This window comes from Lathyrus oleraceus, chromosome 2 (genome assembly GCF_024323335.1).
Source record: "Lathyrus oleraceus cultivar Zhongwan6 chromosome 2, CAAS_Psat_ZW6_1.0, whole genome shotgun sequence".
In the NCBI taxonomy this organism is placed as follows: domain Eukaryota; kingdom Viridiplantae; phylum Streptophyta; class Magnoliopsida; order Fabales; family Fabaceae; genus Lathyrus; species Lathyrus oleraceus.
Genome location: NC_066580.1, coordinates 105,249,430 through 105,321,518, shown reverse-complemented (window position 1 = coordinate 105,321,518; position 72,089 = coordinate 105,249,430). Strand labels below are relative to the sequence as shown.

At 36.5% G+C, this 72,089-nt stretch overlaps 1 protein-coding gene across 1 annotated transcript; it reads left to right on the top strand.

Moving 5' to 3' along the window:
* Window positions 1-48,519: 48,519 nt before the first annotated feature.
* Window positions 48,520-55,646, top strand: LOC127118309 (protein NUCLEOLAR COMPLEX ASSOCIATED 4). Its single transcript, XM_051048487.1, has 14 exons — window positions 48,520-49,149; window positions 49,259-49,332; window positions 49,422-49,483; window positions 49,631-49,682; window positions 50,082-50,182; window positions 50,269-50,324; window positions 50,546-50,647; window positions 50,999-51,057; window positions 51,139-51,313; window positions 52,178-52,351; window positions 53,492-53,642; window positions 54,496-54,553; window positions 54,666-54,771; window positions 55,138-55,646. The coding sequence occupies exons 1-14, from the start codon at window positions 48,685-48,687 to the stop codon at window positions 55,339-55,341; spliced, it is 1,839 nt and encodes a 612-aa protein (XP_050904444.1). The 5' UTR covers window positions 48,520-48,684; the 3' UTR covers window positions 55,342-55,646.
* Window positions 55,647-72,089: the final 16,443 nt, after the last annotated feature.

Sequence of the window (72,089 nt, the reverse complement as noted above, 5' to 3'; positions counted from 1 at the left end):
AGTACCTGTAAGAACATCAAACAAGTCAATATTCACATTCAGACAAACCAAACAGACAGTCAATAGTGAAACAACCAATATACACAATGCAAGTCAACAACTCAAGTGAGTTCATCACCAAGGAACCTACAACACAAGAAAGGTTAGTGGACAAAGAATTTTGCATCTCAATTCATGAGATCAACATAAACCATTGGGACTAGGAGCTTGAACCTGAAATGTAAAACTCAAAAGATGAGTACAAACCACTAGCACCAAGGCTAGGGTCAAAGGCAAAGTAAAAAGTCAAAACAACAACCAATATTCAACATGAAGCATATTTATTCAATCAAGAACATGTCCTAAAAAGGACCAAGCTCAAATCACAAGGCAAATCCATCAACCAATCATGATAAGGCAAAGGCAATCACAATGCACATAATTGGACTTCAAGAATCAAAATTCCATATTAAAACAGAAATGAATCAAACAATCATGAAAATGTTTATGTGCATACAACATGTCAAACACAATCATCATGCCAAAGATTAGAATCAACAGAGCTAAATTGACCTAGAAATGAAAATGAACAAGTATGACATCAAATTGTGTGACACACATTGTCACACCTTAAGTTCATGTGCCTAAAACAGAGATGGAAAATGCTAAAAATACACAACCAAGTCTCAAAAATCATGCAACATGTTGGGAATCAGCATACCAAATTTCATGGCAATTGGAGAAAGTATGACCATTCCACAAAAGAATCGGTACAACATATCACATTTGCATACATGTTCAAATAACAATTCACCATCCAAAATCTAGAAATGATAAAATCAGGAAAATCACACCACAAAATAAAAGACATCAAAATGAACATGTGAAAAAAAGAATGGATTAAATTGGACTTGTTTTCAATTTGTTATGAATTTTCAAAGTTGGAGGAAAGTATTGTGAATAATGAACAAAGCATGGCAAAAATGTTAATTGAAAATGAAATGAGGAAAAAGCATCATGGAGGATCGAACCCAGAGCATATGAAAACGCTGTCGTTTAAGGCTAATGAAGGAAATCAAAAGGAAATTAAAAGAATGCCATCGCTGGGAATCGAATGGCGTAATGTTGGTCATCAAAACGCAGTGCTTCAGTAAAAATAACGTGGAATTAAAATGTGTTTTCGCCTGGAATCGAAGGGAGTGCCTGGTACGTTCATGAAGGCGCTACAGTAAGCCCTAACCAGACGACGGCGATACTATTTACCAGCGGCGGTTTCCACCATCTCCTTCGTTGAGACGGTGGCTGTACAGTGATGTTCTTCAAAAAAAAATCCAGAAATGCGCAATATATATATGGTTGAACTCGTCTTGAAACCAAGAACACAAATCTACCATTATTTTCAGCTAAAACGCCATGGATCAAGAGAATCGAACAAGAACATTTTCATGCATCAAACTTTAAACTAACATATCTCATGCAATTCTTGTCCGTTTTCAATGAATTTCATATTAGTGTAATCAGCAATCCAAGATCTACAACATTATGGTAATAAAATGAAGAATTAGGACGGTCGAATTTCTGACCTCTTGAAGAACAATCAATGGCAGCAGCGGATTCAAAGGCCTAGCAATGTCCAAATCTCCTCTATCAACCTGGATATGAAGCTTTGCACTCGAATTGAAGCTTGAATTGACTTGGATCTGGCTTAATCTTCAAGTTCCATGTTCATCTTCATGCATTCAACTTGCTTGATTCTTGATGAAATTCTTCAATCCAGCACTTGATTCATACTCAATGGAGCTTAATGATCATGATTATCCAATAAAATCAAGGTGTTATGTGAAGAATTTTTGAATTTGGATTGAGAGAAATTTTGGAGGGAAAAGTGTGATCTAGATCTAGAATGTGTTAGCCTGAAAATTCTGTTATGATTAAGGCTTTATACCACATGCTAATTACTTTGCTAATGATGCTTAGGCTTGGCTAATGAAATTTTAATGCAAAATGAGGTGTTATGCACAATTGGAAAATTCACCTTATGCATGGCAAATATGAACGTGAACAGTATCATGCATGGTGTATTTTCACTTAAGATGAGCTTATGAACATGATGGAATGGTAAAAAAACTCATGTGATGCACCAATTTTAAATTCTTCATTTTCCCTCCAAAAATCACATGTATGCACCAATGATCATATGAGATTTTTCCATGCAATGCAATGATAGATTTGGAAATTATGAGTCATAAGGAGCATAATGCAAAAAGAGGCATTCAATTTGGAGCTTTGAATCAAAAGTTATGGCTCTTGGAAGTTCCATGCACACTTGGTGATCATTTGACCATACTCCTCAACCATTCATCAAATGCTCATGATCTTGGACTTTTTGGAAATGGGAGAGAAAGATCTTCAACTTTCATGTTGAAAAAAATTTCATTTGAAGCTTCTTTGATGTTGGAAAGTCAAGTGGAAAATGGTCCAAAAACTTGCCATTTTTGGAAACTTGAAATTACAGGTCACTTTCCATCTTTGGAAACTTTTGATCTGGCATCAAAACCTTCAATGTAGATGTTTGACATGATGAATAAACTTCTTTTGGACATGAATGAAGTGCCTCAAACCATTTCTCCACCTCCTAGCCCTCAGTTGACTTTCAGTTGACTTTTATGGGCCTCAGATGACTTGGAAATGCACTGTGGACTTTGAGCCTCTAACACTTGGCAAAAGTTGCTTCAAAATGAGCCCTTGGTTCATATAAGCTCTTTAGAATACTCATGTGGCCTTCATCTCAAGGAAAACTTGCTCTCTTTGCACATATGAGTTCTCTTGATGCTAGTTCTTATTGATAAGGTGCAATGCAATATGCAATGTTAATGTAATGTTAATGACCTAAAAAATGAAATGAATGCATGAATGGGGGGTGCAAATTTGAGGTGCTACAATATGCAAAGCATATTATAGACAATCTTGAGGTTGTGGATGAAAATGAGTTAAGACATGGTGATGGAGGTCATAATGTTGATGGTGATAATGTTGTACAATGCACTGGTTTTAGGACTTGTAATTCTGATGCTAATGGTGTTCAAATAGGAAATAATGTTGATCAAGATCCTAATTTAAGTGGTAATAATGTTGATGTTGAAGAAAATGTATAAGAAATTGATGTAAGGGGTAACATAGGTGATAATGGTGATGATGCCCAAGTAGAAAAATATGTAAGATAAAGTTATTTTGGGCATGTTGATGATTAAGATGATAATTATGTTGCAAGTGATGGTGGAATGGATAGTTTTGAAGATAATGAGTTTAAATGTAGTAAAGATTCTGATGAGATGAATTAGGCTACAGTCCTACCCCGCGAGATTTTAGGTGAGGTTTCTAAAATCAATGGCAATGTTGATAAATAGCCTTCAAGTGATTTAAAGCATGTAGTATATGATGATTTAGACCATTTATATGGGAGTGTTAATGAAGAAGAATATGAGAAGTTTACAACATATAAGAGTTATGAAGGAGTGAAGTTTCAATTAGCTATGATGTTTATCAATAAGTAGGTGATAAGTGGTGTAATAAAGGATTATGCAATGGAAAGTCAGAAATATGTTTTCATAAAAAAAACAATACTAAAAAGATGGAAATTCATTGTATGGTTGGTTGTAAGTGTTATGAGAGATTTGGTAAAAGGGTTGAAAATCAATTTTTGCAAAATTGTGAGTTTTAATGTTGACTACACATGTCATAGGAATGAACATAATAGAGATGCAAAAATTATATGGCTTGCAAAAAAAATTGCACATATACTTAGACATAATCCATACATTAAACAAATGGGGATCATAGTTGAATATATTGATAGGTGGGAAGTGAATTTGTCACATGATTAAGCATATAGAGCCAACATAAAGGTAATGGAGGTAATGTGATTGAACAATTCACACATTTAAGAAGTTGCGCATAAGAGTTGATAAAATCAAACCTAATAGTAAGGGTGTGATACAATATGTTAAATCCAATGGGGTTCATATGTTTGAAAGGATCTATGTCTATTTTTAGAGGCTTGTATGGTTAAATTTACAAAGACATGTAGGCATCTCATATCTTTAGATTCATGTCTTTTAAAAAGGGGCTATGGTAGATATTTAATGGCAACAGTAAACATGGATGAAAATAATCACATATTTTCAATTGCATATGTTGTTGTATAAGCTGAGACTAAAGACTAATGAAAGTGGTTATTATGCCTTATTCTTGAAGACTTACAAGAATTAAACTATATATCATATGCCCTTATTTCAGACTAGTATAAGGTATTATTTCATCTGAGTTTTTTATGCTTATGAATTAATTTAAGCATTTCACTTTATTCTTGCTTCTATTTATACCTACTCATGTGACATGGATTGGTTCTTGCATTTCAAAAGATTAGTGCTTATTGTCACGACACAAAAAATACCTGAGCGAATGAATGCTCGAATGAAAATGAAGTCGCCGCCGAAGTTTATTTTTTAAAGGGAAACGTTAATAAAACCCTTGAAGGACCAAAATAAGGTTGATTATGCGCGGGGAAGGTATTAGCATCCCGCGACATTCGTTGTAACTAACGAGAATCGTTTAATTAGTTTTGAAAGAAATATTAGCTTAAAGTATTAAGTTTCTCCTAATTATTAAAAGTATCTACAAGATTTTTTTTTAAAATACAAACAAAGGTTTTTATTAGGGTATTTAATGAGACGTTGAATCCCGCTTCTACATATTCCTATGTATGATAGGGAACTCAAAGCTACCTAGTTCTTCAGTAACAAAAAATTGTTTATTGGTTGATTTTAAGGAACAATATTCTAATCACGCTCCAGCGAAAAAGTGTTGCTTATTGGTCGCATTAGAGTTGAATGAAGCGTTGTTTGTAAATCACGTTGGAGCGGATAAAACATTGTTCGTTGGTAAGAAAATTAAAAAAAAAGGATTTGATCATGTAAAGGAAGAAAAAAGTTGTTTGATTGGTTGACTCTTTTTTGGTGGAAGACGAATAATCAACCTTAAACAAATTGTACGCCCTACGTTCGGTTACTCGAGGATAAAGCGGATGTACATCCAATTACCCCTTTTTAATCCAAGTTTTATTTAATGTATTGTTAGAGGAAGACGAGTAATCTGTTGGTGTAAGCCCTAGAGGCCAATACTTTTGGTACTTGTATCGAATTATTTATTAATAATAAAAGACGTCTTAGTTATTATGTTTGTTTAATAAAGTCCCTAGAATAGTTAGTCCGTTTAATGTATCAAGTGTGACTTAATCATAAGATCCCATTAAACATAAGGACATTATTCTTAAAGTATCTGTAGTCGAGCTTTGATGTAAAGTGGGATAACATTAAAGCATTAAGACTATTATGTATATAGACTGATGATCACGTCTCATGGATCATGGATAAGGTGTTATCAAGTCTTAAACATAGGTATGAATATTAAGAGTAATATTTATATTGGATTGACCCGCTATGAGAATACTACATAGAATGTTATGCAAAGTGTCATAAGTTATTCTCATGGTTATAGTGGTGTATATCACCCTTCGACCTGAAACCACTATGGACCCTAGATGTAGAGTCAAATGCCTTATTGCTGATCAAACATTGTCCGTAACTAGATGACCATAAATATAGTTGATGGGTAATCCACGAAGCATGCTAAGGGACATGAGTGACCTAGATGGAATTTTCCCATCCTGCGTAACAGGATAAATTTCTACGGGCCCAATATTGAACTGGATAAGGATGACACGGTCTATGCCTTGTGTTCAATATAGACATAGGGGAAAAAGGGTAATTGTACACATAAGTATTATCACAAAAGGATTTGTCAGATCACATGACATTTTCGTGTCTTGGGTAGAAGTGATGTGTTGCTAGATACCACTCACTGTTTAGTATGTTAAATACGTGATTTAATGTAATTACCAATGTCGCGAAAACTTACAGGGTCACACAAAAAAGGACAGATTGATGAGAGATAGAGTAAATAAGGAACACTGTAAGGTACGGTGCACTTAAGTGAATTGTAGAACATCGTAAGGTACAATGCACTTAAGTAGAATACGAAATATGGTAAGGTACCACATGCTTAAGTGATTTTGGTATATCCTAAGATATGGGCCACATACACTTAAGTGAGCTTTTTTAGCTTACAACCCACACAAGTGGTTCTATAAATAGAACCCTTATGCAGAAGCATTTGTTCAGTTGAAATTTCGATTCTCTCTCTCTTTCTCACTCAAAGCCTTCATTCGTAGCAGCTAGCACTGAGATTGAAGAAATTCGTTCGTGTGGACTGAGTAGAGGCGTTGTCACCATTCAACGTCCGTGATCGCTTCTTAGATCTGCATCAAAGGTTTCAATCGCCATAGAGGTAATGATTCTATCACTAATCATGCCCATTAGTAAGGATCACAAAAGGAGAAAAATTTAAATTCCACTGCGTTTTTGGTCGCAATTCTCCTTCAGTGGTATCAGAGCCACTTATGAAAGACATAATGAATCAAAGAATAAACGAGTAATTAAATTTGGCATCATGTGTGTACGATTTGGATGATTGATGTTGACTATACTTCGGAATCCGACGGTAGTATGGTGAAGCAGCGATACATCGATCGTCCATAGGTTACGCAATTAAGATCGATCAACTTATATATACAATATAAATAATCTTGGTGCAAAATACGGTATATATGATATATTGTTTCTGTTTCTTTCATTCAAACACTTGATGGTTGTTTTCCTTTGATCGATCAATGGTCATTTGCTTCTTGATCCGACATTAGTATGGTGAAGCAATGACGTGTTGATCAATCATACTGAATTAATAATCGAGGTGTGTTTGACGGTCTGAAATTGGTGCATTAGGGTTCATAACAGTATAAGGGTTGTATTGTTAAAGAGTTATGTGATTAGGGTTATGACTGCGCAAGAGTTGTGCTTTAAAGTATCAGGTGTTGATGCGAAAACCGACGTCGGAACCCCCAACTAACTCTGCATAGTATGATCGGTCGCCTAAATTTATTTTGGTTTATTTAATTAACAGAATATAAATTAATAATAATAATGAGTTTATTATTATTGTCTTGTGGTGATCGGTTATGGCCTTAGTTTTCCTTTATTTTGTTTTGGGATTTTAAAATACGACTTGCGTGTCGTGCCTCTCTTTTAATCTCTCAATGTAACTTCTTTTCTTATCTCACTTCCTCATATGTAAAACTAGTTTCTTTTATGTAATGTAATGTTATGAATAAAGAGAAGAATACAATATCAAAGGAGGACAACCTTAAAGATCTTGCTTGGAGAAGCTTAGATCGTTATTAGGTTAGCTTAGGTTCTCTCATTGGCTTGGGAGAACAATTGCGCTAGGGGCCATAACTGTTTCATTGTGAATGTATGTTGATGTATGTAAGAGACGATTTATATGATAAATAAGCCGGTGAGATCAGAATTATTGTAAATTCCCTCAAATTAAAACTTACGTTTATGCTTTCCAAGTTTTAGCACTCATCGAGACTAGTATCGAAAAATATAGGTTTCGCCTACGTGAGGTGCGTGTTCTATATTAGTAAGGTGCGGTGGTATAATTGTAATATCCAATTGCTAAAACAATGGGTCAAACTTAACTAAACAAATTATAATAAGATTATATATGTTTAGAAGCAAGAGTTGGAAATGATCCATGTGATGGATTGGAATAAGGAGTTATTCACCCAACTAAAATATTCGAGAGTTGTATTAGATACAATTAGAAGGAGTTCCTACCTAAATAACCTAGTTTTATGTAATCCGCCTACGCGGACTTAAAACAAAGTGAAATGTGGATCTCGACCCACTAGAAAATCTTTCAACGGGATTTTCCAAATCAAATAATGAGGGTCATTTGTTTTGAGTAAAATAGTGGGAGCATATTTAATTAAAGACCTAATTAAATATGTTATTGATACTTATATTTTCATTATTTTCATGTAGATTACCATGACAACAAACACCTCTAACAACATTTTACGATCAATCCTTGATAAGGAAAAATTGTCTGGGATAAATTTTTTGGATTGACACTGAAATCTGAGGATTGTCCTCAAACATGATAGAAAGTTGTATGTCTTGGAGAAACCTATTCCTGAAGAGGAACCTCCTAGTTTTGTATGTAAGGCAGAAAAAGATGCTTATAAAAAGCATGTCGATGATGCCAATGAAACTGCTTGCCTCATGCTAGCTACTATGAACTTAGAGTTGCAAAAGCAACATGAGAACATGGCAGCGTTCGATATGATCGAACACTTGAAGATGCTCTATTAAGAGCAGGAAAGGCATGAAAGGTTTGAAGTTTCAAAAGTCCTTTTTCAAGGCAAGTTAGCTGAGGGAGCCCTTGTAGGTCCCAATGTGCTCAAGATGATTAGGTATGTGGAGAACCTTGAGAGGTTGGGTTTTCCCCTCGGAAAGGAACTTGCGACTAATTTGATCTTGCAATCGTTTCCAGATAGATTCAGTCAATTTATCCTTAATTTTAATATGAATGATATGGACAAATCTCTTCCTGAACTGCTAGCCATGTTAAGAACTACTGAGCAGAATCTGAAGTCAAAAGGGAAGTTTATTCTGATGATCGGAAATGGAAAGAGACATAACAAAAGACCCACCAAGTAGGGTGATAAAGGGAAAGGAAAGAAAGTTGTCAAACCCAAACCCACTGCTCCTGCTTTGAAGCCTAGTGGAGGCATAACAAAGGAAGGCACTTGCTTCCATTGTGGTAAGTCTGGATACTGGAAGAGTAATTGCCCAAAGTACCTAGAATATGAGAAGAATGGAGTAGAGACTTCAACTTCAGGTATTTTTGTTATTGAAATTAATTTATCTACTTTTGCATCATGAGTATTAGATATTGGATGCAGTTCTCATATTTGTACCAATGTGCAGGGGCTAAAAAGGAATAGAGATTTGGAAAAGGTGTAGTTGACCTACGGGTTGGCAATGGAGCAAAGGTTGTTGCTTTAGCCGTAGGAACTTATGTATTGACTTTACCTAGTTGTTTAATTATTCAGTTAGAGAACTGTTATTATATACCTGTAATTAGCATGAATATTATTTCTGTTTCTTGTTTGGACAAGTTTGGTTTTTCATTTATAATAAAGAACAATTGTTGCTCCATTTATTTGAATGATATATTCTATGCTACTGCACAAATGAACAATGGACTATATGTCCTTGATCTTGAAATGCCTATTTATAACATTACTACTAAAAGGATGAAGCCTAATGAGTTAAATCCAACTTACCCTTGGCATTGTCGAATAGGCGACATAAATGAGAAACGCATTTCCAAACTCCATAAAGATGGACTCTTGGAATCTTTTGATTATGAATCATATGAGACATGCAAATATTGTTTAATTGGAAAGATGACAAAGTCTCCATTCACAGGAAAAGGTGAAAGAGATAATGATCTTTTAACCCTCATACATACTGATGTATATGGACCACTGAACATACCAGCCAGAGAATTTTTCCAGTACTTCATCACATTTACTAATTATTTTAGTAGATATGGTTATATGTATTTAATGAAACACAAATCAGAGTCCTTTGAAAAGTTAAAGGAATTCAAGAATAAAGTACAAAACCAACTAGGTAAGAATATTAAAACTCTTTGATCAGATCGAGGTGGTGAGTATTTAAGCCTAGAGTTTGATGACCATCTGAAAGAGTGTGGGATCCTATCCCAACTTACTCCTCCAGGAACACCCCAGTGGAATGGTGTATCTGAGAGAAGAAATAGAACCTTGTTATAAATGGTCCGATCCATGATGAGTCACGTCGATCTTCCAAACTCCTTTTGAGGACATGCACTATTAGCAATAGCTTACACACTTAATATTGTTCCATCCAAAAAGGTTGAGAAGACACCATATGAGATATGGAGTGGTAAGAAACCACATATGTCTTACATGAAGATTTTGGGTTCCGAAGTTTATATGAAATGACAAATTTCAACTAAGCTTGAGCCCAAATCTGAAAAATGCTTATTTGTGGGGTATCATAAAGAAATAAGAGGATATTACTTCTACAATCCTTCTGAGGGCAAAGTGTTTGTCGCTCGAACTGGAGTTTTCCTAGAAAAGGAATTTATTTCCAAAGGAATCAGTGGGAGGAAAGTAGAGCTTGAAGAAATTCAAGAATCATAAAGCATTGATACACCTATGGAGGAATTAGAGCAGGAAACACAAGTAGTTATGGAAGAGAAACCTGCTCAAGTAGAACAAGACCAACGTAGGTCAAACAGGATATGTCACCTACCTGAGAGATATGGATATCTCATAACTTATCAAGGTGATGTATTACTCATGGATCAAGATGAGCATGTAACCTACCAAGAGGCCATAACTGGCCCCAGGTCTAAGAAGTGGCTAGAAGCCATGAAATCTGAAATGGATTCCATGTACACAAACTAGGTTTGGACCTTGGTAGAGCCTCTTGTAGGAGTTAACCCTATAGGACGCAAATGGGTATTCAAAAAGAAGACTGACATGGATGGTAAGGTACATACCTATAAGGCAAGACTGGTTGCAAAAGGATATAAACAAATTCATGGGGTTGACTATGATGAAACCTTTTCACCAGTTGCAATGCTTAAATCTGTTCGGATTTTACTTGCTATCGCTGCATATCATGATTATGAAATATGGCAGATGGATGTCAAAACTGCTTTCCTTAATGGGAATCTTCTTGAGGATGTGTACATGACACATCCTGAAGGATTTGACATACCAGAAGAAGTCCAAAAGATATGTAAGTTACAAAGATAAATCTATGGATTGAAGCAAGCTTCCAGAAGCTGGAATCTTCGTTTTGATGAAACAGTAAAACAATATGGATTCATCAAGAATGAAGATGAGCCTTGTGTCTACAAGAAGGTTAGTGGGAGCATGATCGTCTTCCTGGTATTATATGTAGATGACATATTACTCATTGGAAATGATGTCCCTACCCTACAACAAGTAAAGTCTTGGTTGCGGAAATGCTTTTCTATGAAGGACCTAGGTGAAGCAGCCTATATATTAGGAATTAAGATCTATAGAGATAGATCACAAAAACTGATTGGCCTAAGTTAGAGTACATACATAGACAAAGTACTGAGACGCTTTTATATGCATGATTCCAAGAAAGGATTCATACCTATGTAACATGGCATGTGTCTATCAAAAACACAATGCCCTTCAAATAAGGAAGAAAGGGATCGTATGAAAAAGATTCCATATGCATCTGCAATAGGATCTATCATGTATGCCATGTTATGTACTCGACCAGATGTCTCGTATGCTTTAAGTGAAACGAGTAGGTACCAATCTGAGCCTAGTGATGTTCATTAGGTAGTTGTCAAGAATATCCTTAAGTATTTGAGAAGGACTAAGGACTCATTCTTGATATATGGAGGTCAGGAAGAGCTTGTTGTAATTGGATACACCGATGTTAGCTTCCAAACAGATAAGGATGACTTTAGATCGTAATCTGGTTATGTGTTTTGCTTAAACGGTGGTGTTGTGAGCTGGAAAAGTTCAAAGCAAGATACAGTTGCTGATTCTACAATCGAGGCCGAGTATATTGCTGCCTCAAGTGCAGCAAAGGAAGTTGTTTGGATCAAAAAGTTCATTAGTGAACTTGGCGTAGTTCCTAGCATTGTAGATCTCATTGATCTCTATTGTGATAACAATGGTGCTATCGCATAAGCTAAGGAGCCTCGATCTCACCAATGATCTAAACACATACTTAGGCATTATCACATCATTCGAGAGATAATAGATAGAGGAGATATGAAAATATGCAGAGTGCCTACACTTGACAATATTGTTGACCCACTGACAAAGCCTCTTGTGTAGTAGAAGCATGATGGCCATACTAGATCTATGGGCATTAGGGGTATGCCTGATTAGCTCTAGTGCTAGTGAGAGATTGTTGGTGTAAGCCCTAGAGGCCAATACGTTTGGTACTTATATCAAATTATTTATTAATAATAAAAGACTTTTTCTTTATTATGTTTGTTTAATAAATTCCCTAGAATAGTTAGTCCGTTTAATGTATCAAGTGTGACTTAATCATAAGATCCCATTAAACATAAGGACATTATTCTTAAAGTATCTGTAGTCGAGCTTTGTTGTAAAGTGGGATAACATTAAAGCATTAAGACTATTATGTATATAGACTGATGATCACGTCTCATGGATCATGGATAAGGAGTTATCAAGTCTTAAACATAGGTATGAATATTAAGAGTAATATTTATACTGGATTGACCCGCTATGAGAATATTATATAGAATGTTATGCAAAGTGTCATAACTTATTCTCATGGTGATAGTGGTGTATACCACCCTTCGACCTGAAACCACTATGGCCCCTAGATGTATAGTCGAGTGCCTTATTGCTGATCAAACATTATCCATAACTGGATGACCATAAAGACAGTTGATGGGTACTCCACGAAGCATGCTGAGGGACATGAGTGACCTAGATGGAATTTTCCCATCCTGCATAACAGGATAAAGTCTACGGGCCCAATATTGAACTAGACAAGGATGACACAGTTTATGCCTTGTGTTCAATATAGACATAGGGGCAAAAGGGTAATTCTACACATAAGTATTATAACAAAAGGGTTTGTCAGATCACATGACATTTTCGTGTCTTGGGTAGCATTGATGTGTTGCTAGATACCGCTCACTGTTTATTATGTTAATATATGATTTAATATAATTACCAATGTCGCGAGAACCTACAGGGTCACACAGAAAAGGATGGATTGATGAGAGATAGAGTAAATAAGGAACACTGTAAGGTACAATGCACTTAAGTGAATTGTAGAACATTATAAGGTACAATGTGTAGCGGTGTATTCGTCACTTTATGATTTATTAATTAAATCAAAAGCAAAGCATACAAGGAATCGAGTCGCCACCGCACTTTTATTTATCCAAAGGAATGGCTAAAAAGCGAACAAAAGCCTAAGAAGTTTTACACATAGAAAACTAATGAAAAGATCAGAGATCTGGGTAAGGGGTTAGTTACGCAATGGGAAGGTGTTAGGCACCCAAAACGTCCTAGGTACTCCTAGGGAGCCCTTTTCACAACTTGTTGTACGAAATGTTATTTGTTTATGAAATATTTATTGTGCAAACATGGATTGAAAGGATGAGAAAAGAATATACAAGTTATTATTTTTGTGCTTGAACGGATGAACCCGTTGCCTACGTACCTTTCCATGGAAGGTAAGGATCAAAACGCCGTAGTTCGGCTAAAAGATTTCCAAAAGTAAGTGAGTGGATTGATTTTAAACAAAAGCCCTAAGGTCTTTCATTATCCACAGGAGAAAACTCAACCTATATCAAAACCAAGTCCACCATGTGAGAATAGCTTCGACATACTAGAGGGGTTAACCCTGTTTTCAGTATGGAAGTCTTACGGTTCGATCACTAAGGACAAAAGGCGAGATTAACATCAACCACTAAGATAATTGAGATCTATGGCTAATGTATGAAAACTTGATGAAGAAATGGACTTGGGCCACAAAAGAAATTGAGTGAGTGAAATTAACCAATTAGGAGTGTTCACAAAAATGAAGTCAAAGTATGATTAGAATTCAATTCAAAAGAAGTATTGTGAAAATGGAGTTTGAAAATCAGAGGCTTAGGGCCTAGGTTTCTAATTTGAAAAAAAAAACAGATGAAAATGTTTGCACAATGTTTTTGGTTTTGGGTTAACATGCAAATGGAGGTTTAAAGAAACAAAAGGTGGGAGGGTTAAGGGATATAAAACTTCTTAGATGTTCACCTCTTGAGATCATATGTAGATGATTCAAGTGATTCCTTTGGAAAAAGGCAACAAGCAAATAACAGATGAACAAAGTAAATGGATACCGGATGCCAATCAATGGACTTATTCCAATCTCCTAAAACAAAATGGATACCGGACGCCAATCAATGGACTTATACCAATCTCCTAAAACAAAGAGGAACAAGGATACCATATGCCAATCAATGGACTTATACTAGTCTCCTACCATATCATAGGAAACAAATGCCAATCAATGGACTTATGCTTGCCTCCTCCATGGACAAAATAAAAGGTCACAAAGTGATTAACAATGTCTATGACATGATATACAAGTAATGAAGACACATGCACAAAGGCACACTCAAGCAAATATGCACAGATGAATCAAGTAAGCAACCAAACAAGTCAATTAGCACACACTATATACAATCAATTAGGCTCAAGCAAGGTCAGGCTTTACAGCCAACTGGAATGGGGTATTTTGAGCTCTTAACCCTAACATTGAGAGTTAGGGTGAAGCAGATGAAAAGGAGATGAGGGGTGTGCCTCATAGCTCTTATCCCTGGTTAGGGAGAGCTTTTGATCAATGGAAAGTGTGGGAGTTCAGAAAGTTGGAACTCTTCTCCACAAGTGATTGACTCTATAAGATCTTGGGTTCTTATTCACAATGCATCAACACATGGTGTGAGCAAGGTGAATGACACACTGAGTAGCAGGAGATGGATTACACATCTCTTTTATCTGCCAATTGCCTCTTAAGAGGTCTTTACCTGCTTGGCACAAAATTAAACAATCACAAGCATTGCCTCTTAAGGAGGGCTTCAGACAGGTGCCTGTCAAAGTAACATGACAGGTCTTCCAGACTACATGAAGATTAGGGATTATACCTAAGTGGTTAAATAACCAAGCAAAGCAAAGTTCAAATGAACTTAAAGCAACTTAGGTACCTGTGGAAACAACTAAACAAATCAGTACAAGGTTTAGACAAACAGACAACAGTCAATAAGCAACAGACAATCCCAATGTACAAAATGTGTAAGCCATAAGGCAAACTCAAATGAGTTAGCATCAACCTACAAAACACACAATGTTAGTAATCAAAAACAAACATCAATACTCAAATGATGAAGCATCATCAACTATGGAACTTGGATGCTTAAACCTGAAATCAAAGCTCACATGTAAGCAACAAACCACTAGGTCAAAGCCTAGGGTCAAAGATGGAGAAAAAATTTAAAACAGAAGCTCAAATTCAACACAAAGCAACTTCAAACACATATTGACATATCCTAAAAAGGCTCACATCAAAAGCAATCATCCAATGCATTTCATGATCAAAAGAAGTCCAAGACAATTTCAAAGTTCATATGTGATCATCATGAATGAAAAATTCAAATCAAAATAGAAATGATTCAAATAAATCTGGAAAAATTCATGAACATTCAAGACATCTAACATGATCAACATACAAAAAATCAGAAGCAACAAAGATCATTTAGCATGGAAATCATATTGCACAAGTTGGACAATCAAAGGTGTGACACAAATTGTCACACCAAGTTAACACAAGCATAAAACAGAAATGGTAATTGAGAAAAATGTCAAACCAAAACCAAAATGTCCAGCTATGTGTCTAGAATCAGCATGCAAAATTTCAAGTTCATTGGATTAAAAACAAGCATTTCACAATGAGATAAGCAAGGCAAGGTCACAATTAGACATATGATCAATCAACCTAGCACCAAATAAAATCCAGCCAAGCACAACTTTGGAAATCATGATCATAAAAAACTAGACAGAATAAGGAGCATTTTGCAAAAATTTGGGATCAATTTGGATGATTTTTCAATTTGTTATGATTTTTCTAAGTTGATAGGAAAATTAAAAATGAAAATGGACATGTAGTATGAAATAAGGCATAAAATGATGAAGCATTTTGAAAAAGTGAGCCAGCCAGGAATCGAACTAGGTGGATTTTTGAATGAGCGCGCGCTTCCAAAACGGTAGCGTTTTGGACAAAACCCTAAGCCTGGAAACAATTCCAGAATTTCGTAGCTAATGATGAACTCGTAGCAAACTCATAGCCAGTTCATAGTTAATCTGGAAAATGACATGATCTTCATCTTCTTCATGAGGTTGAAGATGAAGATGAACTTCATACGAAATTCCAGAATTTCCAGCAATTGTCCAGAAAATTACAAACAGCATACCAAATTAATCCTCATGCAACATAGAACATGGATCGAGCAAAATCTAAGCATAAAACATCATGAATAGAGAGAATCGATCAAAACCATTTCAACATGTCAAATATTCAATCATCCATATCTAGCTCAAAACAGCACCAAATCACACGATTCTTTCACCAGAATTACCAGGAGAACAAGATCTACACCAATATATACATGGATTTCAAAATTAAAAGGTTCGAATTATGACCTCTTGAAGTGCAGAACCTTTGAAATGCCATGATCCACAACTTGTACTGGTCCAAATCTTCTCTACAATACTTGAAATGAAGTTTGATGAAGCAATTGAAGCTTGAATGGTACTAGATCTAGCTCAAAACAGAAACTCCATTGTCATCTTCATGAACTTCCACCACTTGTTCCTTGCACGAATTCTACAAAACAGTACTTGATCTACACTAAATTCAAGCTAGGGAACAAGAATATGAAGTCAAAATGCAATGCTATTTGGAAGAAAATTGAATTATGAATGAGAGAAAAATTTGAAGTGAGAGAGAATTTGGATCTTGAAATGTGAAAAATGATTAATCTCCTTCAATTCTGTTAGGGTTTAGGTATTTATATGAAGCCCTAATCACTTTGTTAATCCATAATTAGCTTGGTTAATGATAATGAGGTGTTTTGCCAAAATCCAAAAGTTGCATGGTGCATGTACCATTTACACGTGAACAGTATTCTTTCTCTCATCAAAGTCACTTAAAATTCTCTTTTAAATCCAATGGCAATGATAAAAAGTCCATACAATGCACCATTTTTGAATTTTGCAATTTCCTCCAAAAAAACATGGATTAACAAATGATTATGTGATGATAATTCATGTAATGTGATGCATGATTTGGAAATTAGAGGTCAAGAGGAGAATATTGCAAAAAGAACCACTCATTTTGGAGCTTTGAATCAAAAGATATGGCCATTTGAAGTCCCATGCATACTTGGCAATGATTTGATCATATCTCCTCAACCACACATCATATGCTCATGATTTTGGATATTTTGGAAATTAGAGAGAAAGATCTACAACGTTAATGTTCAACAAAATTTCATTTGAAGCTTTTTTGATGATGTAAGATTGAGTTGAAGTTGGTCCAAAACCTTTCCATTTTTGGAAAATTCAAATTATGGGTCACTTTCTATTTTGGGAAATTTCTGACTGGACCTCAAATTCTTCAATGTGAGTGTTTGAAATGTCAAATGAGACTTGTTTGAACATGAATGAAGTATTTCCAATCACTTCCCACCTCCAAATCCACAATTGACTTTCTAGGTCTTCAGATGTCTTGGAAATGTTCTGATGAAATTCAAGCCTCTACCACTTGGGATTTTGCTTCAAAATGACATCATAACTCATATGAACTCTTGTGAATGATTGTGGGGTCCAAATCTCAAGAATGACCACCATCTATGGCTCAATGAATGCCTTTGATGCCTTGACCTGTTATTACTTCATCTGCAAGACAAAGGTTAGATGACATATTTTTGTACATTTGGTTAGTGATTAAAAGAAAAGCAATGACATATAAATGCAAGGAATGTTTGGTGATCAAAAACCACTCAAAAGAGGATATCCCACCCACAAGGAGGAAACAAGGTGTCCAATGATCCTTGAGGCAATGTAATGATATGATATGATGCCATGAGGGATCTTAGGGACAAAATTGGGGTCTTACAGATGCCCCTATTTAAGGTCATTCTAGCCGGAGAAGTGAAGGTTAAAATCTTCATCTCGACGCGGTAGAATGGGCTTAAATAACAGTAATGAGACAAATTTTGGTCCCTAAGAGACCTCATGATGCAAATGTATGAATGCAAACAAACTATCTCTTGTGGGGAATATGAGTCCACAAAGAAGAAAAGAAAAATCAGGAGAAAAGACCATCCATAGGAATAATACACTTCCTAGGAAACAGAGACTCTGACGGGACTCTCATGGGGATAAGAAAAGAAATGCGCGGGCTGGACACGACTCTGAATTAGGGGAGAAACTGACGCTGCGTGAGCAGGACACGACTGGACTGGAGATTACACTGGGGAATAGAGGACTGAAAACTGGGGAGGAAAGAGTTCCAAAGGAAGACATATCCATTGGAAAGACTCAAGCTGACTCAAACTATCCGTGTGCTGGGAAATACACCAACACAGCAAGACTATCCACAAAGGATACCTCGGATGAAAATCCGGACTCAGATTGGGGGCAAGAGAGCTGACAAGACACCTCTGCCTGTACAGCAAAAAAACGAATATAACCACAACTCCGCTGGGGAAATCTAACAAAGACTTTCCAAGGGAAGCCAAAGGATGAGATGTTACCGGTTAGTGAGTAACATGCTCGGGAAGAATGAATATCTAAGACCTGTGTATGGGTGAGAGATATCAATCGACCAAATCATCTGAGGAAAACCTGAAAAAGGTATATTTCCACTCAGGGAAATCTGACTCCACAGGGGACCAAGGTCATAATAGGGAGCAGACAGGAAGGAACACCAAGGATACCGGGTTGTAGGTATATAACAGGTGACCGACCAAAGCGTGAATTGGTGTGTGTTCCAAAACATTCATCATCCTGAAGAAAGCTAGAAAAGCAGACTTGTTTATAGGATAGATATTCGATTCTGTAAAGAATGCGAATCTTACTCAGTTGGGGAAACAAACAAAGGATTCAACCAAAGAGTGCATGAGATATATTATCTATAGCCGTCAAAACGTAGATAATAACCTCGCATGGAAGATTATCCATAACCGGGTTGTAGGTTGTTAAAGGATAAATCAACCGAAATCGTGAATTGGTTTGTGTTCCAAAACACTCATCATCCTGAAGAAAGCTAGAAAAGCAGACTTGTTTATAGGATGGTCATTCGATTCCATAAGGAATACGAATCTTACTCTACTGGAGAAAACAATCAAAAGATTGACCAAAGAGTGCATGAGATATATTATCTATAGCCGTCAAAACGTAGATAATAATACTCGTATGGAAGATTATCCATAACCGGGTTGTAGGTTGTTAAAGGATAAATCAACCGAAATCGTGAATTGGTTTGTGTTCCAAAACACTCATCATCCTGAAGAAAGCTAGAAAAGCAGACTTGTTTATAGGATGGTCATTCGATTCCACAAGGAATACGAATCTTACTCTGCTGGAGAAAACAATCAAAAGATTGACCAAAGAGTGCATGAGATATATTATCTATAGCCGTCAAAACGTAGATAATAACCTCGCATGGAAGATTATCCATAATCGGGTTGTAGGTTGTTAAAGGATAAATCAACCGGAAAGAGAAACAATCGTTACCAACAACAACAGGGTAGACGAAAGATGACTCACTAAGGATAAATTGCAAGCATCCGGCAATCATCCAGGAGGAAGGGGTGAATATTCGGTTCCGCAAAGGACAACGAATCTTACTCGACTGGGGAAACACGAAAGGCTCTGACCGAAGAGTGCATGAGATATATTATCTATAGCCGTCAAAACGTAGATAATAACCTCGCATGGAAGATTATCCGTAACCGGGTTGTAGGTTGTCAAAGGATAAATCATCCGAGAAGAAAGGCATCGGGATACCAAACTAGGTATGTAAAGATGACCAATCAAAGGGAGCAACAGACATTACCAACAAAAAGGTAAATGAAAGAAGACTCGCCGGGAATACACTGATGAAAATCAATGATCCAAGGAACACAATCACTGGCAAACGGTGAAAGGACCTGCTGGGGATAAAATTGCTTACTCAGAGCAATTACCCAGAAGGGAGAAGGAAAATCAACATCGAATACTGGATGAAGATAACCACAAAGAGGGGATTACATCTACCAAATACTGGGTAGAAAACCACAGAAGAGTAACTGTCATCGGTTGGGATGAACAGCAAAGTTAACTCTGCTAGGGGAGAAAATAGGGTTTATAACTACCGGTTAGTAGGTAGTAAACCACACAGATAGGACTTACGACTGCCGGTTTGTAGGCAGAAAGCCAAAAATTCCACTGAGGATAAGATGAATGAGCGCCGGTTAGTAAGCAACTATTCATTTATACCATAGGGAAGCACGAGAGACAGTTGAAAAAAAGGCTAGTTTACGATCAAACCAAAAAGGCGAACTTGAATCAAGACTCGTCCTAATGAGGATAGAACTCAAAAGGGAAAACCCGTCCCATTATGTGTGTTGGGAGGGAACGGAAACAACCGTCATCCACGAGGATGTATCTCAGTGGGGAAATGGCAGGAAAGGATAGACACTTTCTGCTTAAGGGCTGACTCTATATTGATAGATTAGACACCCGACATCTGCTTGGGGAGATCTACTGGGGAGATCTATATCACCAATAGCAGGAGACAACAAACAAAAGATATATGGCAAAAATGCAACATGAATATCTGTATGTTTATGATTATGCATGAATATGTGTGATTTATGTTTGATGAATGCTGACAAAACAGACATTTCTAACACAAACAGGCCCAGGGAACAAACGCCCGGTACTACACTTCCAGAGGAAAAATCCAAGAAATCCAATGGAAAGCCAATCTGCTAGAGATCTGAATGCTAAAAAAACAAAGATCTGCGGGGAAGCCAGAGATCAGAGATATCAAAGGAATCACCAAATCTCTGAGCAATGGATCATCAATCAACCCAACTGGGGAACAAAAGTTCACAGCAGGCAGAAACTGCCACGAAAGCAGCCCTATTGGGGATGTAGAGAAATCATGAGATTTCTGCAAGATTATCATTCTCATCTGAGAAAAAGGTGCTCGCTGCACAGGCAAGAACTGCTGAACAGAACACACAAGTAGAATCTAGTCGCACAAGCAACTCTACTGGGGATACTGTCAGCGACTCCATTGGGGAACAACCCACTGAGGGAGAAAATATCACACAAGTAGATTCTGCCATACAAGCCACTATACTGGGGATCAAAACATCATGAAATCACCACTCTCTGCAGGGGAGGGATCAACACAGATACAATCTACCATGCAACCAATCTACTGGAGATTTTCCTGGGAAAGAGAAGGAGAACCGGGGATCGACCACCAAGTATTGAACCTTCACAAAATACCACGACTGTTGAGGAGGAAAGAATCACTGCTCTGCTGAAGGGAGGGGAGGTGAAAACCTCAACAAGCACTCTGATGGGAAATATCATAGATGAAATATCATATCAACAAACCCGCTGGCGACTTCACCGGGGAAAAAGATAAAGTAACGGGGTGTCAACCCACCAATTACTGAATCTTCCAAAAGGAAATCGACAGTGCTGGGGGGAGAATGTTGCAAGAGAGGAAAACTGAAGTTTCCAACAAGCACTCTGCTCTGGGAACACAAACAAACTCAACAGAAGCTCTGCTTGGGGAGCAACCCCAACAACGATCTGGAGAAAGAGGATACAAACAAGCCAAGAATAATGAACGGATGTCTTACCCTGTTGGAAATCATGCCACCCTTGGGAGAGCACTGAGAAATTCTTAAGTATCCTTTCATCATTGTGAATGTTCACTTTGTTTAAAAACAATTTTTATGAAAACATTTTGTTTGTTTAAAACAATGACATTTTATCAATTAAAACATGTAAAACATTTGTTGAATTGAAACAAATAAGAGTGCAAATAATTGGATAAAAGCTCAAATTGATTTGATGGAATGGTAGCCTGCAAATGGCAAGACTCCATAGATCTGTACAAGTTTGAAATCAGTGATATATATTGGAAGAGGGCTACATTGAACATAATGATCCTTTCTCTACCAATTTGAATTTCGATGTGTTTGAAGCTTCAGTTGACGACGAATCGAGAATCTCTGACGAAAAGACAGTTGTGAAACAGGAAGTCTTGTCAGGATGCAGTTACTTGCCAAATCCCTAATTTTTGCCTAGATTGCCCCAGGGTGAGGTACTCAATCTAGCGGGATGCAAATTCATTTTTTATGTCTCTAATTTTTGCCTGGATCGCCCTTTCGGGTTTTCCACCGAGACGCTCATTTTTGCCTAAGCTGCCCTTTCGGGTTTTCAACTTAGCGAGCTATTCTGTTTTTTCCATATACTTTTTTTTTAGGCAAAGTATTTCTTGACTGCATCTGAATTCACAGGACGAGTGAAATCCTCCCCATCCATAGTTGTGAGCATCAAAGCTCCGCCTGAAAAGGCTCTCTTGACAACATATGGACCCTCGTAGTTTGGAGTCCACTTGCCCCTGGAATCGGGTGCGAAAGACAAGACTTTCTTGAGCACGAGGTCACCTTCTCGGAACACACGAGGCTTGACCTTCTTATCGAATGCTTTCTTCATTCTCTGCTGATACAACTGACCATGGCACATGGTAGTCAATCGCTTCTCTTCGATTAGATTCAGTTGGTCGTAACGACTCTGAATCCATTCAGCATCAGTCAACTTGGCTTCCATCAAGACTCTCATTAATGGGATCTCCACCTCTACTGGGAGAACAGCCTCCATGCCGTAAACAAGAGAGAAAGGGGTTGCCCCTGTTGAAGTGCGGACAGATGTACGATATCCATGCAAAGCAAATGGCAGCCTCTCATGCCAATCTTTGTACGTAATAACCATTTTCTGGATAATCTTCTTGATATTCTTGTTAGCAGCTTCAACAGCCCCATTCATCTTGGGTCTGTAGGGAGAGGAATTATGGTGTGCAATCTTAAACTCAGCGCACAACTCTTCCATCATCTTATTATTCAGATTAGATCCATTATCAGTAATTATCTTATATGGCACACCATAACGGCAAATCAACTGATTCTTGATAAACTTCACGACCACCTGCCTGGTCACATTCGCATACGATGCGACTTCAACCCATTTGGTGAAGTAGTCAATTGCTACGAGAATAAACCGGTGTCCATTGGACGCTTTCGGTTCAATTATGCCAATCATGTCGATCCCCCACATAGAGAAAGGCCATGATGATGAAATCACATTCAGAAGTGTCGGAGGAATATGAATCTTGTCCGCATAAATCTGACACTTGTGACATTTCTTCACATATTTGCAGCAGTCAGACTCCATTGTCAGCCAATAGTAGCCTGCTCTCAGCATCTTTCTAGCCATGGCATGTCCATTGGAATGAGTACCAAATGAACCCTCATGGACCTCAGTCATCAACAGGTCTGCTTCGTGTCTATCCACGCATCTGAGCAGAACCATGTCATAATTTCTCTTGTAAAGCACTTCACCACTGAGGTAGAAACTGCCTGACAACCTTCTCAAAGCTTTCCTATCTTTCACAAATGCCCCAGGCGGGTAAATCTGGTTCTGGAGGAAATTCTTGATATCAAAATACCAAGGCTTATCATCTTTGACTTCTTCAACTGCAAATATGTGAGCTGGTCTGTCCAAGCGCATCACGGTGATGTTAGGAACTTCATTCCAATACTTCACTACAATCATCGAAGCAAGCGTAGCAAGAGCATCTGCCATCCGATTATCCTCTCGAGGAATATGATGAAAGTCAACTTCTGTAAAGAACGTTGAAATCCTCCTCGCATAATCTCTATACGGGATGAGACCCGGCTGATTCGTCTCCCATTCACCCTTGATCTGATTGACAACCAAGGCCGAATCACCATACACATCAAGATGTTTGATTCTCAGATCAATGCATTCTTCCAATCCCATAATGCAGGCCTCATACTCAGCCATATTATTCGTGCATTTGAAAGTTAGCCTTGCTGTAAACGGAATATGTGTGCCATGAGGAGTAATGATTACTGCCCCAATTCCATTTCCGTACTGATTCACAGCGCCATCAAACACCATCGTCCATCTGGAACCAGGTTTCGGACCTTCATCAAGTGTAGGCTCATCGCAACCTTTCATTTTCAAATACAAAATCACCTCGTCTGGGAAGTCGTACTGAACAGACTGGTGATCTTCAATCGGCTGGTGTGCCAAATGGTCAGCCAAGATACTACCTTTGATAACTTTCTGAGCTCGATACTCGATATCATACTCAGACAACAACATCTGCCAACGGGCAATCCTCCCAGTTAAAGTAGGCTTCTCGAAAATATACTTGATTGGATCCATTCGGGATATCAACCAAGTTGTATGATTTATCATGTACTGGCGTAAACGCTTAGCAGCCCAAGCCAAAGCACAGCACGTATTCTCAAGCATAGAGTATCGAGACTCACAATTAGTAAACTTCTTACTGAGGTAGTAGATAGCAGATTCTTTCTTCCCTGATTCGTCTTGCTGACCGAGTACACAACCCATTGAGTCTTCAAGAACAGTCAAACATGATCAGAGGTCTTCCTTCTACAGGCGGAGACAAGATCGAAGGTTCAGACAGATACTTTTTGATACTGTCAAAAGCTTTCTGGAAATCTTCGGTCCAATCAAGAGACTGATCTTTCCGGAGAAGCTTGAATATCGGCGCACATGTGGCAGTCATGTGGGATATAAATCTGGAAATATAGTTCAAGCGACCAAGAAAACCTCGGACTTGCTTCTCAGTTTTGGGCGCAGGCATCTCTTGTATTGCTTTGACCTTTGCAGGATCAACCTCAATACCTCTCTCGCTGACTATAAAGCCCAACAACTTGTACGGACTCCAAATGTACATTTGTTCGGATTCAGACGAAGCTTGTACTTCCTCAAACACTGAAAAAGCTTCAACAAATGTTCAACATGTTCAACTTCCGTTCGGGACTTAGCAATCATGTCATCGACATAGACCTCTATCTCCTTGTGCATCATATCATGAAACAAGGTAGTCATAGCACGTTGATACGTGGCTCCGGCGTTCTTCAAACCGAAGGGCATCACTCGATAACAGAATGTTCCCCAAGGTGTGATGAATGTTGTCTTCTCCATATCCTCGGGTGCCATCTTGATCTGGTTATAACCGGAAAATCCGTCCATAAACGAGAAGACGTTGAATTTAGCTGTATTGTCTACCAACATATCAATGTGTGGTAGAGGGAAATCATCTTTTGGACTAGCTTTATTCAAATCTCGGTAATCAACACACATACGAACTTTTCCGTCCTTCTTAGGCACAGGCACAATATTGGCCACCCATTGAGGATATGTAGAAGTCACCAGAAACCCCGCATCAATTTGCTTCTGAACTTCCTCTTTAATCTTCACTGCCATATTTGGATGAGTTCTTCTGAGTTTCTGCTTCACAGGCACGCACTCAGGCTTCAAAGGCAGGAAATGTTGCACAATATCTGTATCTAGACCCGGCATGTCTTCATACGACCAAGCAAAGATATCAGAATATTCTCGTAGCAAACCGATCAACCCTTTCTTGACAGACTCTTCAAGGAGTGCCCCAATCTTCACCATACGAACACAATCTTCAGACCCTAAGTTGACTGTTTCCAGATTCTCAAGATGCGGCTGAATGATCTTCTTCTCGTGCTCAAGGAGACGGGAAATCTCATCAGGAATCCCTTCAACATCATCTTCCTCTGCCTCGAATACAGGGAATTCAAAATTGGGAGATGGCGTTGGATCATTATGTTCAATGGGTTTTAGAATCAACCTGCATAATGATTTTGGATAATAAAAGCTTTAGAATTTAAACAAACAAATCATTATGCAGATGAAAAGATTGCTTTTATTCTTGCTTTTATGGTTTTTTGTGATCACCGATTTCATGCAAAAGCAAAAAGTGAAAATAAATGGAAAAACAAATGTTTAACAATGCATTAGTTGAATGAAAATATCATTGTATATATGATGCCAACAATGTCATAACTTCTCCTTTTGGCATGGGAGAAGTGTTTTTGAACAAAGTGAACAAATTACGCTGACTTATGAATGACCGTAGGAACATCCACAGCGACCCAATTGCGGCAGACACCACCAGGGATGACGAAGTTGCTCAAATCCTCTACATCCTCTTCTAGAATAGCAGTAGTTTCTTCAGCCTGATTAGCGTGGATGAAACCTCCACTCTTGAACAACCCTTGCTCGTTGAATGCCCCAAAAGAATAGCCAATGCAAGCCCGAGACTTGTTGTCTTCAAGCTCGATCATCTTCCCTAAACCAGCAACTGCACCACATTCAATGGCCAGTTTCGCATCTCGATAGGAAGCAAATGAAGGAGACTTCTTCTCAATCGGCTCAGCAATAGACAAAGCTAGGAAAGGCGTTCCAACTTCATCCTCGACATCAATATATGAGAAAGAAGACAAGTGGATAACCAGGAGAGCCTTTTATCCCCCTACCACAACCAGTTTCTTATTCTTGACGAATTTCAGCTTCTGGTGTAGGGTAGATGTCACGGCGCCAGCCTCGTGAATCCATGGTCTACCAAGGAGACAGCTATAAGATGGGTGGATATCCATAACTTGAAAGGTGATTTGGAAATCACTTGGTTCAATCTTGATTGGGAGATCAACTTCCCCAATCACGGTCTTGCGTGACCCATCGAAAGCTTTCACAACAACACCCTTCTGCCTCATGGGAGGCCCTTGATATGACAATCTTGAAAGAGTGGTCTTCGACAATACATTTAGAGATGACCCAGTGTCCACCAGCACGTTGGACATGGCGTCGTTCTTGCAGTTTATAGAAATATGTAAAGCCGTGTTGTGGTCTCTTCCCTCCTCGGGGAGATCAGCGTCACAGAAACTCAAAGTGTTGCAAGCAGTAATGTTTGCAATAATATTGTCAAACTGTTCAATTGTGACGTCATGATCAACATAAGCCAGGTCCAACACTTTCTGCAGAGCTTCCCTATGAGGTTCTGAATTCAGAAGCAACGATAGCACGGAGATCTTGGACGGCATTTGTAGAAGCTGATCTACAACATTGTACTCACTCTTCTTGATGAGCCTCAGCATCTCATCACACTCTTCATTCACAGTGCCACTCGGGCCAATAGAAGAAGTAAGAGTCCTTTGTACAGAGGAGGGTTTGGCAACAGGTGCCGGATTTGGAACATTCACTGCAGTCCCAACCGGACGCTCAGCAGAATCAGAAACAACGTGAGGCTTCGGGGGTGCTGAAAACACACGACCACTATGGGTCAACCCGCTCACATTAGCAATGTTTACCACAGAGGTTGACGGCAACGACACTTCCTTCCCATCTTCAACAGCAACAGCACTGTAACGAAAGGGAATCGCTTTCTCAGAAGAATAAGGCACAGGGCCTGCAGGCTTGATGACCAGAGAAGGAGAAACCTTCTGTTTGCTACCATCATATCGGATAACAACAGGCTCTGGGATCTTGAACACAGGAGAAATCACATTCACCTCAGGTTCATCTTCATCAATGTTTCTGTTCTGCAAAATCTCAATAGTCCCATCGTCTAGCAACTCTTGAAGATCTTTTCGCACTTGGAGGCAACCCAATCTGTTGACGGAGCAAATACGGCATTTGTCATGGTCGTGCTCCAGATGACTGTAATCACACAGCAACCGATACAACTCGACCAATGACTGTCGAATATGGCTTACATATTTGACTTTGTATTTGCCAGGGCAACCCTGGACCATGTTAACTGACTTCTCATGCTCGGGCAATGGGTTCTTCTTAACATTGGGGCCTGAGTCCTCAAAGCTCAGAATGCCGCATCTCATAAGGTCCTGAACCTTAGTCTTCAACTGAAAGCAGTTCTCTACATCGTGGCCCGGAGCGCCAGAATGATAGACACAGTGTAAATCGGGCTTATACCACCACTGCGGGTTAACCGGTATAGCCGGAGGATCCCTTGGAGTAATCAATTTCCGCTCTATTAAAGAGGGATACAACTTTGCATACGATACAAGAATCAGATCGAAAGTGATCTTCTTCCTCTCATAATTCTGACCAGCTGGATTACTGTTGCAAGACTGGTAGGCCTGCTGCTAAGGGCGATGCTGTTGTTGATGATAAGGTTGAGAAGATTGTGTTGCTGATGTTGATAATTATCCCTGAAAACAGGTGCTACACTAGCCACCTGTTGCTGATGACGCACTGGCTTCCTCTTATCAGAGGATCTTCTGGGTTTAACATGGGATTGCACAGCATGTGCCTCCCCATCTTTCTTCTTAAACACCCCATATCATTTAGAAGAGCCTTCATCTTTAGACAAACGTCCTTCCCGGACTCCTTCCTCCAATCGCATCCCCATGTTCACCATTTCAGTGAAATCAGCGGGAGCACTTGCAATCATCCGCTCATAATAAAATAAACTAAGAGTCTTCAGAAAGATCTTAGTCATCTCTTTCTCTTCCAGCGGATGAGTAATCTGAGTTGCCAGCTCTCGCCACCTCTGGGCGTACTCTTTAAATGTCTCTTTGTCCTTTTGGGACATAGCTCTGAGTTGATCACGGTCAGGAGCCATATCAACATTATATTTGTACTGCTTGACGAAGGCTTCGCCAAGATCGTTGAAGGAACGAATATTTGCACTGTCAAGGCTCATGTACCACCGAAGAGCTGCACCGGACAAACTATCCTGGAAGTAATGAATCAGCAACTGATCATTATCTGTCTGAGTAGACATTTTCCTAGCATACATAACCAGGTGACTGAGCGGGCAGGTGTTCCCCTTGTACTTCTCAAAGTCTGGGACTTTGAATTTGACGGGTACCTTAACACCGGGAACCAAGCAGAGTTCAGCAGCAGACTTGCCGAACAAATCTTTCCCTCTAAGGGTCTTCAATTCCTTGCGGAGTTCAAGGAATTGGTCATTCATCGCGTCTATCTTTTCATTAACATCTGGGCCCTCAGACGACTCAGAATGATAGATGGTGTCGTCTACCCTGGGAATGGTATGCACGACAGGAGGAGGCATTGCAAGGATCGGGCTAGATGCCGGCATAGAAGCAAAGGTAGGAGCTGGAAGATCTGGCATAAAACTTGGAGGCATACCCCAAGGAAACCCGGGCGGCATGGCATTCGGCACAAAATGGGCATTAGCAACTGGCACTGTTGACGAAGCAACCTCAGAAATAACAGTCCTCTGGGGAGGAGTTGCAGGAGGCGGAGATGGTTGATTCTGAGCAGCCAAGAATTGCTCCAACAGAGCGCTCAGTCTGGCGACCTCTTCCTTCAGCTCACGGTTCTCTTGTTCTAACTGATCCATCACTCTTGCAGAATTAGCTCGGGTGTAGTACCGATGAGTCAGCTTGTCTTCAAAATAAATGAAGAGCACAGAGTTAAGCCACCGATAAGAAGACCAGAACAACACCTGCTTATGCAAAATGATGCATGCAATGCTCGTGCATATGCTTTGTTTTTATTTCAAGGAACTTTTAGGGTATCATTTGCAACAAAAAAAATTGAATTTTTAAAGCATTTAATCGCATATGGAAAACATCTCATCAAATATATTCGAGACAAAGAAGTACAGCATTGTCAATTATATTACAAGGGAAAAGGAAAATAAACATCCTATGGATCCCTAGAAGCTCGAGATGCTGGAAGACGAGATACACAAAGCCTCTTGATCTCTCTCTCATATGCTGCTTCCATATTCACCTTCTCCTTAGGAAGTCGATCATACTTCCTCTTCCAGAATTTGGAAGACTGAGGAAGCAGAGAAGTCCAGGTATCATTCGGATCATCTATCACCTGATGCTCGAGGAATTCGATCAGAGCGTCCTTCTCTTTAAGCTGTTGAAGCAACTCTTCTCTTTCACAGATCCAGGCACGTGAAAGGTCTTCGTCTCTCAACTCCTCTACGCCTTGGTTAGGGAGGGTTGAAGGCCCAGCCACAACCAAAGGTGTAAGTCTCGGATAATCATAAGGCATGAGATACGCTGATGCTCTCTGCCGGACCCAAGTCGTGTACGGCTCCAAAGCAATGCAGTTCTTCGGACCCAACTCACTTCTACCCTTCTTGTGAATCTTGCGCCAAGCGCGGACCATCCTGGCTTTCAGGCCTTGGGGATCTTTACCCTCCTGAAAGAACACACCTTCTAACAGAATGTTATGAGGTTTATCCTTTAGGGGGAACCCAAGTTGACGACGTGCTAAGATAGGGTTGTAGTTGATCCCACCACATGTACCAAGAAGAGGCACATTAGGGAATTCACCATAATAATCAATGATCTGAATTGTATCATACACGCAATCATACCAAGAGATATCGTCATTAGTGAGAGACATAAGTCTTGTAGACCACCGTAGACATCCCTTGTTCTCCTTGAAAGCGACTGTCTGCGGTAAGTGAGAAATAAACCACTTATACAACATAGGCAAACAGCACACAATAGCTCCTCCACCCTTTGCATTCCTCAGATGCAAAGAGAAATAGGTATCACCCAACAGAGTCGAAACGGGATTAAGAACTGAAAAGATCCTAATGGCATTCACATCCACAAATTTGTCGATGTTGGGGAATAATACCAATCCATAGATGAGTAGCACGAATATGGCCTCAAAGACATCCTCACTCATGGCCTTCCCATAAACGGTAGCTTGAGCGATGAGGAAATCAGAAGGAAGACCCTGAATTCCACCTTTGGTGGTCATATGCGCTTCAATCAGGGATTCATCTATGTGCAACAAGTCTGCAATCTCTCGAGAAGTCGGAATACTCTCTAAGCCACTGAACAGCACCTGATCCAGAATAGGAATACCCACAAGATGAGCATACTCCTCGAGCGTAGGCAACAACTGAAAGTATGGAAAAGAGAAGCAGTGATACAGAGGATCATAGAATTGCGCCAAAGTATTCATCAACCCTTCATCAACCTGAGTAGTCAATAGAGGCAGAAGCTTCCCATAACGAGCTTTGAAACCCAAGGGATCTAATACATAAGATGTCAGATTCCTTAACTCTTTCAGATCGGGTTGTCTAAAGCTGTACTTCTTTGTATGCCTTTTTGGTCTTTCCATATCTGAAAACTTTGCAAATAAACCCTTTAAGTTCCTTGAAATTTTTCTGATTTTTCTGATGACATGAGTGCAAATGAATGCATGAATGTATGAATGCAACAATCACACTCAAGGATCAAGCAAATCACACCAGACAAAGGTCATGGGAAAGCTCATAGCATCCTTAATATCAATCATCCATTTTGGTGGATTATGGTTTACACCTTATCAACACCCAAGTTCCATTGATATTAACGATACATGAACCGGCTCAATCATCCTTAATATCAATCATCCATTTTGGTGGATTATGGTTTACACCTTATCGACACCCAAGTTCCATTGATATTAAGGATGTCTGAACGACTCAACCATGAATCATGGGTTTGTTGAGAGTCACGAGCATGGAGTCTCGGTTAAGAACCACCCAAAGGGAGTGTACTATGGTTTAAACCTGCCGAACATGTTCTACAAGAGGTTCCCATAACCATCATCCCATCTTTCGAATATTATCGGAGGAACGAATACTCGTATTCCAAAAATATTCTCAAGAGAGACTCTTATGAGTGTAGTATCGCGTAACAATCGCATCAGATCTTACATCTGAACGACTTCTGCACTACGTCCTAACGATAGGCCAAGATGGGCTTGGTAAACTAAGGTCCTTGGCTTCTAAGGCACATGTTAAAAGAATAATTCCTAACCACAAATAACTTGTGTGACATTATTAATCCAACATGACCTCCACCAAGTGAATGGACTCGCAAGTCAACTTGCTAAGGAATACTCCACACAAGTCAACGAGACTATGCCATTCTCATATCCTAAGGTACACTCGAGTTCGGGTATAGAACTCATCTCACCGAGATCACCAAGCAAACAAGCAATTGTATATCAAGCAATTCAAGCATTACAATCAATACAGTAATCCCAAATTGTACAAAAATATGTCATATAACAAATAAACAATATCATACAACAAGGGTGAAAAGTAGGCAAAACCACCAAGGATTCTCACCTTTTCCCCAGCAGAGTCGCCACTTTTCTGTAGCGGTGTATTCATCACTTTATGATTTATTAATTAAATCAAAAGCAAAGCATACAAGGAATCGAGTCGCCACCGCACTTTTATTTATCCAAAGGAATGGCTAAAAAGCGAACAAAAGCCTAAGAAGTTTTACACATAGAAAACTAATGAAAAGATCAGAGATCTGGGTAAGGGGTTAGTTACGCAATGGGAAGGTGTTAGGCACCCAAAACGTCCTAGGTACTCCTAGGGAGCCCTTTTCACAACTTGTTGTACGAAATGTTATTTGTTTATGAAAAATTTATTGTGCAAACATGGATTGAAAGGATGAGAAAAGAATATACAAGTTATTATTTTTGTGCTTGAACGGATGAACCCGTTGCCTACGTACCTTTCCATGGAAGGTAAGGATCAAAACGCCGTAGTTCGGCTAAAAGATTTCCAAAAGTAAGTGAGTGGATTGATTTTAAACAAAAGCCCTAAGGTCTTTCATTATCCACAGGAGAAAACTCAACCTATATCAAAACCAAGTCCACCATGTGAGAATAGCTTCGACATACTAGAGGGGTTAACCCTGTTTTCAGTATGGAAGTCTTACGGTTCGATCACTAAGGACAAAAGGCGAGATTAACATCAACCACTAAGATAATTGAGATCTATGGCTAATGTATGAAAACTTGATGAAGAAATGGACTTGGGCCACAAAAGCAATTGAGTGAGTGAAATTAACCAATTAGGAGTGTTCACAAAAATGAAGTCAAAGTATGATTCGAATTCAATTCAAAAGAAGTATTGTGAAAATGGAGTTTGAAAATCAGAGGTTTAGGGCCTAGGTTTCTAATTTGAAAAAAAAACAGATGAAAATGTTTGCACAATGTTTTTGGTTTTGGGTTAACATGCAAATGGAGGTTTAAAGAAACAAAAGGTGGGAGGGTTAAGGGATATAAAACTTCTTAGATGTTCACCTCTTGAGATCATATGTAGATGATTCAAGTGATTCCTTTGGAAAAAGGCAACAAGCAAATAACAGATGAACAAAGTAAATGGATATCGGATGCCAATCAATGGACTTATTCCAATCTCCTAAAACAAAATGGATACCGGACGCCAATCAATGGACTTATACCAATCTCCTAAAACAAAGAGGAACAAGGATACCAGATGCCAATCAATGGACTTATACTAGTCTCCTACCATATCATAGGAAACAAATGCCAATCAATGGACTTATGCTTGCCTCCTCCATGGACAAAATAAAAGGTCACAAAGTGATGAACAATGTCTATGACATGATATACAAGTAATGAAGACACATGCACAAAGGCACACTCAAGCAAATATGCACAGATGAATCAAGTAAGCAACCAAACAAGTCAATTAGCACACACTATATACAATCAATTAGGCTCAAGCAAGGTCAGGCTTTACAGCCAACTGGAATGGGGTATTTTGAGTTCTTAACCCTAACATTGAGAGTTAGGGTGAAGCAGATGAAAAAGAGATGAGGGGTGTGCCTCATAGCTCTTATCCCTGGTTAGGGAGAGCTTTTGATCAATGGAAAGTGTGGGAGTTCAGAAAGTTGGAACTCTTCTCCACAAGTGATTGACTCTATAAGATCTTGGGTTCTTATTCACAATGCATCAACACATGGTGTGAGCAAGGTGAATGACACACTGAGTAGCAGGAGATGGATTACACATCTCTTTTATCTGCCAATTGCCTCTTAAGAGGTCTTTACCTGCTTGGCACAAAATTAAACAATCACAAGCATTGCCTCTTAAGGAGGGCTTCAGACAGGTGCCTGTCAAAGTAACATGACAGGTCTTCCAGACTACATGAAGATTAAGGATTATACCTAAGTGGCTAAACAACCAAGCAAAGCAAAGTTCAAATGAACTTAAAGCAACTTAGGTACCTATGGAAACAACTAAACAAATCAGTACAAGGTTTAGACAAACAGACAACAGTCAATAAGCAACAGACAATCCCAATGTACAAAATATGTAAGCCATAAGGCAAACTCAAATGAGTTAGCATCAACCTACAAAACACACAATGTTAGTAATAAAAAACAAACATCAATACTCAAATGATGAAGCATCATCAACTATGGAACTTGGATGCTTAAACCTGAAATCAAAGCTCACATGTAAGCAACAAACCACTAGGTCAAAGCCTAGGGTCAAAGATGGAGAAAAAAATTAAAACAGAAGCTCAAATTCAACACAAAGCAACTTCAAACACATATTGACATATCCTAAAAAGGCTCACATCAAAAGCAATCATCCAATGCATTTCATGATCAAAAGAAGTCCAAGACAATTTCAAAGTTCATATGTGATCATCATGAATGAAAAATTCAAATCAAAATAGAAATGATTCAAATAAATCTGGAAAAATTCATGAACATTCAAGACATCTAACATGATCAACATACAAAAAATCAGAAGCAACAAAGATCATTTAGCATGGAAATCATATTGCACAAGTTGGACAATCAAAGGTGTGACACAAATTGTCACACCAAGTTAACACAAGCATAAAACAGAAATGGTAATTGAGAAAAATGTCAAACAAAACCAAAATGTCTAGCAATGTGTCTAGAATCAGCATGCAAAATTTCAAGTTCATTGGATTAAAAACAAGCATTTCACAATGAGATAAGCAAGGCAAGGTCACAATTAGACATATGATCAATCAACCTAGCACCAAATAAAATCCAGCCAAGCACAACTTTGGAAATCATGATCATAAAAAACTAGACAGAATAAGGAGCATTTTGCAAAAAATTAGGATCAATTTGGATGATTTTTCAATTTGTTATGATTTTTCTAAGTTGATAGAAAAATTAAAAATGAAAATGGACATGTAGTATGAAATAAGGCATAAAATGATGAAGCATTTTGAAAAAGTGAGCCAGCCAGGAATCGAACTAGGTGGATTTTTGAATGAGCGCACGCTTCCAAAACGGTAGCGTTTTGGACAAAACCCTAAGCCTGGAAACAATTCCAGAATTTCGTAGCTAATGATGAACTCGTAGCAAACTCATAGCCAGTTCGTAGTTAATCTGGAAAATGACATGATCTTCATCTTCTTCATGAGGTTGAAGATGAAGATGAAGATGAACTTCGTACGAAATTCCAGAATTTCCAGCAATTGTCCAGAAAATTACAAACAACATACCAAATTAATCCTCATGCAACATAGAACATGGATCGAGCAAAATCTAAGCATAAAACATCATGAATAGAGAGAATCGATCAAAACCATTTCAACATGTCAAATATTCAATCATCCATATCTAGCTCAAAACAACACCAAATCATACGATTCTTTCACCGGAATTACCAGGAGAACAAGCTCTACACAAATATATACATGGATTTCAAAATTAAAAGGTTCGAATTATGACCTCTTGAAGTGCAGAACCTTTGAAATGCCATGATCCACAACTTGTACTGGTCCAAATCTTCTCTACAATACTTGAAATGAAGTTTGATGAAGCAATTAAAGCTTGAATGGTACTAGATCTAGCTCAAAACAGAAACTCCATTGTCATCTTCATGAACTTCCACCACTTGTTCCTTGCACGAATTCTACAAAACAGTACTTGATCTACACTAAATTCAAGCTAGGGAACAAGAATATGAAGTCAAAATGCAATGCTATTTGGAAGAAAATTGAATTATGAATGAGAGAAAAATTTGAAGTGAGAGAGAATTTGGATCTTGAAATGTGAAAAATGATTAATCTCCTTCAATTCTGTTAGGGTTTAGGTATTTATATGAAGCCCTAATCACTTTGTTAATCCATAATTAGCTTGGTTAATGATAATGAGGTGTTTTGCCAAAATCCAAAAGTTGCATGGTGCATGTACCATTTACACGTGAACAGTACTCTTTCTCTCATCAAAGTCACTTAAAATTCTCTTTTAAATCCAATGGCAATGATAAAAAGTCCATACAATGCACCATTTTTGAATTTTGCAATTTCCCTCCAAAAAAAGCATGGATTAACAAATGATTATGTGATGATAATTCATGTAATGTGATGCATGATTTGGAAATTAGAGGTCAAGAGGAGAATATTGCAAAAAGAACCACTCATTTTGGAGCTTTGAATCAAAAGATATGGCCATTTGAAGTCCCATGCATACTTGGCAATGATTTGATCATATCTCCTCAACCACACATCATATGCTCATGATTTTGGACATTTTGGAAATGGGAGAGAAAGATCTACAACTTTCATGTTCAACAAAATTTCATTTGAAGCTTTTTTGATGATGTAAGATTGAGTTGAAGTTGGTCTAAAACCTTTCCATTTTTGGAAAATTCAAATTATGGGTCACTTTCTATTTTGGGAAATTTCTGACTGGACCTCAAATTCTTCAATGTGAGTGTTTTAAATGTCAAATGAGACTTGTTTGAACATGAATGAAGTATTTCCAATCACTTCCCACCTCCAAATCCACAGTTGACTTTGCAGTTGACTTTCTAGGTCTTCAGATGTCTTAGAAATGTTCTGATGAAATTCAAGCCTCTACCACTTGGGATTTTGCTTCAAAATGACATCATAACTCATATGAACTCTTGTGAATGATTTTGGGGTCCAAATCTCAAGAATGACCACCATCTATGGCTCAATGAATGCCTTTGATGCCTTGACCTGTTATTACTTCATCTGCAAGACAAAGGTTAGATGACATATTTTTGTACATTTGGTTAGTGATTAAAAGAAAAGCAATGACATATAAATGCAAGGAATGCTTGGTGATCAAGAACCACTCAAAAGAGGATATCCCACCCACAAGGAGGAAACAAGGTGTCCAATGATCCTTGAGGCAATGTAATGATATGATATGATGCCATGAGGGATCTTAGGGACAAAATTGGGGTCTTACACAATGCACTTAAGTAGAATATGAAATATGGTAAGGTACCACGTGCTTAAGTGATTTTGGTATATCATAAGATATGGGTCACATACACTTAAGTGAGCTTTTTTAGCTTATAACCCACACAAGTGGTTCTATAAATAGAACCCTTGTGCAGAAGCATTTGTTTAGTTGAAATTTCGTTTCTCTCTCTCTCTCTCTCTCTCTCTCTCTCTCTCTCTCTCTCACACTCAAGGCCTTCATTCGTAGCAGCTAGCATTGAGATTGAAGGAATCCGTTCGTGTGGACTAAATAAAGGCATTGTCACCATTCAACGTTCGTGATCACTCCTTAGATCTGCATCAAAGGTTTCAATCGCCATAAGAGGTAACGATTCTATCACTGATCATGCCCATTCGTAAGGATCACTAAAGGAGAAAGTTTTAAATTTTGGTGTGTTTTGGATCGCAATTCTCCTTCATAATCAACCTTAAATAAGGTGTACACCTTGCATCCGATTACTCGAGGATAAAAGGGATGTACATCTGATTACCCATTTTCTATGCGAGCTTTAATTAATATTTTTTTTGTTGAAGATGAGTAATCAACCTTAAACAAGGTGTACATCTTGCGTTCGATAACTCGAGGACAAAGCAGATGTACATCCAGTTATTCCCTTTTTAATTTGATTTTGAAAATATTATTGATTGGAGTTTTTAGGCGGAAGACGAGTATTCAACCTTAAACAATACATGAGTCTTGTGTTCATTTACTCGATGATAAAAAGATATGCACCAAGTTCCATTTTTAATCCAAGTTTTACTTTATTTAGAAAAGAGTGAGGATTAAATACGAGAATTAGAGCTTAAACAAAACGTGTGTCTTGCACGCTGACTCTCCAAAACAAAATGGATGTATATCCAATTATTCTACTTTAATCCAGTTTTATTCTTAGCTTTGATTATTAAAGTTTAAAAAAAGGCGGGTGAAATTAAGGTAAGTGAAACAATACTCGAGGAGAGACGCGAAGAGTTAGAAATAAAATGAGACGTGTATCTTGTGTTCGAAAACTTCAAGAGCAAAGGGATACACACCCAGTTACTCCATTTCTTTACTCCAAAAAAACATGTGGATTTTTCACCATGAATAAAACATTATGTCAGAGTTATGCATTGTGGATGTTTCCTTGTATTGTTAGGGTATTTGTGAATCCCCGTGCGTAAACACCTGAGATGGGATTTACGTGTGATGGTTGCATATTGTCAAGTTAATGTATGGTTATTCCGCTATCGATTGATGAGTAATGCTAGAATAGATGGTTGGTACCATGAGTTGGTTCAGCAAGAGACGCCTCTAGTTGGAGTATCGGTAGGCCCTCGGGAGTTGAAGCGGTGTCAATTTTAGAAGAGCCAAGGATGCGCCAGGATCTTTAAGTGTCAAGGTTTTCAAAGAGAATTATCAAAAGTATAACATGGGAATTATTGCAATTGTGGTTATACGTAGGATTTGAAGAGTGCTACCTTATAGGGTACACTCAGTAGTAGTAGATACTCAAAGAAGTAAGTGGAGTGGTAGATTAAAGAGAGAAAGCACATGCCATTTGCACAGATAAATTGTGACTCTGTAAGAAAATAATGTGTTGGTCGTGTCGGGAAGTTGTGAGAAATTATTGGTATAACTATTCCAATGGATGTGTGGTAGGAGAGGTGGTTAATAAGATGAATTCCTCTACATGGAGCACTCGACTTCATATGTTTTGAACTCGAAGCATGGAACCAAGATCGTGTTCAAGTGGATCTAGCTAAGACTGATGGAGTTGTTAATGATCTGATAATGGAAAACTCCCCAACATTGAGAAGTAGTTGTTGACTGGTTTGTAGAAGACTCAAACACATATTTAGTTAGAGGTGTGTCGAGAAGAGATCGTTGGTATTGAAGAATTAAATGTAATCGAGTAATGAAGCTAAGTGGATTATAGATATAATAGAAACTTAAAGGATTCCAATAAGTATGCAACCGATTGACATAAGAGTAAAGTAGCAGATGAAGAAGAATAGATAATCTTATTGTTAGAGTTAAATAGAGCATTGGAAGGATTGAGACTTCAAGTGGAGGTATCTTCATAGAGAAGCTCGCAGAAACAATGTTCCCATTCACCATGGTTCTTCAAATATACAACAAAGTAATGGAGAAGAATTGTTGGTGGCCTGGTATGAGAAGAACTTTGTGGGGTGTGTATGGTCAGATGTTCATTATGTTAGTTGACGAACTTTAAAACAACAAGAGTTAAGTGATGTGTTGTAGCCATTGGAGATGCCTAGATGGAAGTGAGAAAATTATCTCGATGACTCTCCATTATGGTTTTACCTTGTGCATTCGGTGATTGTGTTCGATTTGGGTGATTGCTGGTAGATTAACCAAGATCATCCCATTTTGTAATCGTCCAAACCACATTTGAGGTTATCAATCTAGTGGGTTATCTGTAGCAATGACCATTTAGTTGTGTGGTGTTTAGTCCGATGTTATTTCCAACAAAGACCCAAAGATGAATCAAAGTTAGGGAGCTATTTGATGCACAATTTGGATTTGAGATGAAAATACCAAAGAGAGATCAATATCCAACCAGAGTAGGGTATAACAATTTACGAAGCTTCATAGACCCAATGTGAGAAAAATAAGGTTCCAAACACCCGGGGATTCGTAACCAAGCATATTTGAGTGGCGCATCGAAAGAGGTAACATAGTAGAAGAACGGTGAACTAGAAAATCATTAAGAATATAAGAATCGATAGACCAAAGAGTATTCGAGAAACTATGAATAAATGAAGACTGCCAATGAGGAGGCACTATAAGCTCAAATATATCATGAAGTTGTGCGGTGCCTAAGAGTTACTCCTCGGAGAAGTCGTGTATTAGGTAAAGAAGGAAATGCAAGAAGTATTCCACCCTCTTATTTAGATGAAATTCGAGAATGAATTTTAATTTTCTTCTTTCTTCTTCAATATGTTATTGAAACCAAATAGAAAAACTAAAGTAAAAACTATTGTCAATTCTTTTGTTGGTTTCTATTCATTTGATGAATAAAAATGAATTTTATATAATAATACATAATACACATTAGGTTATTAATTTATTATTTTATTATTATTATTAGTATTATTATTATTATGAAAGTCTTAAGCCTATATAGACTATAACTATAATAAATTTTTATATTTAGTTTGGAAAATTGCTTAAGTTGTATAAAATTTAAAATTTATTTATTTATTATAGAATAAATTTCATTTTCTGAACACAAAAAAAGTTCAAGGCATTTTAAATACTTTTGAATTATTTTTTAATGATAATTGTTAAATATTTTTAAATAATTAAATATAAATTTTAAATATATGAAAGTCTATAAAAGATTAAATAAACTTGTCAGTGTTAATTATTATGAAGTTACCATAATGTTTTTCATACCATTTTAAAAAATAGTTTTTTCTATTGGAACAAAATATTTTCAAGAAAGATGAAAGACAAAGAAGAAAAAGAGAGAAAAGAGAGAAAACAGAAAACTGAATTATGAAAAATTAGGATTAAGTGGAGTTCCTTGTGTTTACATCATACAAAGCCATTTATATAGGCAACTAAAGTCCAGACCCAACCTATACTAACCAACACAATCCCAAAACGTACAAAATGTAAAATACAAAATCACAAGTTACATTTCGACACTATTATATGTTGTATTCGACTCTGTCGAATACAACTGACTACTACAAACTTCAACTAGCTTCTTTGACCTAGTTGAATGCTAGCTCTCAATCAAAACTTCGAATTACAACTCCTAACCCCCACCCCCCCCCCCCTAATTCATGTTCGCGAGACTTCTCATCCTGATGTTTTTCTTCAACTCGTCAAACCTGACTTTCTTCAGGGGTTGGGTGAGTATGTCAATTAGTTGCACTTATGTCTTGCAATGCTCAAGTTTAAGCTTTCCTTTGTTGACTTGATCCCTCAAAAAATGATATCTCCTTTCTATATGCTTACCTTGACCATGACACACTGAATAGTTCACTAGGTCGATAGTTGACTCATTGTCGACAAACAACTTCATTTTCCTAGGTTCCATTAACTTGAACTCTTCGAGCAATATCTCTATCCATGCTGCTTGACATGTTGCATATGATGAAGCTACGTACCCAACTTACACGATGACAAAGCCATAATTCTTTGCTTCCTTGAGCTCCATGATATTGGAGCACCTTCAATCATGAATATGTATCTTGCATTACTCTTCTTTTCTTCTTGATATCCATTGAAATCTGAATTAGTGTAGCCATATACTTCTCTATTTATGCTACTTTTCATCTGCCTTGGCATTAGCACACCATGATCAATCATACCCTTTGTGTATCTCAACATCCTCTTAATTGTAGTAAGATGACATTCTTGGGGCTTTTCCATGAATCTACTTAACAATCTGACACTTCGACAAATGTATGGCTTGGTGTTGCAAGGATACCTTAATGATTTGTTTGTATAATGTTGCACTTACAAACTCATCATTTGTCTCCTTCCTTAACTTTTCTCCAATTTCTAATTGCGCAGCAGCTGTATTACAATTGCTCATCTTAAATCTCTTCAAGATATATTGGGCATACTTCTTTTGGTGCAAGAATACTCCTTCGCATGTATCTTTGAACTCCCTTCCTAAGAAATATGACAAATTCCCTAGATCGAACATTTCAAACTCTTGCATCAACTTCGTCTTGACTTTTCTTATCTCGACTTCATCTGCACCAGTAATTAACAAATCATCTACATAAAGGCATATGATGATTCGACTGAGCTTGTCTACATCATTGACATATAGTCCATGTTTTGAGACACACTTCGTGAAACCTGCTTTGATCAGGAAGACATATATTCTCTTATTCCAAGCTCTTGGAGCTTGCTTCACACCATACAAAGCTTTCCTCAATATATACACCTTATACTCTTGCCTTTGAATTTGAATCTCGGTGGTTGACTAACATAGACTTCTTCTTCTAGAGGTCCATTTAGAAATGTTAACTTTACATCCATTGATGTATCTTCCACCATTTGTATGTTGTTGTCGACACAACAATTTTGATTGTCTCTGGTCTTGCAACAGGTGCGTAGACTTCATCGAAATCAATACCAGGTTTTTGTAGAAAGCCTTTTGCCACTAGTCGTTCCTTATACTTAACAATTTCTCCATTCGGTCTTTGTTTCAGCATGTAAACCCACTTCATATCAATTTGCTTCTTGTCTGGATTTTCAACAAGCTTCCAGGTCATGTTCTTCTCGATTGACCTGGGTTTTTCTTTCATGGCTTCTAACCAATTCAAATCTTTCACGGCTTGATCCAAATTAATTGGTTATGCTTCAACCATCATCATCGCTTCTTCTATTAAGTCACAATCTGCACCAAACACTAATTTAGAAATCTCTTATATCCAACTAGCTTTTGTCGAATCAGTTCTTGTTCTAGTCGATCTTTTAACATTTTCTTCAGGTGGTTCTTCATTTCGATTAGTTGGGACTTTAGTTTGTTGATCTTCTTAAAACATAGTTGTCACTGTATCTGACTCATGTTGAATTGATCCTTGACTCTAATCCCACCCTTTGCTTTCATCCACTAGAACATCTTGATTGATCATAAGTTTATCGTCATTTGGTGAATACAACCTATATGCATCCGTCGATAGATAACCTATGAGCACCATAATCTGACTTCGATCAACTAGTTTCTTCCTCAATTATTCAGGTACATGCTTAAAGCACATTGACCCAAAAAATCTAAGATGACTAACATTCGGATTCCCACCTGTCCAAGCCTCATAAGGATTCTTCTTGACAATCTTCTTGGTTGGATATCTATTTATAATGTATACTATTGTCGAGGTTGCTTCGGCCCAAAATCTTTTTGGCATATCTTTAGCTTTCGATATGCTCTTAATCATGTTCAGTATACTTGGATTCTTCCTCTCAGCTATGCCATTATGTTGTGGTATATAAGGTGTAATTACCTCATGCTTGATACCTTCCTCATTGCAAAATCTAGAAAATTCTCGAGAAGTGTATTCACCACCACAATTAATTCTCAATTTCTTTAACTTGCATCCACTTTGCTTTTTGACATGCAATTTGAACTTCTTGAACTATGTGAATACCTCACTCTTCCTTTCAACAAGATAAATCCATATATATCTAGTGAATTCATATATAAAGGTTAGAAAGTAGTAGTTACCTCCATTCAACATCACTTCAAATGGTCTACACACATCAGAGTGAACTAACTCTATCTTATCCTTCGACCTTATTGGCAAGTCATGCTTGAATGCTTTCCTAGCCTACTTTTCTTTGCAACATTCCTTACACATCTGACTTCGTTCTTTCACCTGAAGTAAGCCATGCATCATCTTCTTCTGGTTGAGCATACCTAAACTTTTGAAGTTTAGATGTTCATACATATGATGCCACAACCATTTTTTTATCTTCTTCTGAATTCGAAGCAAGACACTTGTGATCGACTGGGTTGATCTCTACTTTGAAGGTCATGTTGTATGCAAAGGGTGTCTTAAGAATCATCCTGCCATCACTATGATACACCTTCATATGATTCTCTTCTATCTTCATGTTGTACCCTTTTGCAAGTAATTGACATACACTTATCAAGTTACTTGTCATCGATGGTACATACAACACATTAGTGATGCTGGATTTTCGACCATCCTTCCTTACAACATACATATCTCCTTTTCCACCTGATATGATGTGTCTCCCATCTGCAAACTTTATCATTTTCTCGACTGATTCATCTAGCTTGGCAAACTAGGTTTTATTGCCAATCATGTGGTTATTGTGTCCTGAATCCAAGTACCACATGCTGGTTTGCTCAATGTTCGACTGATTGTTGGCCATGAGTAACAAATCATCAAAATCATTATCTTCAGCATGTGCATACTACATTTCATCATTATCTTTTGCTTGTGCTTCCTTCTTTCTTCAACAGTCTCGAGCATAATGACAAAATCCTTGACAATTGTAACACTACACCTCTTTTATGTCAACTTTCTTCCTAAAATATTTGTTACCCATGCCTTTCTTGATCGAATCAGAGTGATTATTTGAGTTCTTTCTTAATTTCTCAACATTAGCAAGATTCTTACCCTTCTTTTTCCCCGATTTCTTGATGAATCTTACTTGTAGTACTTGTTTATCCACCTTCTCCCTTTTTGAGTTCCTCCGCTTCAGCCTTATCTCATGAGTCTCTAATGAATCTTGAAGTTCTTCTAACTTCATCTCATCTAGGTTCTTGGACTTTTAATTGACGCTACAATGTAATAAAACTTTGCAGTCAAAGATCTCAACACTTTCTGAATCTTCTGCAAATCATTGATTGATTCGCCACATGACTTCATCTTCTTCGTTATCAAAACAACACATGAAAGATATTTTGAGACTGGTTCATCTTCCTTCATATGAGTTATCTCGAATTGCTTTCTCGGTGTCTGCAACTTCACCCTTTTTAGTTTTTCATCTCTGCCATACAAGCTTTTCAACTTGTCTCACACTACTTTCGTCGTTTCTTCTTCGATAATCTTCTCAAACACATTAGAACCCACACACTAGTGAATTAAGAACATACCTTTTCCATCTTTCTTTCTTCATTCCTTGTGCGCAGCTTGCTAAGCATCATCTGCATTTATTTTCAATGTCGGTACTCCATCGTTCATAATTTCAGACACATCTTGAAATCTAAATATGACCTTGATATGAACAACCATCGTTCATAGTTCTCCCATTTGAAAACCGATAGATTTGCTGGAAATTGCATTGATGTTGTTGTTCCATTTGCCATTATAGATTCTCTCTAAATCACAATGAGGCTCTTTGACACCAATTTGTCGAAACAAAATGTTTTCAAGAAAGATGAAAGACGAAGAAAAAGAAGAGAGAAAAGAGAAAACTGAATTATGAAAAATTAGGATTAAGTGAAGTTCCTTGTGTTTACATCATACATAGTCCTTTATATAGGCAACTAAAGCCCATACCCAAACTATAGTAACTGACCCAAGCCCAAAATATACAAATGTAAAATAAAAAATCACAAGTTATATTACGACACTACTGTATGTTGTATTCGACTCTATCAGATACAACTGACCACTACAACTTCAACTAGCTGCTTCGACCTAGTCGAATACTAGCTCTCAATCAGAACTTCGAATTACAACTTCTAACAATTTTTGCGTATTATTGTTCTTATATAAATAAAAAATATTTATTTATTTATAACTGTTTCGGTCTGAGTCTAATCCCGATCTAATCTTAAATCTCGAACTCGTAGGTCTGTTTAATGTTCGGTCTGATTTTAACTACCTTGGTTGAAAAGGCAATTCAATGTCTCAAATATTCAAAACATGAGTTAAATACTAACACTTTAAAAATAATATAAAAAGGATTCATGATTGGTCGTGAATAAAATAGAAAAATAAATTACTATTTTTAATGTATTGAGAATTGAAAAATGTAATAGAAAGTGTGAAATGCCCATAAAAATGGGTTAGATATCACCATTTAAAATATGTAAAAAGATTGATTCATAAATTTTGTGGTGACTGTTTAAAAAAAAAGATTTAAATTAATAAATTTTAATCATTCTTATAATAAACTCAAATGAGCACATTATAATTATTTTTATTTAAAATATATTTTAAAATAGATAATGTGTTAGTGATAAACAAATATCATATGATATATGAATCGCACATTTCAATGACTTCTTTAATGACTTATTATTAAATAACATTAAAAAATTGATGTTTGGAAAAATTACTTTTAACTGTGAAAGACAAAGAAGAGAAAAAAGGCGTGCATTGCTATAACTGTGAAAAATGAGGTCACTTGACAAAAAATTGTTGGTACAGGAAAGGCAGGGGAGTGAAAAAAGGCAAGGATGAAGGATAAAACCTTGCACACCAAGATTCAGATGATTCTAAAGATATGGTGGTTATGGTTGCAGTTACAGATGACCACGTTGACTCCAAAATTTGGTTCCTCGACACAGGCTGCTCGAATCACATGACTGGTAGGAAAGTATGGTTGGAAGATTTTGACGAGTTGAAGAAGAGCAAGAACAAATTTGCAGATAATAACTCATTGTAATTAGAAGATACTGACAATATAGGTATTCAAATAAGCAATTGAGCTAAAGCTATGATCAACAATGTACTTTATGTACCTGGAATGAAGTGCAACTTGCTAAGTGTTGAACAACTGGTTGAAAAAGGTTTCTCAGTGGTTATGAAAGATGGAGCCTTGGAACTGTTCGACACCTAAAATAGTTTGGTCTTAAAATATCCTCTGTCTAAGAACATGACATTTAAAACCATGATCAGTTCGACTGAGGTACAATGCCTCAAAATAGTTGTCGACTATAAGAATAGTTGGTTGTGGCATTTGAGGTTTGGCCATTTAAAATTTAGGTCACTTAATTAACTTATTACTCAAGATATGGTAGTTGGTATACCAAGTCTTGAGATGTTCGACAAACTTTGTGAAGGTTAATTAGTAGGGGATCAATCTAGAAAGTCTTCCCTTTCGACTATGGCGATGAGGTCCTCTTGCATACTAGAAGTATTTCTTTTAGATGTATGTGGACTGTTTGAAGATTATACCATTGGCAGAAACAACTATTTCATCTCATTTGTCGATGAGTACAGTCGAAATCTTTGGATCTATGTGATCAGGCGTAAAGACAAAGTATCTTCAATCTTTAAGAGATTCAAAATGCTTGTAAAAAACCAGAGTGAGAAGAAGATCAAAGTCTTGCGAACATATGGATGTGGTGAATACACGTCCAACATGTTTGAAGAGTTCTGTGCAAAAGATGGTATCGATCATGAGGTAACTGCTCGTTACACGCCTCAACATAACGAAATAACACAAAGAAGAAACATGACCATATTGGACATGGTGAGATGCATACTGATGCAAAAGAATTTGTCAAAATCCTTATGAGGTGTAGCTATCACCACTGTTGTTTATATTCTGAACATGTGCCTTACCAAGAAGCTGAAGAACAAGGTTCCTGAAGAAGTGTGGAGTGGTAAATGATCATGAGTGAGTCATCCGAAAGTGTTTGGCTCTATTTTCTACAAGCATGTTCTTGATGCAAGAAGAAGAAATCTTGATGATAAAACTGAACTTATGATTCTGGTAGGATATCACAAAGGTTGAGAGTACAAGCTATTTAATCCAATCAATGACAAGATCATAATAAATTGAGATATCATGATTGATGAAAATGCTGTCTGGAATTGGAATTATGGTGATGCAATTAACAAGTCTTTAATGAGTTATGACATCGACGAAGAAGTTGATGATGTCGAAGTCGAAGCAGTTGCTGATAACCCAGACATATTCTAAGTTGAAGAGGGTGTGGCTAGCACAAGCCAACAACCTCAAAGAACCAGGGTACTCCCATAAAGGCTTCAGACTTTGAAGTGGTTGTCGATGATGAAGTCATACTAGATGAAGATTTAGTTCATTTCGCTTTACTTGTAGGTGTTGAACCAATAAACTATAACGATACCTTCAAAGATAAGCAATGGAAGGAAGTTATGGTCGAAGAGTTACAAGCGATCGAAAGAAACAAGGCAAGGAAAGGCAAGGCTAGTAGCTAGAGGTTTTCTTCAGAGAGCAAGACTCAACTACTTTGAAGTATATGCACCAGTAACAAGATTGAATACTGCTCTATTGGTGGTAGCCTTGCCATGCAATCAAGGTTGGTCTACATTTCACTTAAATATGAAATCAATATTTTTGAATGGCCCCATAGATGAAGTCGTGTATGTCAAACCTCTTGGGTTTGTGATACAGGAAGAAGCGAGGAAAATGTACAAGTTGTACAAAGCCCTTTATGGTCTCAACTAGACACCTAGGGCATGCAACAAGAAGATTGACTCATGCTTGGTTGAATTAGGATTCATTAAATGCAAGTCTGAGTATGATGTTTATGTTCAGGTTGTGGCAAAAGATATAACAATCATCTTATATGTCAATGACTTGCTAGTAACTGGAAATAGAATGAAGAACTTATCGAAGTTCAAAGAGTTGATGAAAAGGGGATTTGTAATGTTGGATTTGGGAAAATCGTATTATTTCCTAGGCATGGAATTTCAAATGTCGAAGCAAGGTATGATGCTATATCAAAGAAAGTATGTCAAAGAAATAATCAAAGGATTTAGGATGGAAAACTCGAATCCTGCATTCTCACCTGTCGAATCAAATCTGAAACTAGATAAATATGGAAAGGATGATAAGGTCGATGCTATTTTGTTCAGACAAATTGTAGGATCTCCGAGGTATGTTGTACTTCTTTCTGATAAAGTCAAACCTTCTCATGTTTTGATTCAGGATCTCCTCAGATAATTTCAATGTTAGGAAATTCTTATCCAAGTGCTGGGTCCACTTTCCTAAAACCATATTCAAGCGATACATCACTTGAAAATTTGTTCAAAAATGAATTTCCGTACATCTCCAGACGCATCCAAAATCATACTAGAATGTGTTATTTTGAGATTCTCATTTTACTAAAAAAAATTGTTCATAGATGCTTCTTCGGACACATCTAAATTTTTACAAAAATAAAGAATAATTTATATTAAAATGTGTGTAAAAAATGTGGATAACTTTTCACGTGGATGAATACATACAAGAGTAGAAAGAGTAAGCCAAAGCATTTTGAATATTTCTTAGACAACTCCAGGCCGAAGAAACAACCGGCCCAAAAATCAACCCGTATCTGACCCGAAAATAACAACCGAAGTCTTCACCTTCTCCGTTCCAAAACCCTGAGAAAACCCTTCCGCGTCGCTGCATCCAACTCTCACAACTGAACGAACCATGGAACCTCCAACGAAGAAAAACAAGAAGAAGAAAACCACGAACAAATACGGCGTCGCCGAACTCAAAACCCTAGGAAACGAATTACTCTCGTCAGCCTCAAACATCAACAACCTCCCTCTTCTTCTCACCTTCGTTTCACCTTCTTCTCCACCTCAACACGTCCTCGAATCCCTTCTCTCTCTTCATTCCTTCTTTCTCCCTCTCCTCCCTCAACTACCGTCCTCCTCCGCCACTGCCAATCCCTCCTCCGACGCCGCCGGCGACCAGTCCGAGTTCATCTACCTCACTTGGCTCCGTTCCAAGTTCGACGAGTTTGTTAAATCTCTCGTAGAAGTTCTTGTCGCGGATCAATCCGATGAGACTTTGAAGGAAGTTGTGTTGGATACGTTGATGGAGTTTGTCAAGGTTGCTAATGGCGGCACCTTTCATTCTTCTTTGTATAACAGAATTATCAGTAGTATTGTAAGTTTTTCATCCTAATTGTAATGCTAATTCATTCATTTTTGTGCTCATATATTGATATTTGTTTTTTTTTGTCCAATTTGTTTACTTTTTTGTTTTGGTTTATCAGCTCTACTCTTCTAGTTCTGCTGAATTTTTGATTGATTTACTAACATCGAAGTATTTCAAGTATATTGATGTCAGGTATGATTAATATGCTTCTTTGGGTTTTTTCTTTGCAAGTTATTCATTCGTTTATCTTGATTAGTGAACTATTTTGTTACTTGCTGCAGTTATTTTACATTCATAAGTCTAGAAAAGCTTGCTAGAAATTTGGAAGGAAAATATGTTACTGGTGATTTTCTTCCTTAGCTTGCTTCTTTTAGTCTTCCATTTTGATTTGCGAAATTGCAGATAGGAGATTTATGCATTCTGTTTCGATTTCTAAATATTTGGGTATTCTCATTGGATAACTAACTCCTTTTCTTATCCTTGTTATTAGATGATAAAACTGCAAGTGTAGATGGCACTGATGAAAGTCAATTGAGCTCAAAGTTAGTAACATCTATAGCCACCAGTTATTTCTATTCTTTCTCTGTTTATAAAGAGATGTAGAGCACCATTACTGGGTGACTATCAGTAGTATTAAAAGATTACGTTCTTTGGTCTTAAATGATTTGTATCTGACATGTTTTATATACAAAAATGACTTCTTTTTCTTTCATAAAAAATATACAAAAATGACATGCCATTTCATACAATATCCTATTCTATAAGCAATATATTTTAGCTTTTCAAATTTCAACTCAATGTATAATGCAAGAAAGCAGTTAAATTTTTCTGCCAGGCAAGCTTGGTTTTAGTTTTGAAATTAGGAGATGGATAATTTACTTGTAAATGTACTTAATTTGTTCTATAATTCTAATCTTAACTTAAAAATGTATCTTTTGCAGTATTGAGGGTGTCATCCACAATATGTACTACACCATTTCACATGCCCCCTTTCTTGAAAAATCCAATGATACATCTGTTTTTGAAATGTGGAGTGTATCAGGTGAATGCTTACTTATAACTTTTAGCCTCTTAAGATTTTCTTTTTTACAATGTTATATATTTTATAATCTGGTTAATTTTCCATAGAAAGTTCTGGAGATCTGGATGACAAGCAGCTTAAGTCCAAGAAGCATAAAAATAATGTAAGTATTATTATTCCCTACTCATTTCTAGTTTAATGTTGGTCACCATATATTTTTCATTAATGAGCATGTTTTATCCTTGGGTTTAATTGTAATTTTATTTACTGTTTAAATGAATATTTACTCATATTAGAAAAATCTTTTCATTTCAGAACTGCTTTAATTATTTGTCGACATCTTCACTTTTCCATATCCGTCACATCTTCATGTTATGCATATAGGTATTGTCTGCTGACAGAATTGCCAAGAAGATGAAGTTAAAATTTACTAAAGCTTGGATTGCGTATCTTAGATTGCCACTTCCACTTGATGTGTACAAAGAGGTAATTTGCAAGTGTATGTGTTTGAAATTTCTGTATGGTTGCGAACTTGCCATTATATTTTCTGTAGTTTTTCAATCTGGAGATTAGTGTCTTTTCTAAAATTAAGATGATTTTGGTAGATGTTGTTGTCTTCATTCTGTATCTTTTCTACTCAATTTTATTCTTTGATTAGATTAATTTTAAGTATGTATGATATAAGGGGAATTCTATTTGTTATAGCAGTGATTGTAAATTTCATATTCTGGTTTTGATGTCATATTTAATTTGAATTTGAATGGAACTACATTTTATACTTCCCTATAGGTTTTTCCCCCATTTGATTTTGTGAGTTACATCGTTCTTTTTTACTAGGTTCTTGTTAATCTTCACCAAGCAGTGATTCCTCATCTGTCTAATCCCATCATGTTATGGTAAACATCTGTGCTACAGAAATTGTAATTTTGTTATGCTAACTAGATGTTGAATCTGAAGTGTTGCTTTTTTATGTGCAGTGATTTCTTGACAAAGTCCTATGATGTTGGTGGTGTAGTCAGTGTGATGGCTCTTAATAGCCTTTATGTACTAATGACTCAGTATGGATTGGAATACCCAAATTTTTATGTAAAACTATATGCATTATTAGTTCCATCTATCTTCATGGCAAAACATCGTGCAAGGTTTTTCCAGGTAAAGCTTATAAAATCTTTGTTACATACATCTGAAAGTAAGCAAAAGGGAATAGCAAGCAAAAATAATGCTCATTTCAGTTGTACAACGAAGATATGTTACTGACTTATTAAGTTATTATAATTTTAATGTAACTTTAATATGCCAGTTTGGATAATAATGATTTAAGTATGTTGACATGCCAAATTATAGAATGATTTAAGTTTCTAGTAGCACTACAGTAAAATTTGTACTTCTAGAACTCCTATAACTCAACATGGAAATCCTTAAACAAAAGGTTGTGAAAACAAACTTCCATGATGTTAATTTACCTAATTTACTTAATTTACCTATGAGTTTACTTAATTTACCTAAATAACATATTTATTCCATGGTGTTAGGATATATAATATAGGATAATTAGAGTGGTTAGTAAGTTAATAGGTTTGTAAGGTGGTTGTTATTTTGATTACTTACTCGTAGAAAGTCTTTGTCAAGTAGATAAGTTGATTGGTTTGGTTACTTACTGGATAGAATCTCTATCGAGCAAATATTTCCAAATTGAAAGCTCCAATTTCAAAATTAAAATACTAAAACTATTAGCCCGCTTTATAACTTTCTCTGCACATTGAACAATGAAAACGCTAAAAGATTGTGAATTAGGATAGCATCGACAAGCAGAAAACCATTGTTTCTTAACCTGAGGAAAATAATTTTTCCTGAAATATCTGTAATGGGAAAACCAAAGCATTGAATGTGATCAAGTGATAATGAAATGATATTCAAATGAAATAGTGCTGATGTGAATAATTAAAAATTCTAATACACAAGTCTAAGTCCTTTGGACGTGCCATTTTCTGATAGTATGCAATTTTCTACTTGCAGCTTCTTGATTCTTGCCTAAAGTCACCACTTCTTCCAGCTTACTTGGCTGCCTCCTTTGCGAAGAAATTGGGTAGGTTGTTGCTTTCAGTTCCACCTTCTGGTGCATTGGTTATTACAGCTCTGGTTCACAATATTTTGCGTAGACATCCTTCGATCAACTGTTTGGTGCACCGGGTAATGATAGTCTCTTTTCTATCTTTTCTTATGCTATTACTTTATTAGTAAATTTTTGTTTTCTGGATTATTTCTTTAGTATTGGAGATGTTGATGAGGATCATGTGAAAATATATGGGGTTGAGGGAAACAAAGAAGTAATCTTCATAATCCGTCGGTCTTTTATAAACTTTTCCATTATGAAAATGATATATGTTGCGTTCATGACATACTTTATTTTTCGGACAGGCAGGACATACTTTTCTATTCAACTTATTTAGTATCATTGCAATTTAAAGTATGGTGGGGGTTCCAAATAGCAGATTTTTTGCTTCCTGCCACGGTCCGCCATCAATGACACTGCTACATATGATATATATGCTTGAACTTAACTATAATGTCATTTAAGTTTATACTCTTTCTCTACTATGAATCTATTTTACAGTATATGTTACATCACTATTTTATATGTCAAATTTACAAATATAGAAGTAAATTGTTATCGATTCAACTATGGTTAGACCAATTAACCTAAAACTATTTAAGTTTATACTCTTTCTCTATCATGAATCCAGTTTTAAAAACACTGTTTAAACTGTAGCCTTAGATTGGCCGACACTTGTAAACTGTGTTTCTGTAGCTTAACCATGAAGTGGTTGAGCTGTGTAAAAAATGATTAGCTGTGTTACAAACATAAGATGGGCTTTGGTAGCTCAGCATTGAAATTATTTAGTGAATGCTAAACCCTCCCTTCTGAAATCTTAGATTCGTAAATTACTCTTCTGTAGAATGCGTTTTGCTTCTGTTCAACAAAGTGTGTTTAGTACACTTTGTAGACAGTTAAAATAGTTGCTTACTTGCCACGGTCCGCCATGATAAGAGAAATATTGGGATTGGAAAGAAAGGTTTTTACTAAATTAAAATGCTTTCGAAATACTACTCTCGGATCTCTTATATGTTAAGGATACATGAAGTTATAACATCTTTCGGCACTTTTTTACTCTAGCAATCATAATGTCAGTACTAGTGTCGGATCTCTTATATGTTAAGGATCTCTTTTTTACTCTAGCAATCATGAAGTTATTACATTTGTTGCAGTGTAATAATGTAACAGCATACCTTCTGTTTTGATTGGCAAGCTAATTTCTGATATATGAACAGGAAGATGATGATGAAGACAGTGATCAAAGAACAGATGAAGTGACTGCCTCTAACTTGGATAATGCCGAGACTGGTTCAAAGCCCCTCCAGAAATCGGGCATTGACTATTTTAACATTGAGGAAACTGATCCTATGAAGTCAGGCGCTATGAGTGAGCATTTTTTTAAGTCATCTTTTCCTCATCTACCTTGAAGTCTGTCATTTTTTCTAAACCAAACCTGGAGAAAGGTGTAAAACTGCATGGTGGTTGCTGTTTTATTTTTGTTATTTTATCTCATTATTTGTGTACTATAATATACACATTATGTGAGGTAAGAGAAGCTAATCTTGACCATTTAATCTTTACATGGATTGTCGTATGGTCATGGTTAGCTTTTTTCAGACTCTTACTTGATTTGATATGCTCCCATACATGAATACTTCCATGCTTGCTTGTTTGTTTGACGTTTCTTAAACAAGTGAGAAACAAATTAAGCATGACATTAGGGTTGACACATTTGGAAAATACGTGAATACATTCCCATACACACGAATGCTTGCATGCTTGCTTGTTTGTTTGATGTTTCTTAAACAAGAGAGAAACAAATTAAGCATGACATCAGGATCGACACATTTGGAAATCAGAATAGTTATTCTCTTGTTTTTTCAACCTCTCAATTAGCTAGCTTGATTGACATGATTTGCAGTTAAATGTCAGTAATAATGTTGACATTTAGCTCAATGTAGGAAAATGTAGTGCTTCCCTTGTCAATGTTTTATTATCATGATATGCCATTTGGTTGACATTGAAAAATCTCTGGGCTGGATTAGAACTTGATGACCTGCATAAATTTGATATATATATGCATTCATATTATAAGCGAAACATATAAGCATTTCCCTCATGTCATGTTCTATTCTATATTGGGTCCTATAATTTATAATATTGGATCCCATAGTTTATCTCAAGTCAATTATGTGTTCTAAATTTGTTTTCCTTCCTGATAAAGATTTCTTTTGCGCAGGAAGCTCTCTTTGGGAAATTGACACTGTTCGTCACCACTACTGTCCTCCTGTCTCACGGTAAGTGTTTTGATCTTTGGCGCATTATTCCCTGTTTTCCTTCTGCTTACTGTTTTATTTGTGAATTTTGATGTAACACCTTGAACTTACATGCTTTTACTTGTGCTTTTAGGTTCGCTTTGTCTCTTGGGACTGATTTGACAGTCAGGGCCAAAACAACTGAAGTTAATGTTGGTGATTTTAGTGCTGGTTCTTATGCAACAATACTTGGAGCGGAGGTGAATGACCGTTATATTTTTCTTCCTTTACAGTAACGTGTCCATGTTGTTTGCATAATGAGAGAAATGTTTATGTTTTTTTTATCTCTATACCATTGGCAATATTTGATATTGGTTTTTATAAAAAAATTATTTGTTTTTTAATCCACACATTCAATGTGTTCTTAGTTGTTCAAAGTGTCTTATGAAGGACTGAAAACACAACTTTTCTATTTTCTGTGACTAGTCAAATGATTTTTTTCAATTGTAGGACCAAAATCAAATTTCATAAATTGTATAGAGATAAAAAAATATATTTAATCTTAAAAAGAAGTTGAGAGAGATTGATCCTCATAAATCTTCTGGTGACAACTTGTACTATTGCAGATTACTCGGAGGGTGAAGCAGGTTCCTCTAGCATTCTACAAAACAACTCCTTCATCTCTCTTTTCAGAGAATGATTTTACTGGTTGGGCTTTCCAAAGTGAAGAAACGTCCCAAATGATCGATGTCAATAACGAGAATGCTGCTAAAAATTTATTGGACCCAGAACACTCTTCTGCCAAAAGGCAACGGATTGAGTGCCAGTGAATCTGATTCATGTTTGAACACAATTCACATCTAAATTAAAATGTTTGTTTTTCTGTAATGATATGTTATTCTTTATTTTAAAATGTTCTAATGGAAAAAGGAATGAAAGGCTTCTCCTGTTGAAAATTTTGCTGTCATCCATCATTAAGTCGGAGATTCTTTACGAATATGGTTACATTTTTTGAAGGGAAGGTAGTTTATATAGAAACGTGTTCCACTATTTATTCTTATCTTATCGCTAGGGGTGATCTTATCGCCAGGGGCGATAAGTATCTTACTCAAACTACAAGTTTGTCTTCTTTTTAGTTCTGCAGGAGAAATTTTGATGGTGTTGTCTGAGTATTTTCTTAATTTATATTGTTGAATAAAAAGAGAAAGTATGGATCAACGGTAGAATGTATCTGAATAGGGAAGCTGTTGAGACTCTGAAGATGGTGAAAATATTTCATATGTAGGTTGCTTGTTCTTTATATCAGATGTATGAGAAAAGTGTTCTAAAAGTTATATCAAGTGATCCTTTGAACTATCAAAATTTGGGCAATGATCTATCTATTTGTTTAGGTCTCTTGCAATATTGAAGAAAGAGTAGGGTGTGACTGGAAAATATCAATTAACAGCTAATAATACGTCATTAAAAAACTTGAAAGAGTCATTATGCAGCATGTAATTGCCTTAATTTCAAACTCGTAGTTATTTTGGTATAGTTATATGAGTTCACAAATACATCACAACTACTACACAAGCTAAACATAACATATTAAGTATAAACTTTTAGAAAAAGTTTCATCAGTTCATTTTTATAATTTCTTATCTTTGTATATCTTAGAAATCTAAGTTGTTAAGACAAGGGGACTAAACTACTCAGTTGAGGAGAGGAACCAGGATAAATCTTTATGTTTCTTTACTTATTGTTTCCAATACACAATATTTCCACTGCCACTATCAACTCTGACATTAGACTCTGAAGCGGTTCTTTTCAGAAGTGAAACGTTTTTGTTATACACAATTCAACTCCCCCTTCTTGTGTATTTTTATCACCTTTAGTTGGCATCAGAGCACAATATGTACTATAAGTGGTGCGTAAAAGATCTTGAGAAAAATACAGCTTCCATCATGCCTGATAGTTCTGAAGTAACTAGTTCTATTAATCCTCCTCGTAGGAATAATAACCATCACTACTAGAAAAATCACATTTAACCTTGAACGCGAAATGCATTTAACCTCGGCTACAGAGGCGAGGTAACGAAGGGCATCATAAAAAGTGAAATTTTTACCTCTCTGTTTTAAAAAAATCGACGAGTATGTGAAAAGGTCATGGGTTCGATATCCAGGGAGACCTTTTTGGAATTCTGAAATGGCAAAAACACATGTCCCTTCGGTTTTGTAATTTCCCTGACGGATATACCATACTTTCACCTCGATTATCTCATAAAATCGAAGGGTAATTTTTTTTTTTTAGTTTATTAAATCTAATGTGTATTGCTCATTTCACTAAATCCTATACTGAACATATAACTTCTAAAAATTGATTAGGAAAATAATTATATGAGCAATTATGGTATATTTGAAGAACAACTTACATTAATTATGATTTTGAAGCATTATGCAACTCATCATTCTTCTTACGCTGTTTTATGGTTAAAATCTCTCTAATGTTTCAAGTTCTTTATTCAACACTTCCTTTTCTACTAATTCATTTTTGAAAATATACAATTTGATGCTTTGAAAAATGAACAAATATGGAAGAAAGTTGAACAAAAACTAGAAGTATTTGAAATATTTTAACAATAAAACAACACAAGATGAATGATGAGTAACATAATGCTAGAAAATTATTAATCAGTGTAACATAAGTTTCAGATACAACATAATTTTGCATATGATTATTACCAAAGTCAATTTACTAGGTTATATGTTTAAAGAGGGGTTAGTGAAACAAACAATCGACATTAGATATAATAAACTCAATTAGACGGAATAAGATGAGAGTTGCACAAAGAATCACAAAAAACATAATCTCAAGATCAATATCAACAACAAAAACAACAAGAAAAAAACAATAACATCAAACACATTATAAAGAACAACAACAATATCAATAACAACTTCAATGAACAACCTCTAGGGTTTAGGGTCTCAACAACAAGAACAACAACATCGACAAAAACAAAATCAATAACAACAACAAAAACAAAAACAAAAACTCCAGGGTTTCGGATCTCAACAACAACAACAACAATAATAATATGACAAAAATATTAGTAGTGATGTTTGATGTATCAGATATCTGAAGAAGAAGTAAAAGAAAATGATTTGGATCTCTGAAGAAGAAAAGAGAGCCCTAAACACATAACATCTTTGGATCAAAGATGGTATATGTTTATGGCTCTCGTTGTTTAGCACTCTTTATTAGGGTTCTATTTGTGTTATTTAGAAAAATTAAGCTTCAATCAATTCTCATACTCTTTACTTAATCTATTGGCTTTCATCCAACTATGATCCATAATCACATAAAGCTTCTGAAAAAAATAAAAATAGTACACAACCAACAAAAATAAAGCTTCTCAACAACAACAACAAAAATAATAAAGAATAACAAGAGCAACAATAATGGACCAAAACAACAACAAGAACAACAACAACAATAAAAACTTACCGAAGGATAATGGTGAGAAAGTTTTTTCGTTCGCTAGGACTCCTCGAAGAATAAGTGTTCTTTCGTTGGCTGGAGAAGAAGTGTTCTTTCGCCAGGGCTCAAGAAGTGGATGAGGTAGAAACTGAGGGAATACAAAATATAAAGAGAATAATAAGAACAAGAGTAATGGATAATAAAAAGAACAAAAGTAATGGACCAAAGAAACAATAAGAAGAAGAACAACAATAATAACATACCAGAGAATAATGGTGAGAAAGTTTTTTGGTTCGCTAGGGCTCCTTGGAGAATAAGTGTTCTTTTGTTAGCTGGAGAAGAAGTGCTCTTTTTATAGGGCTAGACAAAAGAATGAGGTAGACATTGAGTGAATACAAAATATAAAGAGTATTTATCACAATTATACTGAAAGCCGAGGTAATTCGATGTAAAATCTATAAATAATACATGTGCCTTTTTGGTTCCAAAAAGAATAAAAAATTAGAGAGTATTTATCTCGGTTTTAATGAAAACCGAGGTAACATATCCAACGTAAAATGTATAAAAATTAAAGGCACCTTTTTGGTTCCATATAAGACATGAAACTGCAGGAGTTAGGAATCTAATCTCAAACCCTAAGCATATATTTATATTGGATTTTCATAAAACTGAGGTAACAAATTTATTTATTTTTAAAATAAAACAAGATGCTCCCGTTACATACACCCTCAGTTTTATATTGTTCGTGGTGAAAGCTTCGTCATCAAAAGCGTTATTTGTTGTAGTGCATAATCAAAGTACACATGGTCAAAACAACTATATTGCTAGACCAGCAAAATTCATTAGAGATTCTATTGAATTTGAATGGCGGAAAAGTAAGGTGTACACTTATATCATTGGTCTAGATGATTATGAGATATCCTGGAAGATGGCATTGACTTTCAAGTCAATGGTGTTAGAATGGTCTCTAACTAAAAATCTCTCACTACTGATCAGAAAAAGATATACAGAAAACATCATAGAGTGAGAGGAATTCTTATTGATGCCTTGCCTCATTTTGAGTACATTAAGATCATTGATAAGTCTACTGCCAAAACTATCTTTAATTCTGTATGTGCTACCTATGAAAGTAATCAACAAGTGAAAAAAGCTAAAGCAAATCTTCCGGTTCAATAATATGACCTGTTCAGAATGAAAGATGACGAGAACATTCAAACTATGTTCTCAAGATTTCAAGTTCTTGTGTATGGACTACAAGTCTTGAACAAAAGCTACACTGCATCAAATCATGTCAAGAAGATCCTTAGGAGTCATCCTGCCAAATACAAACCCAAAGTTACTACTATTAAATAAGCTAAAGACTTAAACTTATTAAGTCTTGAAAGTCTTGTTAGCCATCTCCAAAGCCATGAGATGAAGCTAAATGAAGATGAGCTTGTAAACAAGTTTAAAACACTTGCTTTAAAATCTGATGAGAGTTCTGAGAAATCATCTTAGACCAGGAAGAAAAAAGAAGCCACTCATGATGAAACTTATGATGAAGAATCTGATGATGAGGAAATGGATTTCATCATCAAAAGGTTTCAACACTTGTTCAGGAAGAAGACCAAATTCTCTAGAAGAACTAGAGGCTTCATAGGATCAAGTTCTAGAAGTGATAAAGATGATCATAATGGTTGCTTCAACTGTCAGAAGCCTGATCATTACATAGCTGAGTGTCCAGATCTGCAGGAGGACAAAAGTAAAAAGTAAAGCTTTTAAAGGAACGACTTTAAAGCAAGTTCAAGAAAAGTATCATGGAAAAATGGGAATAACTTCATAATGAAGAAGAAGCTAATAAAGAAGAAGCCAATCTTGCTCTATTAGCTTTAACACTTTCAGAATCAAAATCTGAAGCTGGTTCTGACTCAGATTTAGAGGACATAAAAAAGGTATTTTCTAAACTCTCTAAATCTAATTTAATTACTCTGTGTCAAGATCTTATGGAAATATGTTATAAGAAAGCCAACATATAATTTTTTTAAAGAAACAATATAGTCTTGCAAAAGATGAACTAAACTTCTCTAAAGACAAAATATAAAAACTTAAAAGAGATCAAATTTCTTTAATAAAAGATATGTCTGACAAACCTTTGGATAAGTATGAATATGCTCTTTAAGAGTTTGTCATATCTGGCTACAACAGATCCAAACTTGCTTCCATGATCTATGGAGTAAGTAAAAGCAAAGGAGAAGGTATTAGTTATCATCAGAAACCTTATAATCCAAGCACTGATATTTGATAAAACCTTCAGACCCTTCTTCTTTAAGCACTGCTTAAAAGGGGATGAATGCTTACTTTACGCCTACTGCTGAAAATAGTAAAGTTCTGAACAAATCAGAATCTACGACGAATGATTTACAAGTTATGAAAAAAATCAGAATCTCATACTAAAAGATCAAAAGTTTTAAGAAATATTGAACCTAAGATTCTCAAGTCAGAGGTTCTGAAGAATTTAGAACTCAAGGTTATTGAATCAAAGGTTCCAAGAGGATCAGAAGTCAAGGTTTATCCTAGACAAAATGTTTGTAAAAAAAGTTTGGAATGAGTCTAAACATTACTATAAGGCTAAGTCTCAAAGAAAGAGGAAGTCCTGCAAAACTAACCTCAAAGGACCCATAAGAGTATGGGTACCAAAGAATGAGATTGTGTTTGCTGCAGATATGCTAAAAGGAAAAGGTCAAGCAATAACTCTTGCTTCAGGGTAGTGGTTGCTTACAACTTACAACAAGAAGAAAACCTATATTCCAAATCCTAACTCTGAATGAGGAAGGAAATGTGGAATCTGGAAGAAACCAATAAGAAAATATTACTAGTACAGGGAAGACTAAGGTTGTCCCAAATTGCTGGTGCTTCAGTCTCTTGATACATATCTAAAGATCATCCAGCTTCTATGGAGTCTAAGAGAACTCCTAGTGTATTTCTAAAGAGCATTGTTGGAACAATGTTGTTCCTTAAGGACAATATCTATAGCAAATCAGAAGTTGCACAAAGAAAGGTACGTATCTGTTTTTATGAAGCAGTTCTAATTCTATTGTTTTGAGTAATTCTTATTTATGGAAGAAGAATTACACTTCACTGTGTTAATTCTACTTCTATCATATTGATAGTAAGTCTTATACTTCACCAATGTCTAAGCATCTTTATTTGTGCTTACATCTAATTGGAGTAGCAGAGTCTGATGATGTCCAGAAGCTATAAACCAACATCTTATGTATAATAGCCTCTGAACCATCTCACCTTATGAAACTAAGTTTAAGATTAACTTCCTCTGATATGAACACAAGTGAACAAAACTATTATTTCTGCCTTTGGCACATGTCTGCTTACATGTCATAAATTTGAAACGTCTTATGAGACATGGATTGTAACTATTGAGTAAAAACTTATCAGCTTTGGGTTATTTTCCTTTAATGTATTGTCTCTTGTTTCTTTTTGAATTTATGTTATATTTTGTTTAAAATTCCTTTTTCTCTCAAAATACTCTATTTGTATCAGAAACACACACTCCACTCTCTCACTTCCTACACGTTTGTTTTCTCTAACCTCCTATAAAAAACTTTTTTCAAAAGAACCCTAAAAACCCTAAAAACTCCTTTCAATAATGGTGTCCTCATCTTCTGCTCAACATCTACACATGATTGTCGAGTTTGGAAAAAGTATGACTATCAAGCCTAAAACCATGGATATCAATAAAGATGTTCTAAAGCTTTTAGTGGAGCAAATTATTGACTTCGTCTCTTTTAATCAGAATGAGTTTGACCTATGGAGCTACTTCAGAGTAAAAGAGTGGTTTTCATTCTTTGATATGTTGAATGAACCAACTTACCCTCATCTTGTAAGAGATTTATGGGTTAAGGCTGAAATTTTTGGTGAATATACTACATTGGTGGAACTGAATTAGTTGATTGAGAAGAATTGGGTTTAGAAATTTAAAGAAGTAGAAATCAGACCAAAGTAGTGGGTGTTGATGTTGTCATCACTCAGAAGACGATTGCTAAACTTTTTAAGGCACCAAACTCTAGAAGGTTTATTGTAAATACTAAAGAGAATAGTCCTGAAGCAGATGCTATTAAAAGATGTTTCTTTGATAATGCTGGCAATTTATGTTCTTCTGACTTTGGAAAGGTCAAGAAAATGCATAATAATTTTAAGCTTCTATTCAAAATTATTATTGGGCGTCTGATCCCTAGAGAAGGGAGTACTGATAAGATCTCATGGGATCACAAGAATTTTATCTTCTACTTGAAGAATGAAGATAAGATAAATCTCTCTACATGCATCTTCAATCATTTATGTGAGACTATCAAGGATAACACAAAGCTTCACAAGAAGAATGTGCCATATGCCAGACTGTTCTCTAAACTGTTTTATCAAGGTTGTCTAATTGATGCTCTTAAAACTTTCACTGACAATGTGGATCTGGAGGAGATACATGGAAACATCATGTCTGCTTATATTCTTGCAAACATAAAGCTTATGAAGAAAATTTATGTGGTAGCTTCAAGGGCACCTCTCTCTATCAGATGTACTAATCCTGACTGTCTTGAGGATTATCCTATCATCACCAAGATGGATAATCCTGAAGTAATCAAATTATAAATAGAACATGCATTTAAAAAGGGAGTAGTTATTAGATTGAAAGACTTACATGATAAACCTACTAATGTATTCCATCCTTCTAAAAAGAGGAAGCATGTTACTTTAGTTGCTCAAAAGGATGTTTAGAAGCCCTCTAAGAAAAGAAAGGAGATTGAGGAAGAGATTGAAGAAGTCATTGCTTCCACTATCTTAATTCCATCCAAGATAAGAAGTGGAAGGAATCCTTAAAAGGTGTATTCTTCCTCTGTCTCATCTGATGCACCTTTAATAAGGAAGAAGTTGAGGAAGTTGTGTGAAATAGAAGAGGATGAGGAAGAAGGGATGTTAGTGAGTCACTAGTCAGAAGAGAGGAAGTTTCAGATGTTGTTGCTCAGGAGAGTATGGTAGAACCTATCTTCAGAAGTGCTCAACGGTTAGGATATGTTATGTTGGATCAATTAGAGAAGCATCCAGAAACCTCTAATGCTTTGATTAAAGAGGCTGTTGTTGTTGGTGATCTGGAGACTCCAGAAGTTCAAGCTGCAGAAGTGATCTCTGGGTTGAAGTCTATTGAGACTAAAGCTACTGGTATTCCTGAAGAAGTAGTTTTAGAAGCTACCGTTGAAGAAAATATGACTACTTCAGAAGCTCTGAGTACTGGTATGATAGGTATTAATCTCAACCTTATCTCTGAAGATGATTTTGATTACTCCACCATAAAATGCAAATCTATCTGAAGCAAAACATGTAACCTTAGTCCAACCAGAAATTACCTCTCCACTAGAAACTCAATCCCCTCAATCATCACCTAAATCTACACCTTATAAAGTACCAAGACTTGTTCAAACTCAACTTCAAGGTCTAGATGCATGTGAACTTCAGGGTGAAACCCAACAAGTAAGAATTGTCAAGCAAAATGATATGGATGAAAGGATAAAGTCAATAGATGTTAGACAATACATTATGGGTGCAAATCTTCGAGTTGTGTTGAATCTTTTGAAGAAACCATATGCTTAGGACTTTAAAACCTTTTGTCTTGTGCGATGTTCATTCATTTTTTTGTTAAACTATTTTCTTTATTATGAAAATCCTTCTTGTCTTTCATCTGTTATGTTTTAAAAACTATTTGCTTGCTTATGTGTTCTTAGCTCTATTTTTCTGGGAATCATTATTTTATCTGATAAAATTAAGAGCAATTTTTGCTTTCTTTAAGATTCAATGAGTGATTTGGTTCTGCTATTTCTTAGACATTTGGTTCACTTACTTAGAAATAAGAAACTACTCAGGCAATATCATTGCAACAAGGATAGAAGAAATTCATATTTCATTGATAAAAAGGAAGGAGTAAAATATCATTGATAAAAAGGAAGGAGTAAAATATCGATGCTTCATTCACACTAATGTCGCCCTTCAATCGTCCTGGTCGCCTCTTGATAACTCAAACACAACCCAACTACTCTGGCATGGGTCATGAACTCAGCTACGACGATAGCGCTTCAATGCATGCACAATACTACACGAATTTGTATGATTATCTTAGGCAATCTCCTGTAGTTGGTGGTGATGTTTCAGGGTCCTCAGATACTCAAACACCTGGGGTGATTCATCAACATGAGTTAGGGTCACGCGTTCGGGTAGCTAGGGAATGTGGGTCCGGAGGTCGGTTAGGTCATCCCGATCAACGACATTAGCCTTTTTGTGTAAACGCGTATTAATATTAATATCAATTGGTCCGATTTCGACTTTCATCTAAATTGTACAATGTTTTTCAAATTTTTTTATGAAATACACACAGGCGCCAGACCAATTGGCGCGTCCTTTATAAATTAACACATAGGCGCCAATTTAATTGACAACACTAAGTGCACTATCCAATCCAATTGGCGCCACCTCTCTATGTTTAAGAGCAGACGCCAATTGGTCTTGCGTCACCTCTTTAAAGTGGGGTATTTCAGAAAATAATCTGAAAAGTGGATTGGATTATTTGAGGTTTTTTTTTGAAAATTTGGGTTATTTGGATAAATTCTTTTCCTACATGTGTTAAACTCATTGAACTTGAACTAAGTTTATACCAAATATCAATGGATAATCCAATAGGCGTTAAGAGAATTCTAAAAGGAAAGTTGTGGATATGTTAAGAAATGCTTGGTTTGATATAAAGCCCTGGACCCCAACTACCTCTCCCAGGATATGTCATTCAACAAAGTTCTAGTTTGGGTTCAAATATGAGGTGTTCCTCTAAAAATCAGAACTAAACTGATGGGAAAAAATTGGATCCAAGATAGGTTCAGTCGTAGAAGTGAATTTGTATCTTTATCCCAAAAAGATAACCATAATCAAAGTTAAGATCCTCTTTCATATCAACAAATCCCTTATACCAGGAATACTAGGGAGTGTGAAGGAACAGACTACTTGGGTTGATTTCAAGTATGAAAAGATTCTCATGTTTTTGTTTCAACTACGGTATAATAGATCATAATGAGGAATTCTACCATATGGAAAACCAAAAAAATAATCCAGATCCTAATAGCAAAAACTCCACTAACATTGTCTCATATCAATAGTGTTTGGTAAGAAAATAAAATAAAAAACTGAAGAAAATTATAGTAGCAACCCTATGAATTCTCCTAGATATGATGATTACAACACTATGCTAGAATCCATATAAAAACTTCATTGATGGCTACTTTTCCAATAACATTTGCATATTTACTGGTATATATGGTTACTCTAACCAAATTAACATGCATTTAACTTGATCCATGATAGTTGATATGTCTTACTCTAATAATATGAATAATTGGATTATTTTTGGTGATTTTAATATTGTTAAACTCATCGATAATAATATAGTTTATCTTTTCAATGATACCATTACTAATTGTAATCTTGATGATATAGGTTTTGTTACTAAAATTTTCACATGAGCTAATAATCAATTTGATAATAATTTCATCCAAGCCAAACTTGATAGATTCTGGTCTCAGATAAGTGACTTTATTTTACCTTGTTACAATGCTAACAATCTTTGTAGATAGAATGAAAATAGAAGAAACACTAATACATATTTAAAAAATCGGACAACTATGGAAGAAAGTAGGAACATTGTCCACCAGACTTAGGTTAATCCTAAAGGGTTCCAAATGGACAAGTTGAACCACACTCTTAAGACCAAAGGAGGTTTGAGTATATCCCTAGAAAAAGTAGAAAAGCTCAAGAGAACCATACTTGACTTAGGAACTAACTTCCTTTAGTATGGATACTCAAGATATTTTGGAAGTTGAAAAAGAATTTGATAACACTCTAAAGTTGGAAATCGAGTAGATCCAAAGAGCCAAAAGCTCTTGGCTGACGGAAGAAGATAGAAATACTAAGGCCTCTTTGAAACACTTTTGAATTTTAGTTCTTGAAATTTGTTTTTGAAATCTAATTTTAAAAAGTGTTTTTAGAAAAAGAATTATCAAAAATATTTGTTTGATATACTAGTTTTTAAAATTTTTTTTTGATATGTGAAAATGAAAATATTTATTTGGTACTTTAATTTTCAATACTATTTTTAATAAGAGGATAAAAATTTATTTAGAACAATTTTTTTACCATAAAATTAAATTTATTAGACGTACATTATTCAATTTCTGTTTCCATTTCAAAATTTATATAGATTTGTATTTTGTACTATTTTGTTGTGTGTATATTAAAATTTTTAATTTAAAGAATGAATTCTTAAAATTATGATATTTTAAAATTTTAAATTTTTTTAGCTGTCGTTATTTTTTTTGAGATCGGGTCATCCGACTCAACCAATTTAATAACTATATAATTTTGTTATATATACTGATCTATTCAACCAAATTATCTTGTTTAATCCGATTATGTTATGCGATTCGACTAAGGATCCAATGGCTCGAATAATGAACGAGTACATCCTCACCGGTTTGATAACTGGTTCATTTTCTTAAACAATGATTATTAATAAAAAAATATTTATTATTTTTTAAATGAAAAAAATATATAATTTTATAAAAGGTCAAGTTGTTATAAAAAATTGAGAGGAAATCTAAATTTGCCAATTTTTAAAATTTATAAAAAATAAATTATTAATATTTATAAATTATAAGTATTTTTTTTAGAAAAAAATACTAATCAAAGTATTTTCAAAATTAAATAAACACAGTTATTTTATTTGATATAATAGCTTAGTATTATATGGATGATAATATATTACTTTGTTTTATATATATGTCTGAAAAAGGGTTTTTTTACCGAGATAACCCACTTTTTCGAAGAAATTCCCAAAATACTCCACTTTTCAGCAAAATTCCCAAAATACCCGACTTTTAGGAGGAGGCGCCAATTGGATTGGCGACCCCTCTTAAAAACTGCAAGGAGGCGCCAATTGGATTGGCTAGGGCACCTGCCCTAGCCAATCCAATTGGCGCCTATGTGTAATTTTTAAGAGGGGGTGCCAATCCAATTGGCGTCTCCTTTAAAAAAGCCTCAAATGAAAAAACCTCCAACATGAAAGTTGTAGATCTTTTCAAGACAATGAATTTGGATATAAATTTTGCATCATTTGGATTTTTTATGAGAACGTTATGGGCAGTTGAAGTTGGACTTCTGAGTTTTTCAACTATTATCTGACCTATAATGTTTTGTATTATTGCATGTCTTTCTTTTAGGAATATGAATTTTTGTCCAACATAACATTTGAAGTAGACATCTTAAAGTTTCCAATGCACTTGGTCCCACTTCAAAATAATTAAAAATGAGTGAGTTAGGTCTTTGTGAACTTGACCCAAAATTAGGGTTTATGTCAAAACAAGTGTATGTGAATTTTGCCAAAAGGGACCAACTTCAAGCCCTTCTGTTTGAATGATAAAAGCCTAAAATGACAAAACATTCAACATAAAAGTTGTAGATCTTTTCAAGATAATGAATTTGGACTAAAGTTTTGCATCATTTGCAATTTTTATGAGAAAGGTATGGGCACCTGAACTTGGACTCTTTGACATTTTAACTGTTATCTGACCTATAATGTTTTGTATTATTGCATGTGTTTGTGTTAGAGTTATGAATTTTTGTCCAACATAACAAGTGAAGTAGACATCTTAAATTTTCCAACGCACTTGGTCCCACCTCAAAATAATAAAAAATGAGTGAGTTAGGTCCTTGCGAACTTGACCCAAAATTAGGGTTTCTGTCAAAACATGTGTATGTGAATTTTGCCAAAAGGGACCAAATTCAAGCCCTTCTGTTTGAATGATAAAAGCCTCAAATGACAAAACCTTCAACATAAAAGTTTTATATCTTTTCAAGATAATGAATTTGGACAAATTTTTTGCATCATTTGCATTTTTTATGAGAAAGGTATGGGCACCTGAACTTGGACTCTTTGACATTTCAATTGTTATCTGACCTATAATGTTTTGTATTATCATATGTGTTTATTTTAGAATTATGAAATTTTGTCCAACATAACAATTTAAGTAGACATTTCAATGGAGTTTCAGTCAAAACATGTGTATGTGAATTTTGCCAAAATGGAGTTTAGACAAAGAAACCTAATGTTTTGAGTTTACACAAAGATAAATTTGATATAATACGAATTGATATTAATAAAATTTGGATTTTACACAAAGAATCCTAATGGTGATGACCGGGATCACCTAACCGACCTCCGGTCCCACATCCCCTAGCTACCCTAACCCTTGGCCCTAACCCACGTTGACGATTCTGCACCGGTGTTTGTTCATCTGATGGTCCAGGAGCGTCATTACCTCCTACAGGAGAAGATCCGTTGAGGTATTCAGCCAACTCAACATAGTCTTCAGTATTCAATGATGGTGTACCGGCGTAGCTGAGCTCATGACCCATGCCAGAGAAGTTGGGGTGTGGTTGACTCATGGATGGGCGACCGGGACGGTTAAAGGGAGACATGGGTGTGAATGATGGGTCTAGGAACGGTTGGAAAGGTTGTTGGGGTGTTTGGAAGAGATATGGTTGTGGGATGTTTTGGTATTGTGATGTTTGGGGTTCTTGGCTACGGTAGGAGGAGGGGCGGTTAGTGTTTTGGCTAAGGCGACTTTGGTAGGATGATGGTGTGGGTGCGAAGCGATGTTCGGTCTGAGGTTGATGGTCCATTTGTTGGTGGTGGTATGGGGGATGTTCTTGGTATTGGGGTTGGGTGAATGACATGTTTTGGTTGTATGTTTGTGTGTTTGTGGAACAGAAAGTTTGACGGATAGGTGGTTGTGAGTAACCGGGCTGAGAATGTTGTTGGGGGTTAGATGTTGATCCTTCTTGTGTGTAACTTGTCTGGCGTGGGTCGTAGAGGTACATATCATCGGCGATGAATTGAAATCCAACCGATCTGTACCAAGCCATATAAGTACGACTTGGTTTTACCTCATTTGGCATGACTGCGTCAGTTAAGACATGGTCATGACGGTGCTTCCACTTGCGACACTCTGATCTTGCGAAGGTTTGCCAAGGGTTGTAGTTCCATTGGTCGTTCACTTTACGCATATGCCATTCTCCTAGGCTAGCTGGGGGGTCTGGGATATTCTGGACCTTACCGAACTGCAGCTTCACACGATCGGTGTTGTGCATCTCCACTGTTGTGAACTGTATTATCGGTGTGCATGTTGTCCATACAGCTGCGTCTTCAGGGTTGACCTGATGCTCATGATCCATATTAAGGTATGGACGCCAAATGAACTGAAATGTTAAAGACGATAGGATTTAAATGAATGTAGAAAAAGTCAACATAATATGACGAATTAATGAAGTTATTTTGCTTACGTCTGTCGGTCGAAGGTGATCCAACAGGTTGCGATACTGAGTAATACAGTGTCTCGGACATCTGCTGTAATTCATACCACGTGCCGACCATCTACACCAAAAAGTTAAAATAAATTAGTTATGGGTACTAAACTGTAAGGAAGGAAGTAAAGATATAGCAATTTAAACAACTTACTTTTTTGCATATGGAAAAGTGAAGGGGTTGTTATTGACCGGTGCTAGAGACGGTAGTCTAGACCATCCCCATGCTTGTAGCAAAACAGCACATCCAGAAAATGTAGAAGTGTCTTTGTGGGAGTTTTTGCACAACGAACTATAGAGATAGGCTAGACATGCGGATCCCCAACTGTAACTACCTATTCTATCTATATGTCTAAGTAAAGGTAAGTACATAATATGCATGCTAGAACCACTACCTTCGGGAAATAAAAAGGATCCTAGTAACAACATAATGTAACATCTAGTTTTGATTATTCGAGCATCTTCGGTAGAATGCTCATCTAAATATAAACTATTATAATATGACTTTAGGCGTGAGAGTAGTATACCTTGACCTCTAGCATTATCATCTAACAAATCAGTGTCTAAAAGCTCCATGCAAATTGAATTTGCATAGTTGGTCTTACCATTAACAGCTTTGCCTTCAATTCGTAGTCCTAAAAGCATGTAGACGTCTTCTAACGTCACGGTACACTCACCGGTTGGAAACCAAAATGTGTGTGTCTCTGGCCTCCATCTTTCGCATAAGGCTAGAATGAACTTGTTATCTATAGACCAAGACATAATCTTGCTAATGTGACCAAAACCGGCGAGTTCAACATAAGGTTGAATCATCGGGTCCATTGGGACAAATTCGTGGACTCGAGTTCGAAACCTTGATACATCCTATAATAGAAATAATATAACACTTGACTAAGTTGGTATTTCAAAATAAAATGGGGTTGGTGGAGATGAAACATAAAAAATTAGTATAAGAAAAAACTTACGTATGTTGCGATGTTTGCAACTGTTCCTCTGTGTGCTTCGCCCATTGTGAGTAAAGACATATTGTTGGGGAGTTGGTGTAGATGAAATTGGAAGATTTTGTTGAAGATGAAATTGTAAAAGAAGTAATGTAGATGAAGTAGTGAGAATGTTGGTGTGGAAGAATTGTTGAAGGAGTGGATGAATTTATAGGCAAATGGAGGAGAGCATAAAAAATTGTGTTTGCATGGTGTCTCCACCTCATTTGGCGACCATGTACAATAATAAAGAGGGGGCACCATTCAAATTGGCGACACCATAGGGTACATGCATGCAAGGCTAGTTCTGAATGCTTGGTTTCGAGGACTGACTCCATGGGGGCGCCATTCAAATTGGCGACCATGTACAAGCCTTAAGTGTAGGCGCCAAACCAATTGGCGCCACCATCTGCATGTCTGACACGTGGCATTGTTGTCTCCTGCATGCTGAACAACTCACTTATGGATGGCTTGCATGATTGACACATCATCTCTGACCATCTTAGGTGTCCGACACGTGTCTGTCTTGTCTCCTGCATGCTGATGACTAGCTTCTTGATAGCTTGCATGGTTGGCACATCATGTCTGACCATCTTAGGTGTCCGACACGTGGTTGTCTTGTCTCCTGCATGCTGATGACTAACTTCTTGATAGCTTGCCTGACTGACACATCAACTCAGAACTGTCTTACATGTACGACACATGGCTATCTTGTCTCCTGCATACTGAAGAGTCACTTCTTGATAGCTTGCCTGGTTGACACATCAACTCACACTGTCTTGCAGGATTGACACATCATCTCAGACACGTGGCTCTCTAGTATCCTGCATGCTGAAGACTCACTTCTGTCTTGACTAGCTAGCATGCTTGACACATCAACTCACACTGTCTTGCATGACAGACACATCAACTCATGACTAGCTAGCATGCTTGACACATCAAATCACACTGTATTGCATGACAGACACCTCATCTCAGAATTGAGTTGCATGCTTGACACATTATCTCAGAGTAGCTTCAATGTCCGACACATCCTCTCAGAACTAGCTAGCATGTGAGACACTGATACCATCTATTTAAGTGTCTTACTATCAACATCCAAGACACTTCACTCACATTCATCTGCACTTGCAAAATAGTTTTCATCTCCAAAATGTCATCTTTATCATTATACAGTGTCAACGTTCACTGCAACGGTGAAACTTTTGAGTCTGAGCTTCATGGTTTTTGTTTTAGAAACACTGATACCATTAGAGTCACGATGAAGAGAAATGCAACCTTTTTGCATTTGAAAAAAAGAATACAATCCTTTATAGGATCAGGTATTGTGTCAAAGATGACATATCAAAATCCTATATTTTTTGAGAATGGTCAATGCAAGTTTTTTCCCCTTAAGATACGAGACGATGAAGATGTTGAAAACATGTTTCTTAGTCATGAACATTCAGGCATGGATTTTATCGAGTTGTACATTACTCTACAACCATGTATACCGTCTCAACAGTCTCAACTAACCGATCAGGATGCAGCTGGTGAAGATGTTGCAGATGATGCACAATGGTCAGATGAACTCAACCCAGAAGCAGAAGTAGAAGTCGACGTTGTTGATGAAGAAGAAGAGGAGACCGAGATACAGGTTGATCACATCCTGAACAACAACGATGAAGATGAGGCTCAACCACCACCAATACCTCCTA

Coding starts and splice junctions, on each gene's coding strand:
- LOC127118309 (XM_051048487.1), top strand. CDS start 48,685: ATGGAACCTCCAACGAAGAAAAACAAGAAGAAGAAAACCACGAACAAA. Junction 49,150..49,258: donor ACAGAATTATCAGTAGTATT/GTAAGTTTTTCA, acceptor TTGGTTTATCAG/CTCTACTCTTCTAGTTCTGC. Junction 49,484..49,630: donor GGAAGGAAAATATGTTACTG/GTGATTTTCTTC, acceptor CCTTGTTATTAG/ATGATAAAACTGCAAGTGTA.